The 63,152-nt window shown below is 37.5% G+C and overlaps 4 protein-coding genes across 6 annotated transcripts; 1 reads left to right on the top strand and 3 right to left on the bottom strand.

Annotated features, from left to right (window-relative positions):
* Positions 1-2,735: 2,735 nt before the first annotated feature.
* LOC103457268 (uncharacterized) lies at positions 2,736-22,465 on the bottom strand. 2 transcript variants are annotated; one of them, XM_008397285.3, is made up of 24 exons: positions 22,324-22,465; positions 19,624-19,717; positions 19,437-19,517; positions 18,925-19,332; positions 17,194-18,805; positions 16,843-17,106; positions 14,924-15,352; positions 14,439-14,843; positions 13,648-14,085; positions 13,095-13,529; positions 12,698-12,982; positions 11,940-12,368; positions 10,214-10,666; positions 9,530-9,991; positions 8,683-9,114; positions 7,920-8,363; positions 6,642-6,905; positions 6,294-6,545; positions 5,968-6,216; positions 5,609-5,866; positions 5,206-5,508; positions 4,856-5,125; positions 3,573-3,656; positions 2,736-3,435 (listed from the first exon to the last, which is right to left on the bottom strand). In XM_008397285.3, the coding sequence occupies exons 4-24, from the start codon at positions 19,313-19,315 to the stop codon at positions 3,366-3,368; spliced, it is 8,229 nt and encodes a 2,742-aa protein (XP_008395507.2). In that variant the 5' UTR covers positions 19,316-19,332; positions 19,437-19,517; positions 19,624-19,717; positions 22,324-22,465; the 3' UTR covers positions 2,736-3,365. The 2 variants fall into 2 exon arrangements, with proteins under 2 accessions (XP_008395507.2, XP_008395516.2); XM_008397294.3 differs by lacking the exon at positions 22,324-22,465 and adding an exon at positions 21,584-22,040.
* Positions 22,466-26,821: 4,356 nt separating this feature from the next.
* On the bottom strand, positions 26,822-30,107 carry gypc (glycophorin C (Gerbich blood group)). Of its 2 annotated transcripts, none has more exons than XM_008397355.2 (4): positions 29,951-30,107; positions 29,128-29,227; positions 27,887-27,928; positions 26,822-27,426 (listed from the first exon to the last, which is right to left on the bottom strand). In XM_008397355.2, exons 2-4 carry the CDS (start codon positions 29,219-29,221, stop codon positions 27,230-27,232), a joined length of 333 nt encoding a protein of 110 aa, XP_008395577.1. In that variant the 5' UTR covers positions 29,222-29,227; positions 29,951-30,107; the 3' UTR covers positions 26,822-27,229. The 2 variants fall into 2 exon arrangements, with proteins under 2 accessions (XP_008395577.1, XP_008395584.1); XM_008397362.3 differs by lacking the exon at positions 29,951-30,107 and adding an exon at positions 29,530-29,645.
* Positions 30,108-31,294: 1,187 nt separating this feature from the next.
* Positions 31,295-34,105, bottom strand: s100b (S100 calcium binding protein, beta (neural)). The gene is made up of 3 exons (XM_008397368.3): positions 34,001-34,105; positions 32,690-32,834; positions 31,295-32,613 (listed from the first exon to the last, which is right to left on the bottom strand). The coding sequence occupies exons 2-3, from the start codon at positions 32,825-32,827 to the stop codon at positions 32,467-32,469; spliced, it is 285 nt and encodes a 94-aa protein (XP_008395590.1). The 5' UTR covers positions 32,828-32,834; positions 34,001-34,105; the 3' UTR covers positions 31,295-32,466.
* An 8,974-nt stretch (positions 34,106-43,079) lies between these two features.
* Positions 43,080-59,678, top strand: LOC103457333 (SH3 domain-binding protein 4-A-like). The gene is made up of 5 exons (XM_008397376.3): positions 43,080-43,341; positions 47,375-47,530; positions 48,006-50,353; positions 56,396-56,584; positions 57,435-59,678. Exons 2-5 carry the CDS (start codon positions 47,410-47,412, stop codon positions 57,657-57,659), a joined length of 2,883 nt encoding a protein of 960 aa, XP_008395598.1. The 5' UTR covers positions 43,080-43,341; positions 47,375-47,409; the 3' UTR covers positions 57,660-59,678.
* The last annotated feature ends 3,474 nt before the right edge of the window (positions 59,679-63,152 follow it).

Raw genomic sequence — 63,152 nt, 5'->3', positions numbered from 1 at the left:
CTCAGTCATGTTTCTAATGTAAATATTCAGAAAAATTAAGTAACCATGCAACGGGACGTGCAGGAATTAAAGAGGGGAGGATGTAACCAGGATAATTTTTCTGTTGGATTTGGGTTTTTTTATTTTTCTATTTTGATTAGATCTAATTTTATTTATTTTTATTTAAAGATTTAATTAAAAGCCCCCGTTCCTTAATTTATTCAATACCAAGCAGGCGAGATCATTATTGGTCTCGCGATGTTTGAATGTCATGTGACAGCTGCACGTCAGCATCCTAAATTGACAGCTACGGCTTATATTGGTGCTGAATCGCACCTTAGGTAGGAGACGCTGTCGGACTCTGACGTGCAGACATATGGTCACTCATCTGTACGTTGAAACGATCTCTGTCTGTCTGTCGATGAGGAACTGGCCAGGTGTGTTCCAGATCCCACCCCGCTCGGAGTAAACTGGAGGATCTGGGACACATTAAGAACTGTCTGGTTTATGTACACTGACCGGACTGGCGAGCTAACCATAGCGGAACCAGAAATCCACCCAATCTCTGAGGAACCGTCTCCAAACTGGTTGGAAATTCAACCAACCATCCACAGCGGGAACTAAAGGACTATTTTGTTTTCTCTTTCATCACCGAAAGAGACTTCCTTGTTTTAAGGAACCGGACTTCACAGTTGTGAAACACTTTGTATATATTGTAAATATAAATACACTTCGCTGATTTTTTTCACCATCTACTTGTCTCTGTGTTTTACAATTTGCCGCCACCTCCAGCAGACGAACCTAGTTAGTTTTTTAAGAAATAATTTGGATTATTTCAAATCCTAGAATGTAACACAGGTTACACACGCTTCCTGCGAGTTCCTTCAAAATAAAACACCGGAAACAGGAAATGCTGTCAAAGGCTAATAAGATACAACTAAACTAAACTATGCAGAAGAAGCAGTATTTTATTAATTATTAATCATTTTATTGAATGATCATAAGCCAGGACCAATATTTTAACATAACTATTTAATAATTTCTTGATAAATACACCAGATCTATCTGAATATGTATCTGGAGTCTGTTTTTTATTTTGTGGAAATAGAAAAATGCACAGTAAAATTATTGAAAGAAATAGATAAATAAACAGTAGGGTTGGGATAAAAAAAGCATCCTGCACTGATAAAATCTGTCCAGCTGACGGTCCTGAGGAAACGGTTTGGTTTTTAAATTGTTTTGTGAAAGCATAATTAGTAAAATAAATGTGTAGTAATGTGAAGAGCAGCAATTTTAATAATTTATGTGTGTAGCAAATGAATTCAGGTACGAGTGTTTTAAATTATAAGTAAATGCAGATAATGTAAAATGTGCGGCTTTATTTGTAGTTGCAGTTCATATTTGCGTCCGCATTTGTGTCCGCCTTTCTTTGTAACTGTAAAGTAGAAGCAGCTCCACAGAGCGTTAGTCCTTTTCACTAATAATTACTCAGAATTTTATTATTAATCTAATTCAGCATTACTTTCGCAAGACTGGAGAATTTTAGTGTGTAATTCCAGCTTATGACCACAGGAGGGCAGTAGAGAGACAGTTTATGGCAAAAAGTACATAACTTTTAAGGCAGAGCAGGGAGACTTGTGCCATCTGGTGGACATAGAAGGTAACTACAGCTGTAATTAGAATTTCAGTTCTTTTTAAATCAGATCAAAGCGATTTCTGCCCTTTTATTCACATGGAGCGTAACTAAAAATAACAATGCATAATATGATTAATAAAAACATATTTTTTAAATCTTATATTGCTATGATAAAGCAATATTTTTTATTTTAAATGTCATTTGCCCCTGAGCGTTCTCCGTCTACTGCCATCGAGTGGTAGCAGCCCGCAACTACATACTAAAATCTTATGATTAGATTAATAAAGTTATAAACGCTTATTTGTAAGCTGAAGGACATATGCTACTGTTCGGCATCAGTGTGTAGATCTGCACCTGCAGATAATCAAGAGTTTGTGTGTAAAATTGGAAGACAAAATCAGCTTCAGCGCTAAAAACATGCTAATTGGTTAGGATCGCTAGCTTCATTCTGAGTCTATACGGTCTGTTTTCAGGCCTGAGGAGCTGCTAATTATTTACACGCACAGAAAAAACACTGAACACCGAATTGATCCCAGGATAAATATCTGTGGTAATTTATCTAACTGTGACCCACTTAACTCGCTGCTACGGAGCTGGAAACGAGCTAACTACAGCGCTACAACATACCGATGGGTACCGCATTTTGAGCAGCGGATTTATGCCCCCTGGTGGCTGCAAATGGTAATTATTACAACTAACGATAAAGCTGGTAAAATTATAAATATACGCTTCCTGCGAGTTCCTTCAAAATAAAATACAGGAAACAGGAAATGCTGTCGTTCAACTAAGTTAAAGAAGCTACGGGCAAACCTAGCAGTGTTATATAACCATTTGCTTTAATTGCTGTTTGAATAACACTTTAACTGGTTTATTTTGACTAAAAGATTAGCTAATGTGCCTTGAATATTTTAATTAATAGGATGGTTCTGTTCAGACTAAATAAAACCTTTTTCAGGACATCAATCCTGATCCTATACAAAATCTATTAAAAGGTTCAAATTATTTTAATACAATAAAGACAGGAAGTCTCATGAAACATGAAAAGTAATTTTTTTAGGTTTTGTTAATTTCTCCATGAAAGTGCAGCAAATCCTTGTAATCAAGCACATGGGGAAAAAAAGATCATTAATAACTTTATTGACTCACCATAAGCCAGGAACCAACATTTTAACATAATTATTAAATAACGACATGATAAATAAATCAGATACACAAAATCTATCTGAATATTTATCTGAGGTCAGGCTTGTATTTTGTGGAAAAAGACAATTGCACAATAAAATTATTCAAAAGTAAAAAAAAAAAAAAAAGACTATTTCTGTAGAGTCTGAATAAATAAAGCATCCCAGCAATGATATTCCCTGATTTGAAAAACCGTAAAGTCTCTCCAAAATTCTCTAGATTCAGTTTAGACCTAAAATTAACACATAAATATATCAAATTGCACATCATCAGAATAAACTGAAAATAAATTACCACATGATGTAAAATCTCATTAACATTTTACATTTGTAAAATAAACAACACAAACTTTTAAGATAAACTTGTAAAAAAGAAAATCTCTTTCCAGAAAAAAAATATTAAAAAGAAAACTGCATTTAAATTAGTGTTTTGGTGGAACATCCATCTGTAAACTGGCTTAGTGTCAGAAGCCGCTATGTCCATCTTATCGCCCAGATGAGACGGTTTTTAATTAGACCAGAGACGAGGTCTTCCTGTTGGTCACTAAACCTGCTGATTGACAGCTGCTTCAAGAGAATTCAAACTTCATGTTGTCCTTAAAAGGAGTTTTGTTGATGATCTTGTTGCTGCTGAAGAGTCTAGAAACATAGCAAATCGGGGAACAGATGTGACTCTTTCAGACACAACAACATGGATTCAGATGCTCAGAGATCAGACAGGAATCCTCTAATGATAAACTTCTAAACTGATGGAGCTTTGCTGAGTGTCTGCTCACCTCACAGAACCAATGGAGGGATTGATGGAGACCAGGTGGAGTAACTCAGCAGTGGAGGCATCAGTGATCTGATTGTGACTCAGACTGGAACACAAACACAACACAGAACATTATGTTGGGTTCTACTGGGAACATGTTGAAATTAGGTGAGATCAATCCCAATATCCATGTATTAAAATAATGGAAATTCAGCTGCATTGACCACTGCAAAGCCGTACTAATTAAAGAACCATTTGAAATTTTAGAGAAGTTGTGAACATTCAATTAAGTGGTACAATAGTCTTAGTGTAAAGTTTGTAAATTTATGAGAAGTATTAAAAATCCCAACGTTATTCAAACAACACCCCTGTGACTCTACATGAGTCACTAAAACATACTTGGATCAGTGTCCAGAGCTAGTTGTAATAGAGGGAAAGCAGCTGTTTAATGACTGCTTTGTGAAACTTCACTGACTGATGGTTACTCGATCTGGCTGAAGAAAGAGAATGGGACATAGGTAACCCTTAAGAATCAAAACGAGTCTTTTCCAAAAATCCAGCTAAATAGATTCAGAACAAATCCTGAATAAAAATCCTGGGGTAAAGAGCTGGTTAGTTATTAACCTCTTAGAGAAGGAAGTTAGTTGGGTGGGGCTAACCACCACAAACAACAACAGATGGCGATCAATGTGCTAACAAGACACCTATACAGCAACAACTGGCACAACACGCACTAACAAGTCATTCATAAAACAATAGATGGGTAGGAAGTTAGTTGGGTGGAATCAAGTACCATGTAGAACAACAGATGGCAATCAATGTGCCAACAAGCCACCTATACAGCAATTGTTGGCGCCCAACGTGCCACTGATATAGGAATAGTTGGCACCCAAAGCAATAACGAGTCACCTATGCTTCATGCAGCAGCAAAAGGTGGCACCCAACTTGATAACAAAACGCTATACAGCAATAGGTGGCACAAAATGTGATTAGGGTCCAGACCTTGAGAGATAAGGGTCTCTGGACTTGGTGGTGAACAACAGAGATGTTTTTGCTGAGCACCAAACGTCAGTGACCACCTGTTATACAACGATGATCATTCTGAACCAGGGAGGCCAGTGACAGGTTCCAGATATCCTGCTGGACACAAGTCTGTCCTCATCGTAAAGACACCAACAGGGACAGCAACACGGCTGAAATGTTTGGCTGAAATATTACTGCATCAGGTGCTCCACTTTGACTGGATTAAAACCAAGGGAATGTTTGTGTTTGGCTCCCCCAGAAGGGACAGTCTGGGACACTTACTCCAGGTTGTGGACTTTGTGCAGATGTCTGATGAGTTGGAGCAGCAGTTGGTCTGTCAGCTGGCAGTGACTGAGGTCCAGCTCTGTTAGACCTTCAGAGTAGTCCAGCATCAGAACCAGAGCTCCACAGAGCCTCTGATCCAGTGGGTAGTGACTCAGGTCCAGTTCTCCTCCCAGAGCTCTGCACAGGGACATTGTCCGTCTCACTGTGTCCCTCTGATTGTTCACAGCAAGCAGAGACAGAAGCTGGACCAGGACCGTCTTACTGACTCTAAACAGGAAAAACAGACCAAAGAACATCAACATGAAGGTTAACAAACTTCTTTCTGCTTCAGGGTCCATCTTACTCACCTGAGACGGACTTTGTCCAGGACAGGAAACAGCAGGTCCAGCCCGCTGTCCTCCACCTCACAGTCTCTCAGGTCCAGCTGTGTGTCTCTGCTGCTGTGTCTCAGGACGGTGGAGACGGCCCTGCAGTCAGCAGCCGTCACACTCAGAGGCTCAGTCTGATCCTCCTCTGGTAGATTCACACAGGAGGAGCAGGACAGATCCAACCTGTGCTGCAGAGTCCACAGTAAGTCTGACGCTGCCCCCTGCTGGCTGTCAGAGGAAGCGCAGCAGTGGATTAACCTCAGCAGGAGATTCCTGTCCACACTGGTGGGAACAGAGAAGAAAGAAAACCAACCAGTTAATGAACAGGAGGGAATGGTTCATCATGGGAAGGAGTCCTGAGGAGCAGGCTCTGATATCTGACCTGAGATCAGAAACTGTGTGCAGCAGAGAGAGGATGGACTGTATTCCCTCTGCTGGGATGGAGCTCCACAGCAGCTTCAGTTTAACTCCATCACTGTGTCTGAGGATGAACAGCAGAGCATCACAGTCCTCTGAGTCCAGCTCTGTGCAGTCCAGGTTGATCACATGATCCAGTGACCTCAGCAACCCGGGTATCATGTGACTGTAGTGAGTCCTGAAGATCTCCCTGATGGACGTCCTAACGAAGTTGGGACTGGGCCTGAAAGCAGACAGAGGATTCACCACAACACTTGTTACTTCCAGAAACCAGAAGCTGCTGAGGATCAGACCAACTATGTATTAACAGACAAAAACCTCCACCTTTGAATCACCATCCTGTGCAGAAAGGGCAGCAGCTGAGCAGCTCTATCCTCTAAGAATTGGTTCTTCTTCAGATCCACAGTGATGGACTGAGCTGTCGGCTGCTGCAGCAGGTAGTGAAGAAGCTCCCAGCTCAATGTGCAGGAGCTCAGGTCTCCACCAACCTTATTCAAGAGGGACAATGTCCTGTCTTGTTCTTGGACCTCATGGAGGAGAACCAGAAGCTGCTGGAGTTTCTCTTCACTCAGTCTGCAGAAATCACAGATTAAACTCTTACTGTGTTTCTGATCCGTTTACTTTCTGATAGAGATGATGAAGATGTTTACCTGAGAGTGAGAGGAGCATCATGAAGCAGCAGACTGAAGAGACTCTGAGCAGGGAGTCCGGACTCAGTCAGGTCCAACCGTCCCACTGTCCAGAACCTCAGCAGAGACGCCAAACTGCTGCCGACCTTCAACAAGACTCTCTGTGGCTGAGCTTTGGTGGACACCACAGAAAGCTCTTCTAGGACCACAAGACAGGCCACTCTGCCTCTTCTCACCCACTGAGACAGGAACAAGGCCAGACTGTTGGAGAGTCTGGATCAGAGAGAAGAACAGAGATGAAGGACATCAACATGAAGGGTCAACAGCAGATAAGTGGTGAGAAAGAGATATTGTTCTTCAGGTTCCTGCCTCAGACTGTGGAGCTGTGTTGTAGATCTGAAGAGGACAGCAGCTCCTCTGACGGACATCCGACTGTCTGTGAGGATCAGATCCACTTTAGATCCACACAGGGGGAGAACTTTTCCCACAGAGCCGCAGGTTTTATCATTCAACTCTCCTGTTAGAAAAAGTTTGAAGTTCAGAAGATGCAGGAGAGACACCATCTGCTGGATCTCCTCTCTGGATCTCATTGATAGAGACGAACAAACACTCTGGAAAAACCTTGGCATACACCTGAAACAGAGAAACAATGGAAAGATGAGAAAAACAAAACTTTGTGTTTTTCTAGGATAAATCCTGGAGTAATAGGCCAGAGCAGGCCAAGACATCATGTGAGAATGAGCAAAACTTTGAGTCACAAACAAAAACTTAGAATAGCAAGAAAATATTTCTGACAAGCGCAAATAAGTTTGTTTTGCAAAAAAAGTTAACTTCATGAGTCAAAAATGTGTGATTTAAATTTTTTTTAACGTTTTTTTAAGCAAAACTCAGTAGGCTTTTCTCAAGGTGGCATGCATTAACAATTCAATTTTTGCTTTTGTTTTTTTCGCTTTCTGCAGTTCCACGTTAAAGTTTGATGCAGCTCTGTTTTCCTGAATGGACCGTCTTCATCGTCACTGCAGCAAACAGGCAGCTCTTTTTTATAGATTACAATCACTAAAAGGTTGCATTGTGCCCGTGTTTATATTTTAAATAGTGTAATTCTGTAAAGACAAAGTATGTCTGGTGGTCGAGCTCTGATTTACATATCTTGCTAAATTGCGGGTTTGAATATTGCAATACTTTCCTATAGCAAAGTAGACCTGCAGAAAGAAATTACTAATAAAATATCTTACATGGGCATAGTGTTATGCTCTATATGGAGATGTTCATTAGCTTTGATTGTGTATCTCACATTTTTGTAATTTATCATTGTTTATTAAACTCTGAAAGCTGTGAGGCTTTGTTAATATTCTGTCCTAGAATACGGTTAGATGTGCCCTTTTTTGTTGTTGAGCACCAGCCCCTTTAGTGGTCTCTGCACGGGCCTGCTCCCCAGCTTATTTCAGAGCTATATACTTCAAACCTGAACACTAGGAAATTGAAGAAAAAATTGGTCTGCGCATATCTAGAGTCTAGTGCTCCTTTCATAAAATTTGGTTAATTTTATAAAGCAACTGAAATATGACGATGTGATATGAAACATTGTAATGAAGTTGGTATTAGGCTCCAACACATACTTGAAAAATTGAAGTATGGTGACTGTACCTGAGCTGTGAGATAAAAGGCAGAAGTTTTAGGAAACTCCTCACTTCACTCTCTTCATGTGAGCAATCTGTCAGCATTACTGGTTGGAGTTTCATCACTTCCAGGAGGATGGAGGTCTTTCTCTCTGAGAGCTTTATGGTCCAGACTTCAGGAACTGACTGGAAAACTGACTGTAATGATGGAAGGAGACTCAGACCTGATTTAGTCTCTCTGTCCTTCATCTGGCAGTACAGATCCAGCAGGAAGTCACTCTGGGATTTTCTGTATCCATATTCAAAATTAGTCAGGCATCTGTCATCAAAAGGGAATGTTTTCCATCTGCAGACTGATGCCAACATCTCCAGCATCTTCTCTCCTGTCTGCTGTTCTCTCTCTGCTGCTGCACAGAACAGATTCACTAAGAACCTGGTTTGTTCATGAAGATCTGAGCTTCGACGATCAAAGCTATAACAAAAAAGGAGACAATTAATGATGGTTTGATCTTAGCTGCATAAATTCAACCTTAGTTGTTGCTAGACATGTGGGTGCCTTAGAAACATATGATATGTAGTTGACTTCATGTAGGAAGAACTTACTTTATTAACCTTTTATAATCTGGTTGCAAAGGAGAAGTTAAACACACTACCAATTAAATCAGAATGGAGTGTATTTATGTATATGTGGATAAAGATGTATGTAAATATTACATATGGCACCATTAACTTTCACAAAATATTCAAATGCCATTCATTTTCATAACTTAGATAAAATATAATGACTGTACCTGAGCTGTGAGATAAAAGGCAGGCACTGCAGGAAACTCCTCACATCACTCTCTTCATGTGAGCAGTCTGTCAACTCCACTGGTTTCTTCTCTGATTGGAGTTTCATCACTTCCAGGAGGATGGAGGTCTTTCTCTCTGAGAGCTTTATGGTCCAGACTAAATGAGCTGCTGACTGGAAAACTGACTGTAATGATGGAAGGAGACTCAGACCTGATTTAATCTCTCTGTCCTTCATCTGGGAGTACAGATCCAGCAGGAAGTCACTCTGATATTTACTACTATAGCATAAAGGGAAATCCTCATATCTACAGACTGATGCTAACATCTCCAGCATCTTCTCTCCTGTCTGCTGTTCTCTCTCTGCTGCTGCACAGAACAGATTCACCAAGAAGCTGGTTCCTTCATGAAGATCTAAGTTCAGATGATCAAACCTGGAAAAATAAGAAAACATTTAATCTTGATCTGTCCTCAGCTGCAAAAATACAACCAGACACTATTGTTTGGCTAACTTCTAAATTTATGTTGTTTATGTGATGAAATAAAAAAACCTCCTAACTCATATTTCTATTCAGTCCTGGTGTCAATGTTTCACATGTTTATCTCAAACCATCAAATTTTCGATCTTTTTTGGCACAGAAATGTGTTGTGTTGAGAACAATGTTTTCTTCTGAAATTAATTTATCAAGTAATTAAGATATGACTGCATGTGAATAAAGTCTGAAAGCTTGAATTTTATACCAAACAAATATTAGTTTGATATAAAATATTGCCATGGATATGCTGTTTATGAAGGTTAAAGTGTTGTTGTCAGAACTATAATTAAATCTTTGTGAAATATGGCTGTACCTGAGCTGTGAGATAAAAGGCAGACACTGCAGGAAACTCCTCACTTCACTCTCTTCATGTGAGCAGTCTGTCAGATTCACTTGTTTCTTCTCCAATTGGAGTTTCATCACTTCCAGGAGGACGGAGGTCTTTCTCTTACAAAGGTTTATGGTCCAGATTTCAGGAGCTGACTGGAAAACTGACTGTAATGATGGAAGGAGACTCAGACCTGATTTAGTCTCACACTCCTTCACATAGGAAAAGAGATCCAACAGAAAGTCAAGGCGATCTTTGATGGCATCACCATCATTATCTGTTTTTTCATTTTGAAAACTAAATCTTTCAAATTTGCAGACAGCTGCCAACATGTCCAATATTTTCTCTCCTGTCTGCTGTTCCCTCTCTGCTGCTGCACAGAACAGATTAACCAAGAACCCAGTTTGTTCATCAGGATCACAGCTGTGACCCTCACCATCATCCAAACTGGAACAACAAGGAGGAAACATTTAGCAAAGATTTGATCTGAGCTGCATAAAAACAACCACACTACTGATAGAATCTATCTTTTACACATCTGACAGAATGTGATGAAATTAAAAGATAAAAACGTGTTTGATAAGAGCAGATGAACATTGTTTTTAGGCATATACAAGATAACAGTACAAATACGACTCATTAAAACAGAGTGAAATAATATAACTGTACCTGAGCTGTGAGATAAAAGGCAGACACTGCAGGAAACTCCTCACTTCACTCTCGTCATGTGAGCAGTCTGTCAGCTTCACTGGTTTCTTCTCTAATTGGAGTTTCATCACTTCCACGAAGTCGGAGGTCTTTCTTTTTGAGAGGTTTATAAACCAGGCTTTGGGAGCTGACTGGAAAATTGACATTAATGATGGAAGGAGACTCAGTCCTGCTTTAAACTCTCTGTCCTTCATCTGGGAGTACAGATCCAACAGGAAGTCACTTCTATCTTCATCGTCAGCGTGAATGTCATCAAAAGGGAATGTTTTATATCTGCAGACTGATGCAAAACATTCAAGCATCTTCTCTCCTGTCTGCTGTTCTCTCTCTGCTGCTGCACAGAACAGATCCACTAAGAACCTGGATTGTTTATCAGGATCATAACTGGAATCATCCCAGTCATCCAAATTGAAGCTAAAAAAAAAAAAAGAAACATTTATGATTTTATCAATTTATGAGAAAAAATCTCCACACTCTTTTGATTGACTCCATCTTGTATGTGATGGGGTTTGAATGCTAGCTGCGTTTTCGGTACTTTTACGCAGACTTTTATCTAGAGGTGATTGCTTCAAGTTGAAGAGAGTGATGTTGAGGAAAGTTATACAAGCTGTTGTAGTGAACCCATGTTGGAATACTTTAATGGAGTTACAATTTGTCTGTGAATTATGTTAAAAAACAGGTAAAACGTCTTTGTACTGTGCAGCCACCTGGTGAACAACAATAATAATTACCATGTATAAATAGAAAGAGGTAGACGGCCCCATAATCCTCTTCAATGTAACTTCAAATTTCATTTATACACAACTAAAGGAATTGCAATTAGAATATAGTTAATGAAAGTAATAATAATAATAATAATAATAATAATAATAATAATAAAACAGTAATCTATATATAGTAATAACACCATAGCAAAACAAATATTGGAAATTAAAATTTGTGTCAATGCTTATCTTATGTAATTATTAATAATCCTGACTAATAATTTGTTATTAATTACATTATTAAGAAAGTTAAAATGTCTTCAGTTGAATTGGGCCACTATCCATAAACTGGAACCATAATTCAGAACCACTGGCAGAAAAAAACTTTTCACACAAACCACAATAATCACTGACAGTCTTATTTCAAATTACGTCAGGGAATTTATTAACAAAAAAGCCCAACTTTGCAGCTGAATTATTGAAATAACTTCTTTCTCCAACTACAAACAAGCAATCTAGCTACTAATGGAAAACTCTGGCCTGTATCTTGACTTGAAGATCCCACATACTGCAGGCTTCACACTCACGGTTGAGATTTCACAGTCGAGCGTTCAGATTGATTACATTCCTCGTGACAAATGCCTTAATTTTCACAGTCTAAATGGATACTTGCAAGTTTTATGAGCCAGATGGGTCTGCAGTCCCATTTCTTCTCCACCAGGGCACTGTGGCCTTTATACTACATATATTGGCCTCAAAGTAATTAGTGTTGACCCCCAGAAAAATAAAATATTCCTTTAAAAAAAAGATAAATCATCATAACTCTTTAAAATAATAAATAGACTACAGCCAGTACTGGGTGTGTTCCTCTAACCATACTAGGGGTACCAATAATGGGCTTGTCATTAAAAGCTATTTTATGCTTTAAAAAATTAGAGATCGAAAAGTTCAAGTTAAAAGAACATGGAGTAAAATGGCTGTACCTGAGCTGTGAGATAAAAGGCAGACACTGCAGGAAACTCCACACTTCACTCTCTTCATGTGAGCAGTCTGTCAGCTTCACTCGTTTCTTCTCTGCTTGGAGTTTCATCACTTCCATAAAGTCAGAGGTCTTTTTTTGTGAGAGCTTTGTGGTCCAGAGTTCAGGAGCTGACTGGAAAACTGACTGTAATGATGGAACAAGACTCCGACCTGTTTTAGTCTCCCTGTCCTTCACCTGCATGTACAGATCCAGCAGGAAGTCAACCGGATATTTATCACCAGCTTTAAAAGGGAATGTTTTATGTCTGCAGAGTGGTGCCAACATGTCAACCATCTTCTCTCCTGTCTGCTGTTCTCTCTCTGCTGCTTCACAGAACAGATTCACCAGGAACCTCCTTTGTTCATGAAGATCTGAGCTCCCAGATGCAATCCTGTAACAAGAAGGAAACAATTAGTGATGATTTGATCTGAGCTGTGCCACATTGTTGTCTGTTTTGTCTTATTTCAAGTGTATTAAGACATATGTAATACAAACTAGACCAAAATACTTGGCAAGATATTTTGTTTTTACAGTAAACCAATATTAACTCCATATTTCTTTGTTGTGATTATGCTTCTGTGAGATGCTTCATTTATCTTTTTGACATATTGGGTTGTTTAGTTTATCTCTGGTCTTTCAAAAAAGTTTTGTCTTCTTCTGTTGTATTGGAAGTTGCTAAATCTTGCTGACATGGATAATTTGATCCAGCAGTTGACTTACCTGGGTCCCTGTATCCTGCTTGACTTGAGCTTCAGCACTTTGAAGAGTATGACGGTGGCTCTCTGCAATGGGAGGACACTCAAGCCTGTTTTAAGCTCATAAGAGAACAACTCCAGCAGGAATTCAGACCATTTCTGTTTAAGAGGTGCTTCTTTATAGATGTATATTGATGCCAACATATCCAGCGTCTTCATTTCCTTTTGTTTATCTTTTTCTGCTGCTGTGCAGAACAAACTCCGGAGAAACCGGATTTCTTCAGAAGCTTCCGATACCCAAGGCTCAAAGCTAAACAATTCACACAAAAAAAATTTAATGGTTAAACTAATTATATTAAAATGAACAATTACTGAAAATAAGACAGATTATATAAAGACGTTTAAAAACTTAAGGGTTGTACCTGAGCTGTGAGAAAAAAGGCAGACACTCTAGGAAACTCTTCACTTCTCCCTCTTCATGTGAGCAGGCTTTCAAAACCACTTGTTTCTTCTCTGATTGGATTATCAGTTCCCGCAGCATTAAGGTATTTCTCTCTGAGAGGTCAGTTATCCAGACATTAGCAACAGACTGGAAAACAGACTTTAACAAAGGAAACAGACTCAAGCCTGTTTTCGTCTCACAGTCCATCGCCTGACCGTACAAACTCAACAGGAAAGCCTTCTGGGCTTGCTCGTTCATATCCATGTCGCTCACAGGTATTATTTTAAACGTGCAGACTGATGCCAACAGCTCCAGCATCTTCTCTCCTGTCTGCTGTTCTCTCTCTGCTGCTGCACAGTACAGAGTCACCAAGAAACTGGTTTGCTCATGAAGTTTTGAGCTCTCAGGAACAAATCTAGAGGAAGAAGAAGAAATACATTTACCACCAACTTTAATATTTAACCGTCATAAAATACAGTCTAATTATTAAAAACTATCCTGTTCAGATAGAAATTGAAATACAGTTGATGTACCTGAACTTGGATATATAAGGCAAACACATTAGGAGGTTCCTCACTTCACGTTCTTCATATGACCAGCCTGTCACCTTCACTTGTTTCTTCTCTGTTTGGACTTTCAACACTTCCAGGAGGATGGAGGTCTTTATCTTTGAAAGGTCTAAAGTCCAGATTTCAGGAGCTGACTGGAAAACTGACTGTATTGATGGAAGGAGACTTAAGCCCGTTTCAGTCTCACAATCCTTCATCTGGGAGTACAGATCCAGCAGGAAATTACGTCTACATGTTTCATCGACGAATCTGTTATTGAATGGAAAATGCTCGTATCTGCAGACTGATCCTAACAGCTCCAGTATTTTCTCTCCTGTCTGCTTGTCTCTCTCTGCTGCAGCACAGAAAAGCCTGGTTAAGAATCTTTTTTGCTCAACAGAGCTTGACCAAAGAGGAACCACACTGCAACAACAAAAAGAAAAAATATATTATTTATACACACATCTATCTCTGGAAGACATAACGCCACACAACTGTATCTCAAAACCAGTAATTAATCATAATCATCATAAAATCTGTAATCTTAAATTTCTTTTACCATTAGCAAATCAATCCCTATTGCCTTTTTTAATTTTAGCACATTTGCTTCACTTTGAGGTAGTACAATTAGTAGAAAAATAGTAGAAAAAGTAAAAATAAATAAATAAATAAATATTATAGTGACATTTTTGCCCATAACTCATTGGTATTATTGAAACTGTCTTAAAATGTGATATTATATACTATATAAGATCAGTAATATAGGACTCATTTACCTGAGTTGTGAGATATAAGGCAGACACTGTAGGAAACTCCTTAATTCAGCCTCTTCATGTGACCAGCCAGTCAGATTAACTTGTTTCTTCCCTGACTGAAGTTTTAGAACGTCCAGTAGCATGGAGGCCTTCGTCTTTGAGAGGTAAACAAACCATATTGCAGGATCTGCTGACTGGAGGACTGACAGGAATGATGAAAAAGTCAGGTCTGTTTCAGTCTTAGAGGAGTACAGGTCCAGCAGGAAATCACACCATTTCCACTGGAGCGGAGTTCCTTTATATGTGCAAACTGATAACAGATCCAGCATATTTACTCCTGTCTGCTCTTTCATTTCTGCCGCAGCACAGATCAACATTTCCAAGAACCAGATGTTCTCTGATGATTCAGCCAGTCCAGTCACAAAACTGATAAAAGACAAAACGAAAGTTAAGAAAAAAACTGCAAACCAAAAGAGAAAGTGTTAAAGATTCAAATGGGAAAGTACCTGAGCTTTGAGAGATAAGGCAGACACTGAAGCAAGTTTCTCATTTCATTCTCATCATGTGACCATCCTGTCAGCTGCACGTTCTTTTTCTCTGTTTGGAGTTTGAGCATTTCCAGGAGGGTGGAGGCCTTTCTCTCCGAGAGGTCTATGAGCCAGTCTGCAGGAGTTGATTGGAAAACTGGTCGCAGGGTTGGAAAGTCAGTGGAAAGCCCTTTGCTACTTGCATGTTGATGTAAATCAACAAGAGTATTCACCAAGTCAGTTTTAATCTGACAAATTGTCACGAGCTCAGGCATTACAGTATGAAACTTTTGTTTGCTATGCAGTGCTGTTGTGAAGCATAAATCCAGGAACATGTTCTTCTGATCCTTTTCCATTGTGTTGTTGCATTCTTCCTGGTTCATTGAACCTACAGATCTGTAGGTCATCCTGAAGGTTCATAAATTAAACATCTTGATTTAGTTCAGTGTATCCCAATCTGAACTCATGCACATACAGGACTGCAGATATGAATTGGCTCATGCTATAATCTGGTAAAGAGCATTAAATGGTGACATTTATGTTTGAGCTGCAAAAACAATGTACATTGTGAGAACTACATGGGACTTTTGGTTTCTCAAGTCACCACAGTCCTTCAAAAAGCTATTGGTCGTCCAGTAAATCCTAGGTATTCACAGGGTGTTAGGGGCCACAACCATCCATACACAGATTAAAAACAAAGCTATACAAAGTGCAGAGTTACGCAGTGAAACACTCGAACAGGTCTACGCAGCATGTCTCCACAAAACATATGGGCGGTCCAAGCAATCAATGCAAAGAAAAAATAATGGTGCTCCTACATTTTCTGATTTGAAAATGTTAGCCAATAAGGATTCATGTTGGATCGTGATTAGGGATTTTAGCTTTCCAACTTGCATTTCATTTCAGTCTAACGTTCAATGAGATACCTCTAAAAGGGTGACTATAATTCAGCCTGTATACTCATGAGCCAAGCATGTTTGACGTGTACAGTGGTACAGTGTTCTCTGAAAATGATCCCTCAGACAGGGATCATATAAATGTCAATACAGGTGAACCTGCTCTGCAGGAGCACCTTCCAAATCATTCAGTTTGAGAGAAAGATGGTGCTCACAACAAAAAGTTAGAGGTGCACTACCAGGCACTGTGACACTCCACAACACCAACATGCAGTGGGCTATGGCGCCCAGTTCAATGCATCAACTATAAACTTTGCTTAACCCATCCTTGGTATCATGGTTACTGGTGGATAAAAACCTATTTAAAATACAGGTAAGATGCAAGTAAATTCCGGTGGCCAGTAGACTTATTTCGTACAGAAAACCTTGAGCTTGTCAGATGTACTAGACGAGTGGCATCACAGTGAAGAGTCTACTTATCCTACAGTGATAATGAAGCTTGTTTGAAGCGTTCTGAAAATGGTCTGTATTTTCTTTTTCCAAATGAAACAACACGCCAGATGAATTAAGAAACAATGTCCATCAAACCTCCACAATTAGACTTTTTCACATTCAATTAAATTTTGACTTTTTTTTTTTTTTTTTTTTTTTACACAAACTCCTAGGACAACTAAGTATTGTTAAACTAGACCTGCTTCTGGCAAAAACAGCTAAAACAAATACAATTTAATGCATAAAGCAATCTCTGTGTGCTGCTATTAATATGGGACAGGAAGTAAACAAATGTAGACATACATCCAGGTCTCGATTGTATTGTAGCAACATCACAGCAGCTGTCTTATTTCCGGTATCTAACTAAATCTGCCTGAACTGAGGCATACATGCTTTGAACTGGAATTATGGCTCACATGTTAAACCACCATTCATCAAAAATTTGAAATATAAAATCAACATATACATAACATTTCTAAATATGTTTTAGAAAAAAGCAAATGAACTGACCTGAGAGAGCTGATGCAGGGCAAAGTCTCTAAAAGAGAGTCGCGCAAAATCGGGCAGAGTGGATCTTTTCTATCCCCGTAGAGGCAAACATTCACCTTTGTTGCAATCGTCTGCAAAATTTTCACAGCTCTGTCAAACAGCTTTTTTTTACCCACAACTGGGAGGTATAGCAGGTTCCCACTGAGACCCAGTAAGGTTTGGTAATCCATCTGTTCTTCACTGAGAAGAAAAACCTTCCACAGCTGCTGTCTGAGGGTATCGTACCTGTAAGGCAAATGCATGATAATGTTTATTTAGAGTGCTCAGTCATAAAGTACGCTACTAAGTATTACAAAGTACATCCATTCATACCATTCAACGTTTTTAAGACATCCAAACAGATGTCTCATTCCTTGCGCAGTGACTGTCACATCCTGAAGGTTCAGACTTATTTTTCTGTCCTTTGACTGAGTGACCACATAGGCCACAGCACAACAGGAATAAGAGTCCAGATTCGCTCTGCTGAGGTCAAGATGATAGTCCAGTTTGTCCAAAAAGGAAATGCAGACTTCAGAGCTCTGCGACTCAAACAAACACTGATATACAAACAGTGTGTCCACATGAAGCTCACTGATATTAGCGACAGCCTGATGAAAAAATATGTCAATTATCTCTTTGAAAAACCATCCAGATATTTCCTGGAGCTCTTCAGCTGGAATCAGACAGCTCATCAAACGTGGATTCTTCTCATTCAACAAACGGCACATGAACGGGATAAGATGCTTCATGTGTTTCTTCTCCTCGGTGAGGCACTGCTGGAAAACCTTCCTGATTTTATCAGGATTCTTCAAAAGCCACAGAGCTGCAAAAAAGTCTTGCATCAAGTAATGGAGAAAAGCGTAGAGGGTTGTGGTTTCAGTAGGAGTAACTTTGACATCAAGTGTTGTCAGGAAGGAAAGGACACAGCCATCTTCACAGGAAAGTTCTTCCAGGTTCACAGTTTTTCTTTCAGTTGCATTAAAAGCAGCTTCAGCCAAAGACAGGATTCCATTTCTCTTGGTTTTGATGAACTGATTGAGATTCCTGATTCTGGTTTTGTTGCTGTTGATCTGGAGGCCAAACCGAACAATATTAATGTATATTTCAGTCACAGTTCTGGGCTGCAGAGAGTCTTTTGATGGAAAGCTGGCAGCCACCATCAGTGCGTACATTGGAACATGACAAAGAGTCAACAGCTCCATATTTCTAAGAACCTTTCTGTGATTTTCACCCAGAATTGAAAACAAATATGTCTTTATCGTTTCCTCACTGAAGCCTTTCACCTCCACTCTGAGCCAGTCTTCAGGACAAAGGTCCTTCCCATTATCTGGTCTACAGGTAATGATGATTTTAGCATCAGGTAAGAAATCTTTCTCTACAAGATTATTCACAATTGATGAAGAGAAATCTGTGACTCCATCTAAAATGATAGTAACATTATCAGAGTTGCACTTTATGTCCTGTAAGACTTCATCTTTGCCCTTATCTGGTTCACTGCATGCAGTGAAAAGTAGATCCTCCAAACTCATGGTTGGTGGGATGTTGGTTAATTTCCTCATGTCAACATAAAACATGTAATCCAGCTCCTTGTTGTCTCTTTCTGACCACAGTCTCAATATTTCATGACTCAGAGCCGTCTTTCCAATACCAGGTTTCCCAACCAGAAGGATGTTTTTATCTGTTTTCAGCAGGTCACTGGGGGAGATTTCAGGTTTGCGCTTTGGACTGCAAGTCCTTAACTTTTTAGGACGGCACATCTCTCTTTTAAATCTCTTTATTTTTGTTGGAAAATTCTTCCCTTGAATATCCAATATCAGTGAAGCGTACAACAGTTCAGGTTTCTTGTTTTCTGCAAAAAGATTTTCACTTCTCTTCCAAAAGTCCTTTGATACTTTTTCTGCTTTTGATTTCAACTTTGCTTGATATCTGTAGCATGGCCTTGATTCTGAGATTAAAAAATAAAAAGAAGAAACATTCATTTTGTAGATGGTAGCATTTATATCACAAATGACACTAAGGAATCAGTACAAAGATAAAATATGAAAAGCGTAAAATAATAATTACCCTGTGTGTAGTTGTGATCAATTTCTGGATCTTCTGTGAAGGAAAAGCAGCTGATCCAGTGGTGCAGGTCAAACTTTGTAGCCTCAGTTGAAGCTTCAAGACTGTTCTTAAAGAGAGAATCTGGTCTCTCTAAAGTTCTCCTTCTTGTCTGGTCAATAATCCTTAGAAACCTGTAGCAGGCTGCTTCACCTTTTCTAGTGACCGAGTCCAGTATTGCTCTGGTTCTATTATAGTCATCTTTCTCTGCCTTTATCGTATTGACCTCTTCATCAGTGAAAACTTCTTGCTGATGCAAGTTTTCAAGAATCACTGACAGATTCCTCAGTTCTCCAACTAGGTGAACTCTGGCATTGGCGATATAATCTTTCGCAGACTGTTTTGAACAAGCCATGACACTTGACCTCTCTTCTGCACATAAACCAGACGTAGAACGTAGAAACATTTATGTACGTTGGGTACGTAATTTAGAACTTACTCAATGTAATTTGTACATTAGGAAATGTAGAACTTACCTTTAAGGTCTACATTAAGGGTAAGCTGCCCATAAGGTCTCAAATGATGATGAACTATCAATGGTTCATTACCTTCCAACACTGAGAAAACAAGAAAATTAACAACTAAATACAAAGCATCCAGTAAGATCAGCATTTACTGGTAGAATTTATTTTTGCATGTTTTATAACAAATCTTAAACATCACCTGTTCTGACCGTCAACAAATGATATTCGTTGGTGAAAACAGGCCTGGACTACACGGTGTAATAAAGGAGTGATTTTTCTCATTTTCTCTGGACCTAGAGACAAAAGGATTGAATCTCAATGAAACATCGTGGAGGTTCTCACATATGCAACATTATAAACCACAATAGAAAAAGAAATTAGTCAATGTTCTCAATGAGCACAGGTAGGCCTGTCATGATAACAAATTTTGCTGGACGATTAATTGCCTAAAAAATTATTGCAATAAACAATAATATTGTTTCAAGACCTTTTGACACTGATTTAATGGAAATGACTAATAATACACGCTATTTCCTGATACGTGTTCTTTTGAAAATAAGGTGCAACACTGGAACTGATAAACTAAATAAAACAACCAAAAACAAAAATAAAATGGATTCTCTGACTCCATTAACAAAATACGTACTTGAATAAAAACTAAACATAAAGTCAAAGTGAAAATAAATACAGAATTCAACCAAAGGAGTGCAGATTATGAAGTCTGTATACTATATTGCCCTTCAGTAATCACTAGATTTAAATAGAGAAAACGGGCACATCCGATTACCTAATGCATTACCTAATGCAATAGTTCACACTACACCATTTTTGCCCCTATTTTTCCCTTATGACAATCTTAGATCGTTGGCCGATCCAAGATTGTCGCTTGTGGTTTCGTAACCGATCATCCTGTAGTGTGTGGTGGGTTACGGTAGATCATCGTGGCCGCTCCGATCTATATCAGGGGTTTCCCCGACTGGGAGCTTAAAGCTGAATGTGACAGGTAGCCAATCAGAAAGCATGGATTCTCCTCCGTGCTTTCTGAGGGGAAATTACGGAGGGGAATCCCAAACAGCTGAAACGGCGCAACAAGTTCAGCGGACATCGGAGATATGTGGAAACAACATTAATATTTATTCAACATTTCGTGCAAATAATATAGAAATGACAAGGGGAGGAGTTGGAGCCAAATTACTACCAAACCTGTAAGTTTTCAACTGTTGTTTGTTAACGTGACATAAATAGGTTATAATGATTTTCATTCAGTCAGGACTTTACGCTGACTTTAGCCACATCCATCACATGTAGATTCTAGTAAAGCATTGATTAATGCCTGATTTTAAAATTAGTTAACTGGACTTTTAGTCATTATTTTGTGCCCATGTGGCTGGACACCACACGGCACGACGAACCGAACCGTTATACCTAGGATTTCTGTCGGCTAAGGGGTCTCTCAGGGTTTGAAAATGGGCCGACAACTCGTGTAATGTGCGCTGGACATTAGACTAAGGAAATGGGGAAGGGAGAGTCAGTGGAGAGCACCGGAGCTGAACCTTTTTTCATTCAGTGTCATCAACAGAAAGAAAAAGGCCGGAAGAGACGATAAAGACGATAATGAAAATGAGATCGATAGGTTTAATTTATCGTCCGATTAATTGATTTATCGTTTATTGCGACAGGCCTAAGCACAGGACTGTTGGGTGTTTCAGTGAGCCAGAGAAGCAACGTCAGAGGTGTGGCCATTTTTTTACTGTGTCTAAAGGGTAGAAAAATTTACATGATTTCTGTATGTATCAGTTAATATCGACTTTAACTTCTAATGTAATAGCAAATATTAAATTTCTCCAAATTTGTATCTCTAGTTTAAATAGACCGAAGTATTAAAATTGTCTGACAGACGAGGTATAACTGTAAACACAAACCACTGCTACTAATGTGAATTTTTGATACCTGTTTAACCCTTTCAATAAGCTGGCACAACTTGTACAGGTTGCCAATACATCATGGGGCAACAGAGATACAGAAATACACCTAAGGACAACTGTGGTCACCATGCAACATGAGGGCCAGAGTTCCCAAAGAGTAAACACTCGGGGGAAAAAACATGCAAATTTAAAAATAAACCCTTTTGGAGGAAGGCAACAGTCCTTTCTACTTACCTTGAGTATTTTCTTTCTCCCATGAACGAAACTCATCAGGTGTTTATATGTTACATTTAACAAAAATTAAGTTATTATAATAAAGTTAGTCTACTGTTGGACTGAAATTACATCTATGAAGTTTATTGTCGTTTTCATTGGATCAACCAAACTATTCGCATAAACCCGTGAAGTTATTCAAATTGTAACATTTGCTAAAGCTACTTGGTTAGCAACATCACAGTATAGCTAGGTAAGCTAACATCAAGCAAACTTTAAACTCCTGAAAATACTCCATGTTTAAAGATCTCTGTTTGCCTTTCACAGAAGATGAAACGACTCCCGTTAAAATCACAATAAACACCTTTTTCTACCTTTACACTGAAGTTCTGCAGTTATCATTAAAGTTAGTTAACATGCGAATCTGGTGTTTTGAAAAGGACGTAGAAAGTCGACCGGAAATAGAAAAACCTCACCTGAGCCTCCTTCAAGACGCACAGAAATGAATGAGTCTTTTCAGCAAAGCGTTTCTTTTGGGCTTAAACAACACACACATTAAAGATATTTATCCAATTTGACAGAGCTAAATAAAAAAAAAACAACAACACCTTCCATCGTGTCCTATTAGACCGAAAAATACTCGTCTATTTTCAATAAAATGTGAAAACAAGTACATCTAAATAGTTCCTGCCTCGGCTTTAATCTAAACGATTCAGTGAAAACAGGGGAAATTATAACCTGTGGATACGGTTTAGCCTTACCAGTGTGACCTCTTTCTTTTCTCTTTATGTGTTTCGTTCTGAGAACATTGTATTGCGCTTTTACTTTCACTTTGAAGGAGACAAAACTCTTAAAATCCACTAGATGACACTATTGGACCAAAAACATACCAAACCATTCGCCACGTTTACCATCAATCAATATCAGGTGCGTGACTACGGAAGCGCATTGCTATCACGCAGGAAAAAAAAAATTCGAGTGCTATCACGTTATAACGTGATACGTATCTTGTTAAAACGTGATACATATCTTGTTAAAACGTGATAGTTATCTTGTTAAAACGTGATATGTATCTTGTTAAAACGTGATAGTTATCTTGTTAAAACGTGATATGTATCTTGTTAAAACGTGATATGTATCTTGTTAAAACGTGATAGTTATCTTGTTAAAACGTGATATGTATCTTGTTAAAACGTGATATGTATCTTGTTAAAACGTGATACGTATCTTGTTAAAACGTGATAGTTATCTTGTTAAAACGTGATACGTATCTTGTATAAACGTGATACTTTTATGTCCAGGAAGTGGCGATATTATGCTAGGCTTTTACAGTGGCTAACATGAATTAGTCAGGTTTCCCTTCATGTTTGGTCTACACGGATACGGATGCTGCTTTGCACTGTGGTTAAAACCATTAATAGCATGCTACTCTTAGCAGGATCCTAAATAGAACGGGGCTGCACAGAAGGAAACGTCAATTCGGTTCTCTAGCTGTGGCGACGTTCCTGACTGTCTGGATCGAAGCTGGAGTTGGCTATCGATTGTAGCTTCTGATTCGGGAAATGGCTAAAGAGCGATTAGAACGGAGGCTCAGATGTATTTGCTGAACATTTTCTGTTCAGATTTATTTTTTTTAACAGTACACTTGCTGAACAACGGCAACGGCTGTTCGTAACCAAGCAACCGAAATCAACAGAAGGCTAGATAGTGGCAAAAGACAAAACTAGATCCTGTTAAGCATTCTTCAAAATAAAAGACTTCCTCTCAAGTTAAAATGCATCCCTGTAAGCCACAATAGCCAAACAGAAAGGCAGGTGCTCTAGGACAAAAAAATGAAAGAAAACAGAAAGCTAAAATAATAGCAAATATTGTAAATGTGATAGTTCATTTATAATGCATTCCAGATACAAAAAGGTTTTTAAATCTCTCATGTTTGAAGTTTCACAATTCAGATAAAGGTTTCACAAATCACAAACTAGGTTTGAAATATTCTGCCATTGGCGTAGAATAATCTACTCCAGATTTGAAGTGTCGATGTATGTTTGTTTTTAAAGCACATCAGGTGATTTCTTAACACTTGCATGTTAAATCTAATTCCATGATTAGTTACTTATTTACAGGGCTGCACAGTGGTGTAGTTGGTAGAGCTGATGCCTTGCAGCAAGAAGGTTCTGGGTTCAATTCCTGGCACGGGTCTTTCTGTATGGAGTTTGCATGTTCTCCCTGTGCATGCGTGGGTTTTCTCTGGGTACTCCGGTTTCCTCCCACAGTCCAAAAACATGACTGTCAGGTTAAATGGCCTCTCCAAATTGTCCCTAGGTGTGTGTGTGTGTGTGTGTGTGTGTGTGTGTGTGTGTGTATCTCTTTGTTGCCCTGCGACAGACTGGCGACCTGTCCAGGGTGTACCTCGTCTCTCGCCCAGAATGTCAGCTGGAGATAGGCACCAACACCCCTCCCGAGCCCACTAACATACAAGGGTGTAAAGAAAATGGACGGCGTTACTTAATTACAGTCATATGTTAAGTATAATTTAAATGCTTATTATTATTTACTGAATGTAACTTGATTGTACATAATTACAAAAAGGTGATGTGAAAAATAATTAAATTCAAAGCTTTATTTATGATTTATTTTGACAAAAGGGAAGAGAGAGGAAGTCTTTTATTTTGAAGTATGCTTAACAGGATCTAATTTTTTGTCTTTTGCCACTATCTAGCCTTCTGTTTATTTTGGTTGCTTGGTTACGAACAGCCGTTGCCGTTATGCACCTATTGTACTGTTCAATAAAAATGTTTTACAGAAAATGTTCAGCAAATACATCTGAGCCTCCGTTCTAATTGCTCTTTAGCCATTTCCCGAATCAGAAGCTACAAACGGAAGCCAACTCCAGCTTCGATCCAGACAGTCAGGAACGCCGCCACAGCTAGATACATATCACGTTTTAACAAGATAACTATCACGTTTTAACAAGATACATATCACGTTTTAACAAGATATGTATCACGTTTTAACAAGATAGTATCACGTTATAACGTGATATGTATCACGTTTTAACAAGATACGTATCACGTTATAACGTGATAGCGCTCGAATTTTTTTTTTCCTGCGTGATAGCAATGCGCTTCCGTACGTGACAGATCAACATCGCATGAAGCTCAATTTAATCATTTGAGCATCGCTGGTCGCAGATTAGTCGAGTTTATTTGCACAACACGTTTGAGCAACAAGGCAGTTCAGCCTTGTTCAGCCTTGATAATTCACCCTAAATTATCAAAACATAACATTACATTTTGTCATATCCCATCAGCAAAATCATCAAGAATGATCATCAAATATATTAATGTTCCAGTCGTTTTTAATTAAAGGCAACGCTAAAGTAAATGGGTTTTAACCTTAATTTAGAGAAACTCAGTGTTTCTGGCAGTTTTCTGGCAGTTTGTTCCAGATGTGTGGAGAATAAAAACTGCAGCTGGACGATCAATTTTTTTAAGCAGACCTGAGACACTGTTGCAGTTATCAATGCATGGATGAAATTTTCTAGAAGGATGTAGCTCTATCATAAAATCGTACCTTATGTCAATAATTGCTAATAACAGTACACTGATTATTGAATCACTCTTTAGCAATCCTGACTGATTGACAGGAATTTTTAGGCTATGATGGAAGCACTTTGAGAGGACTCCAAGGATCTTGGAGTTTACAGGCCCAGTTTTCTAATGACTCCACTAGGTTGTTCTGGCCCATATCCTTTAAAACTGTCTATGTCATCTCCAAAGCTTCTTCATATATCATATGTGCCGCTTCATATCTGAAGCGGCACAATATCAAATACACAACATTCCATCTCTTTGCATTTTTCAGGTCTGCCTCTTTGATTGGTGAGGATCTGTCCAGTGATTCATTCTTTAAGAGCCACTTAAATTTCTCAAAATCTTCATCTGTCAAATTGCCCAGGATATTCAAGAGTTTCTTCTTTATTAACTTTTCATTCTGCTAAAACAAGAAAATATTAGGAACAAGGGGAGAAACTGCTTATGATAAGAAAAGGTTTAAAGTAACAGACCTCTGCAGTAAAACCTACAGAGATAAAATTAAAGCTAAGCTAAAGCTGAACTATTTGTTATTGGTGTAATGTCATTGTCCAGCCTCGTAAATCTAATCTGAAGTTAATATATTGTGTCAAACCTCACCTTCAATGTGTCAGATGTACACATTGCAGTGATGGGTCTGGTAACATCGATGCGTCGGCGCATGTGTCAAGCCCCCAGACCAAAACCCGTGTCGGTGCGCGTATTGGTTTCAACAAGTCACGTGACCGACACAGGAACTGTTTCGAAATGACATTAACGTGCCAAACTGTGTTTATAAGGAAGCAAATCTGTCAATCTGTCAAAAGCATTTGCCAAAATAATTCTTGATCTTTTACAGCGTCAACTATGGACCAGCTTCAAAGGAAATGTTTCCGCAGTGTGGGACCATTTTGATCTTATATTGGAAAATAATTTTTTTATTTTTGTTGTTTCAGCCGGTTCTTGTCAGTTTCTCCTTGATCTATCTGAATCCAAATTCAGCTGAAACTGACTTTTAGTTTACTGTGTTTGACTAAACTGTCTTATTTAAATAAATCCACCTTTTCAATGTTGAGGTATTGTTGGTTGTTTGTTGAAGTGTTTCTCATTTCAACCTCAGAAGATTTTGTTTCCATTTGTTCTCAAATAATAAAATTTTTGCACTTTGTTTATGCAGGAAAATATTCACACAATATTCACAGTAATATTTTAACGCTTTTGCAAACAATTATTAACTTTGTCCAAATTCTGTCCTAGTATTCAGCAAAACATTTTGAAGAAAAAAAAAACGCAAAAACGGCAAAGGGTACACAGTTTGATGCTATTTCCAATATAATCTACATTGGTGATACTGGTTCTGTATTTACTTGATATTGGATCTATAAGTGTGCAGTATTGCAAACCTCTACTGTAAGGTTATTCATTTACTCCATTAAAATGCTAACATTTTGCATCTTTTTTATTCCTGATATTATCTGAGAAAACTTTGCTGTGAATTCAGACGAGAAAAAATGTCTGAGTGGAAATATTTCTTTTATAGATATTTGTAGGGAAAGTGTTCACTCCTTTCTTTTTCTGTGTCACCAATAAAACAGTCACACACCAATTTTACATATTTTGTTTTAAAATAATTTTTTAAAATCAAGAAAACAGTGTATAAAAACAATATATAAAAATGATCAGAGAACCATTTCCCAGATTTACTTTATCCAAGTTCTGTAGCATTTTATCTCATTCCTGGCATTTACACACAATTTATCTCTGTTGTTCCTGTAAAAAAGATTCCTTCAAGTTGCTGTCCTGGAGAACCAAATAAGTCTCAAACTAACCCATTCAAATACAAGATTTACTCTAAGTGAACTTGTTGAGTAAAAAGTAATAAAATAGTAAATTTGCACAGTGAATCAATCAACAAATTACAACTGAAGAAAATGACGTACAATCAGTTATGTCTTATAGGGGTTGATGCACAATTACTGGTTTACAAAATAAGCTGCCTATTTAAAAAAATGCTAAAATATTTTCTTATCTTTCTGCTTTTATTTTTAAAAAAAATGAATCTCAGTAGTCCTTAAATTGAAGTTATGTTTTGTCCCCTTCAGTCCTCTTTGTCCGTCTTTAGAGGTTCTTTGGACTGAAGCGCCACATCGGAGCCGACAGACTCATCATCTTCGTTGTCTTCCTCTTCGTCATCCTCCGTCTCGTTGGTGACATACGAGCCTTTTTGTCTGGACAGACACCACAACAAAACGGCGATGGTGCAGAGGAAGACCAGCAGCACCACAGTAATGATACCTGCAAGGAAACAGACGGTAAATATTGAAGCCCATCAGTGTTGAATTCTTAACACATTTGTCTCTTACATTTTATTTTACAAACATGAGAACAGAGGAAAAATTTCATGTTTTTTTCTAAAGAAATGTATAAAATTTTGCCTGATAAAGCATCAAACCTGGTATAAAACTAACTGAATGCTAAAAATCCAATATGATCAGATGGACTGGATATCAGATTGAACCAAGAGTTTGATTTATTCCAGCAGAGACGAGTCATAACTCCACTCGGATTACATCATGGTTGCATCAGAAAAGAAATGTATTTACAGATTATGATAAGTTATATCTTCATCTATATTTAAGAAGAATTAGCTTTTTAAAATTGCATCAATATTTGCATAAGTGCAAAGGCAAAATTAATTTTTTTATGCTTCAACATTTCAGAAAGTGGAACCAAAGCAAAAGTAAAAATTTCTCACCTCCGATTAAGGCAGCTAAATCCTCTGTGCTGCTGTAGATATCTGTAAAAACACAACATTTACTCACCGTAGATTCAAAATATCATTTTCAGAATAAATGCTACTTCCAATGAAATAGTTTTTACCGTAGTCATAATCTAAACATTAAACCATCAACATAAAAAACATCTAATACAATGTTATTTATTTCACATTTTTGGTTTTTTATATATATTATTTCGCTGGGGCCCGTTGCCCCCTGCTGTGGAAACCGCCGCCAGCTGCTATCAGTGTTTTGACACTCATCTCCACAGCGACACGCCCCAGAAGTATAACGCTGATAAGACACTCCCTGCTGTGACCACATCGTATGCATTAACTGCATTTGAAGAGCTCAAATTATTCTGATTGTTAAATGCTAAACGGTTAGCAGGAATTAGCATCTTTTAATTTAGCAGCATTTTCATTTTAATAAATTTTATATTGAGAGCATATAAATGCATTTAAAGAGATAAAGTTATTGTGCTTTAAATGCTAAATGAAGTTCAGTTTAGTAGCAATTAGATTATCAACTTTTAGCTTAAGACCATTTAGCTAGTCAATGCTTGGATTTTAGTTTAGCCACTTTTAGATTTGTAGATGGAAACAGATTTTTATTTATAGGCATTTAACTCTTGCATCACTTTTCAGTGCACTATTAGCTGAACAGATTTTAGGTTTTATTTGACTAATAATTAGCTTAGCATTGGTTAGCTCAACAGTTACATGTCAGAAATAAAGGATATTCTGGTTACTATGACGTGTTTAACTCTGTGACAATCTGTGTCGTCATAAATAAGCACTGAGATTTGACTGGAAAATTAAGTTAAAACATTTTCCAGTTAAAATATTGCAGCTTTCTAAAAGGCAAATCCTTTCTCTTTTCTGTATTTCATTATATCCTTTGCCGTTATTGTGGTTTAATTTCAGGATTTTCCTAGTTAATTTCTATTTGCACTAGTTTTACAAGTAAACATGTCAAATTATTCCTGTAGATGTTCTGCAGCTACTTTGCTGTCAATAATCCGCATTTATTTATTTTGACATATGGGCAGCAACACCTGAAGAAAACTATCCAAAGGTTAACAAAGAACAACTAATCATACTTAAATATCATTTTTACATTGACTTGCACTCAAAATAGACAGAAGCCGTTCACACTCTTAAATTCTCAGTTTTATTAAATGTGACAGATGATGCAGTCTGTAAGGAGATGGACACACCTTTTTTTCCGATCTTGGTCACAAGATCTGAAACAGTTGAATAAGCATCAGTTGATGCTTGAGTCAGAGGAGAGGGAGTCGAGTAAGAGTTCATCTTGACCTGGAGACGAAATAAACAGATTTTAGTCAGTTTGATGGGAAAAAAATATTTCCTATTAAAATAAAGTAAATTAAAACCATTTCCTTTTTAATGAAATTAAGTTAATAAAGAAATCATATTTGTTGATTTCCTTCATATCTTTGCTCTTGTTTTGCAGCTGTTGCAAGAAAACCTGACCTTGTTTTGCACTAAATTTATCAGATATTTATATATTTTTGCATGCAAACCTCCAAATTTATGTAAGAATAAAAAGCTAATGTAGATGTTCATTTTTGTTGCCTGAAAATAAAACTCTTGCAAACCTGCTTAGTGTGCAAAAGATCATGGAACAATCCAGTCTATTAAAAGAATTTAGTGTTTTTCATTTCCTGAGTCATGAACCCTAGAGAGAGACAGTAAGGTTAACTGAGAGCGTTGATGTTTGTCACAATGAGAGTCATGCTTCACTTAACTCTGACACAGCTGCAGAACATTAGGAGAAAAACAAACAAATGAGCCTCAGTCTGAAAGCTGTTATTTTCTATCAAGTCTTGACATTAAGATAACAGTAGAAGTCTTAAATATAAGTATATAAGAATAACATTTTTACTTTATCAACATATTTAAGAATAATAATCACTTTCTTGTAATAAGTGATGAAAACCAAAGCTAAAACTGTTAGCAATTAGTTCAAAACATCAACAAAGAATGTGACGCAAATAGAAAACGAAGCCATGAACTTACTATTGAACAGGTTGCAGCAGTTTAAGATCCAATAAGAAGAAACAGAGAAGGAGAAGAAAATGTTTTGGACCCTCAGACTCTCAGCTGGGTGTGGTGTTGCTCCCTGGGGTCCAGATCCGGCCAATTGCTGCTCTGACTCCACCTCTGTGATGCTAAACAGCCTGCAGATGTCTCCAACTCTGCAGCTCACAGCTTTCTTGCATCATCCTTGTTTATTAATCTGCAGCATTAATGCAGATTATTGCTGCATTAATGCAGCATTAATTAATGCAGCATTAATTATTGTATTTTCTTTCAAAGACAATACATCTTTAAAAATCATAGCATTTTCCTTAAAAGAAAATGTAATGAAATGCTGTTTCTTTTCAAACATTCCCAGGAGAAAAGGTATTTCATTTCATGTTTCTGCAACATATTTTCCTGAAGTCAAACTGCAGCGATATTGACTGCAAGAAAGAGATTAAACTTGGAATAAAGCAACTTTTGACCACCAGTTGAATTAAATGTAGATGCCAAAGAAACGTCTGAGCATTTTATGGTAAATTTCAGAGCACAAAAATTGTACTCAAGTAAGAGTAGCAGAACTTCAACATATTTTTACTCAAGTAAAAGTAAAAAAAAGTAATGTAAGAAATTATTCAAGTGTAAAAAGGTATTTGGCAAAATATCTGCTCAAGTACTGAGTAACTGATCAAATGATCAGCCATTTAATATTTAAAAACTACATCATTAGGTGAGCCAAAATATAAAGTTAATTAGAAAATGACAATAATTCATGTAAGTAACAAAAATAACAGAATCAGTCAGAAAAGTTTTTTTTTTCAGATCAGTTTCTTTCAATTTAAAACGTATTAAACTTTAACAAAAACTGCAGCTGTGTGCCTGTGTCTGGTGGATATTTGGTTAAAACATGTTTGTTTTTCATTCAGTGGGTAGAAAATCCAGAAATTTTACTCAAATAAGAGTAGAAGTACTTCATAATAAAATTACTGAAGTAAAAGCAAAAAGTACAGCAGAGTAAAAATACTTCTAAATGTATATTTTAAAAAAAAGAGTTGCTCAAGTAAATGTAAATATAACTACTTCCTACCAAACTCTGGTAAATATTAGCATAATTTAGGGTTTTATTTTTATTTTTTCATCTATCTTGAATTGTTATTGTACCTTACTTTTACAATCCTGATCCCTACAATATTGAGTTCTGTTCTTTCAGATGAATAAAAGAAATGTTCATTTATGATGCTCAGGCTCATGACCGCAGTATTAATGCATAAAAATTCAATCTGTAGTCATTTCTTCCCAGTAAAACATCAGCTTAAACATAAAACAGATAAAAACATGGAATTAATTAAACATGGTGCTTTAATAAAGAATGAAAAGTAGAAACTGCAGGAAGAATCAAGAAAAATAACAAATCCAGAGAAGCCGTTTAACAAAAAATAACAAAAAAATACTTTTATTGATAAATAATTAAGAATACTTCATCAAATAAATAGATGTCCCCATGAAATAAAAACAAAATAAATATATTGTTTTATATTGGAAACTTCTTTTGTCAATCACAGTTTTATTTATTTATTGATTCGGTTATTTATTTATTTCAGAATGTATTTGATGAAGTATTCTTGTTCATTGTTTGTTCATTGTATCTTGTTCATATTCATTGTTTGTTTATTTCATAGTTTTATTTTGTAAAGCTACTTTGTGTATTTCATGTACTTTTATTTTTATAGCATGAGGCTGTAACGTGTGACATGTAACATTTATTTATTGATTTTGAATGAAACAACTCTCCATAGAATATCATTAAGATATTTTAATAATCTGCCTTTGGTCCAACTTCATAACATTGAGCTGAATTGATTCATTCAGTTTCCAGTATATTTGAATTTAAGAGTAAAACCATAAACTATTCAATTACACCAACTTTCCAAGCCACTTAAATAATAAAATCGTCTCTTTTACATTAATTTTCATGGGAACAAAACACAGCTGGAAAAAAATAATCTGTCTTTACTACATTTTTCAGAAGAATAGCACAAATGAGGAAAGTCAAACTGAAATTTCAAATACTTTCATTAAACCTTAATAGCTGTATGCTAACATCCTGGCATTTCCAAAGTAACAGCTAGCTAAATTATGAATCTATATTTAATTAATCTCTTCCAACAGCTGAAAAGAAGCAAAGTTATCAAAGTAGCTTTTATAAGCTGAAAACCAGGGGAAAAAAACTCAAGTTTTATATGACAAATATTGGTCAAATTTGGAAACATTTCCAAAATATTTTTACTTTTTTCTTCTGAATGTGGTGTAGTTGCTTTCAAACTAAACAATGACTAAAACTACTAAAGATAAAATTACTGTTATTGTTGTAAAGTTTTAACTTCTCCATTTTATTAGTTGCTACTTGTGCTGGAAGCTAAATGTGTTTCCTCCGTGCGACGCCTCTCAGTTTGTGTGTTGCTAGGTTTCTATTTCTCTATATTTCGCTGTCGCTCCTCTTCGTCTCGCCCTCCTCACTCTTCCTCGTGCTCGAAGAACTCGTGGCAACAGACGGTAACCACGGAGACGAATGTCATGAACTCCTGGAAGTTACACTCGGAGTCACCGTCCGCGTCCAGACTCTCCATCAGGCCGTCCAACGTTGACTGGTCTTTGACGTGCTGCAAGGTCAGAGGTCAGAGGTCAGGAGCCTGCTCTTGTTTCAGCTCTTAGAATGAAAGCAACAGTTAGTCTCACCGCCATCAGGTCTGGCAGCTCGTCGTGAAGAAGGTCCTTCAACTCGCTCTTCTTCAGTTTGTGCTTGTCTCCTTCTCTCTCTGAGTATTTCTGGAAAACGGCGATGATGGTGGCTATTGAGGTCTCAAGGTCAGTCATCGTTGACCTTCAACACAGAGAAAGAAAGCAAGAAAAACTGTTAAACTTTTCAAAGTTATCAGGATTAATCTGTATTTATATGTTATATATTAATATATACGACACCACTTTTTTTCAGGCATAAGTTATAGTTGGGTTACACATTGTATATATTTGATATTATTTGATTCAATAAGATATAATATTCTCAAGTACAATAGAATATGATGCAATGTTACAAAATGTTTCGATACAGGATATACAAGAATATGATACAATATAATCTAATACTAATTGATTACACAGTAATGTATTATTTTCTACAATAAATTGTAGTAAAATACAAACATGATAAATAAATGTTTTAATGTAATGTTTTCTGTTATGAAAAATAAAATATCACATAAATGAGACAATATAATATGGTATAAAATAATAAGGTTATTATTTTACAATTTTGTACAATATGATATCATGCGTCGCAGTCCAGTACAATATAATACTGAACTGTATGCAGTCCAATTTATATAATTTAATAAAATGTAATAGAAATACAAAAGTAATAGCTTTGTACAATGAAAACAGTGAAACATTATATTAATACAATATAACATATTAATCTGGTACAATGTAATACAATAGAATATGATAGAACATTACATTACAATTATAATAAAGTGCAATACCACACAATGTTTATTTTAATTTGACACAATATGATATTTGATTTATGATACAATAAAAACCAAAAGTATACAATATGACATGTTGGTTTACAATAAGATAATTTCATGATGTAATGTAACAAATATCATGTTATGTGATAATTTGATACAATATGATATCATTAAATTTGATACAAAGTAAAAATAATAAATAATACTTTAAAAATAATTGTTTTGAACTCATTGCAGAGCAGTGACTGTCTTCACCAAAGATGAATAAAAAAAGAGTAGAAACAGAAGGAGAGACAGAAAAACTCTCATATTTAAACAAATTAAAGTAAAAAAAAGTAAAAGTTTGGGTTAAAAAAAAACTAGCCTTGGAGAATAAACAGAACATTAACTTAAACTGTCTTTAAGACCTTGAAGTTTGAATATATTTTAAAGTATCTAACATTATTTTGCTGCTTTACAAGACATTTATTCTGAATATGATTCCAGTCTTTTGCAGTTTAAGATTTCTTGTGCTTACCGTAGTTCAGATGCAAACTGACGCTGCGTTTCCAGACAGTGGAGGCTGCCGCTGCGCTGCAGGCTTTATACAGACCTGAGGTCAGCCATGCTGTCTGTCAAACCGCTGACCTATCACAGCCCAACGCCTCCCCTCACTCCACTGCCTCTGCAGAGACAGACTCAGCTTTCTGTCAGAGACGTTTGTGTTTAGACCTCAGCAGCAAAGACGCACCGATCGCAGTTTTCTGGCCGATCATCGATTATTGATCTTTTAAAAACCTGACCAGCCACTTCAAATTTTATCTGATGATATTTCTTTTTTGTCTGAAATGTCAAAACTACAGCAAAAAACATTGTTTGGTTGGTAACAGAGGGGCGACTATCGTTACCTGTCAACATGCAGACATGACCTGGTGGGCGGGGCTAACAGTCAAACCACTCTGGGTACTAACTAGTTACATTTACTTGTAACTTTTTGGGAAAAATGTACTTTTATGAGTATTATTAATATGCTGTTCTTTATACTTTTACTGTAGTAATTTTATTATGAAGAATTTCTGGTTTTACTTGAGTAAAATTTCAGGTTTTCTACCCACTGAATGAAAAACAAACATGTTTTAATCAAAAATTCACCAAACACAGACACACATCTGCAGTTTCTGTTAAAGTTTTATTATATTTTTATTGAAATAAACTGATTTAGAAAACATTTTTTGGCCTAATTTTGTTATTTTTTGTTACTTTGTCCATAAAATACCAAACTTTATACTTTAGTCCATCTGATTCAGTGCTTGATTAGACTTTTTACCAAATAGTTTTCACTTTAACTTGGTAATTTTACTTTTAGCTGAGTATAAATATGTTGAAGTAGTGCTGAGTTTTTGGGTTTTCTGCCAACAGAAGAGAACAGAGGTTGACTTTTAAACTTTTGTGAAGTTGGCCGATCAACGATCTCCCAAAATTCAGGAAATCGGTTCAAATTAGCTGTCTTTTAATTACTGTTTACTCACTCTGATGAAAACAAAAACATATTTTTTAAAGTTCTTCTGTCTATTTGACTCGTCTCTCAGGTTGATCCAGTTCTCCTGGTCGTGTTTGAGCCACAAAGGCTGGTTTCACAGGAAGTGGCTGGCTGTGCATGTTAATGAAGTCGCTCTTTTCACAGCTCCTCTTGGCCAGACGTGTGCCCTCCACCGCCCACAGAGCGCAAACAAACACAACCCGAGAGCCACAAGTTTCACTCCACAAACTGGGAAAATATTCCCCAGTAAATCTGGATTTTGAAGCTGTTAAATCGACTTTCTGGTGATGTGTGGGCATCGTGACAGAGCAGGTATCTGGCTGTCTTCTCCAAACAAAACGCGTCTTTGTTTGGTGATGAACGCAGACAACTGCCGGCCGCTTCATTGTTTGCCTCAAACAATCCGACTCTGTGCAGGAAACTGGACCAACTTACTGGAAACCAGCGCCACACGTTCAGGCCCACTGGTTTACAGCGTCTCACTTTAGCTGCTGTTTAGTCTGGCTGAGAGTAAGAGATACAATCAGAGCGAATCTGTTAACTTTAACTCACTTAAACGTTTGATTTTTCTTTTAAATAGAATATTGGAATTATATATATATATATATATATATATATATATATATATATATATATATATATATATATATATATATATATATAGCCAGCTGGCTGCTATATGGTTGTTAAAGTTTGTTTCTTATCTGGCAGCTCAGTCCAGTTTCTCCTGACACCCTTCAGCTCCAGCTCCTCTTTGTTCCTCTGTGTTTCGTGTCTCTTTCAGGATTTTCTCTCCTGGGAAACAGCCGGGGCCTCCTGGGAGCCAGCCGGGCTCCATGAGCTCAACCGTCTCCACAGCAGCCAGCTGGCATCTCCTGCCAGGCTGGAAAAAGCTCCACCGGGCCGCTGAGTCACCAGCGGGCCGGCAGACAAAGCCCGCTGCTGTTTTGGGTTGTTTTGCTTTTTATTCTAAGATTAGAACATTTTTACCTTTCAGCCTTTTCACCAACATCTTTGGAGGACATGGGGCAGGCTATTTGAGTCTGACAGAAAGAATAAAACTTCTACGAACGATAGAAAAGGCGTTATATGTTTCTACCATTAGGGGACAGCAGCGTGTTGAACAAAACTTTACAGTAAAATTCTTAAATATATTTTTTATCATTTTATAGATAACTATTTTCGCTCTGAGTTAGTTTTACGAGTTTTTTTGTTTATTTTGCAACTAAATATGATCAAATCAAACAGATTGGATACTGACTTTTTCTAATTTGTTTTTGTAAAACTGATTAAATTCTGTTAAAACATAGCCATATATAGTAGTTTTAATTGTTTGTAGAATAAATATTTAACCGAGAAATCTATAAATAATCTGTAATTTGAAATTGCATGACTGGAAATACTCAGTGAGAAGTAAATTAATTTCCCATGTTGGGAAATTTTCCTCTCAGGATGGATTGTTGTAAAACAAAAAGTTTGTAAAAAGGCATTAAAGTTTTTGCAAACCTTGAATTTCTGTTAAAACAGTTAAATTCTGTATTAGAAAATAAACAAAGTATTTTCTTTTAATAAATTTTTACTTCCTGGAATTAAAGTGTTGTTCTGCTTTTGACCGCTAGATGACAGAGTTTGACATCCACATCTTATTTATGGTCGGTTCGTATAGCTTTTGCAGATCGTTTTGGATGCATTTTAACTACATGTCTTGCTCTTGTTCATTGTTTTATGCTCGCGTATTCTTTGTTTTTAATATTTAGAGAAATATTTTTGACAAACTTTGTGGCTGATTTAAGTTATTTCAACGTTTTCTTTCATCGTTTGGTGGCCTAAACTTGGTTGTCACTACTGGACTTTTCTAAATAATTAATTGAATTTTTCTATTGTATCTTTGCTTCCTACTTTTGTGGACTTTTTCATACTTTTTACCACTTTTGATAACATTTGTTAAGTTTCTGCAACATTTTTATTGTTGATTATTTGGATTTTACCCTTATGTTGTCATTTTGTGTGATTTAGCTTTTGACCATAAGGGGGCACTAGCAGACATTAGAATATGTTCAAAGTTACTACCAAGAAGCCAAGAAGCTTGATTTTTTAAATGATTTTCTAGAGTCTGATTACTATTCTGTGGAGTTCCTGCTGCTGGAGGATTCATGCTGTCCAGTCGTTTTTCTCCCTGTAGACATTCAGGGCTGTGCAGAACATAAACAGTTACGGCTGAAATCAAAACACCCACTCAGATGATTTGTGAAGGCTGGCTGGGGTAGAGGAGACATGAAATCCTTCCTTCGTCTTTTAACTCAGTGAACCTACACATCAGCACAATCCAAACAAGTCAAATTTATGCTTGAGTTTTTACATTTTTGCAGCTTTAAGTGATAATTTACTGAAAACCACTGAAGCTTATTTAAATTGACTATATTGATTTTTTTTTCTATTGAAATGTTTTAAATTTAATGTTCTTATAGTTTGTTCAAGTATAAATTGATGAAAATAACTTCAGTTATTTGTTTCCACTCACTCCTTTGTTCATTATGCATAAAAAAATAAATACATTTGTTTCACCAGATCACATTAAATTGCATTTTATCTCGGCTAAATGAGTTTCAGCTTCCTGCTTTAGTAGAAACAACCAGCTCTGTTTTGTGTCTGCGTTTCTCCGTCACCATGGCAACCTCAGACTAGCCAGCGCGTGACGGGCCGTGGCTGCAGATTGGCCATCTCATGTCGCATCTCTGCCTAATCCCCTAATCCTCCCCTGCTTGCACTCTCACCACCCCCTCGATCGGATTAAAGGCTGCTGACCTCAACACACACACACCCGACACACACACACAAACCTGCTGGCCTAAATATCTGCTTCCTGCTCCCACACTGAAACAATTCACCCAACAACAAACATTATAAAATAATTCAATTAAAAATTTTTGCACCGATAATCTGTAATTTTAATCTCACAAAGAAATCTGTTAGTCTGACCTTAATTCTCCATCGTAGGCAGTCAACTAGTTTGCAAACTTGTCTTTCCTAGATGTGAGTTTGAACTTAAGTAACTGATTTCTTTGTGTTTATCAAAGGAAAGTGGGATTTTTTTCCCCTTACGAAGGATCTTATTGTCCTTAAATATTGGCTTTGCAACTCCAAATACAACTTTTCCACCTCTCTGGATGCTGCTATTTGCTCATAAGGTGAGCTCATCAAGGTGAGCTGTATTTTTGTCTCATCTGAATGCATTATCTTTACTTGGACTTATTTTGATGTTTATTGAGAGATTCTGTTCCAGTTTTTGCAATTAATCTGCATTTTCACCCACAACATTTGCAGAAAGCCACAAGGATCTAATTGTTCTTCTGTGATCCAAAACAACAACAACAACAACATATGGTGGAACTAAGCTGCCGACAGGTCAGAGAGCAAATCTTCAAACTCTTAAGACGGCTGGAACATGGATGCTGCAGCACCTCAGCTGCCATCTTTAGGGATTAGGACCGAGCTGGACGTCAGAGTTCAAAAAAAAAATGGTGTAATCTGGTCATCAGTTTAAATATTTGCATGTTTCTTAACAAATCTGTCAGTTTTGTTTTAAACTTTATAAGACTCAAACACTGGTTTACAATGCTCCTCTCAGTAAATTTACAGATGATTGCTTCACTGAAAGTGGCCGCTCTAGATGTCTGACTTTCTCAGCAGCCTCATTAATCAAAGATGATCATTGTGATTAATAGGGAGAAGGTCTCAGACAAATGAAAGGATCAGGGTAACTTTAGATTAATAGTGTTAAAAATGACTGAGTGATGGTGTTTTTATTTTAATGTCAATAAATAAGAACTGTAATTACATGATCTGCAATGGATTTCAATGTTAATCATATTTTACATTTTAAAAAATAGAATGTGTGTGGTTAAATTTAAGATATATTTGTTATTGTTATTATTCGTAAGGTATGTCGTGTTGTGTATTTTTGAGTAGTCAGTATTTTACCTACAGTAGACAGGAAAACTATTTAAGTTTAGAAAAATCAGAGAAATTCAGGCTTTAGACTTAAGCTAATAGTTAATCAAACTCAAGCTAACAGGTAAACATCAATAAAGTATTTTAATTTAAACTCTAAACAGAGTTAAGCTAGCAGCAAATTAAAGTCAAAATAACATCTAAACATATAAAAACTCCAGTTAGCCATTAGCTTGACTCTCCCTATCCATTAGCTTGACTCACTTAGCCATTAGTTTGACTCTCCTTAGGCGTTAGCTAGACCCTAGTTTGACTCTCATTATCCGTTATCTTGACTGCTGTTCGTGTTAGCTTGACTCCAGTTAGCCGTTAACTTGACTCTCGTTATCCATTAACTTGACCCTAGTTAGACGATAGCTTGACTCTAGTTAGCCGATAGCTTGACTCTCATTATCTGTTAGCTTGACTCTAGTTAGCTGATAGTTTGACTCTCACTAGCCATTAGCTTTACTTTTCTTAGCCGTTAGCTGCACTAGTTAGTCGTTAGTTTGACTCTCATCAGCCGTTAGCTTGACTCTCGTCAGACATTAGCTTGACTTTAGTTAGCCATTAACTTGACTCTAGTTAGCCGTTAGCCTCATCCGAGGCAATGAGAAGATTTCCCAAACTGACCACATTCTGACTGTAAAAGGATAATAACTTCAAAAAATATTAAATGACAAGTAAACAAAAATTAAATCTGACTTGTCTGCAATGGAAGCTGTGGAAACAGAAACATAACAAGGCTCCTCCAACTGAGCTTCATTTCTTTTTTTATAAAAGCAGCTCTGGTGGCAATATGTGATTTATTCAAAGCAATCAAGCTTTGAAATTGCAATAATATCCAGAGGTTTACATGTTTAAATACTGCTGCTCTTATCAAACAGCTCGTCTACATCTCCAGCCTCATTTAGAGATTAAAGAAATCTCCCTGAAATATAAAATATATTACAATTTGAAGCAATTTGCCCAGACGTTTAAAGCTTTCTCTGAATTAAGTACGCTCTCCTGAAATGCAAATATGCAATCAGGGTTTAACTGTAAATCCCAGAAAATGCTGCATAAGGACCAAACACATGCAGCCCTCCAATCCTGAAGCAATGAATAGCTAATTTGAGATGAACAGGTTGTGCAGCATAAGCAGAAGAGCTTGACAGGGCAGCAGAGAAATGCTAAATGGAAAATGTTGCAAAGATTGGATAAATAATTCAGAGTTCAGGTTTTTGCAGTTCTGTGTTAGTTGAAAAAAATCCTAGCATTTCATTCCATCACTCTCTAATCATCACTTTTAGAAAACTGATAAATTATTAACTGAAAAGTAGATGAGTTTTATGTTTTTTACATTTTTAATTTATTCATATATATCCAAACACAATGTTGAGCTTTGCTTTGAGAACTGTTTGGTTTTTAAATGAATTTCTTTTAGATTTCCACCCAAGTAAATTCCTGGTGTTCTTTCCCATAACCAACCTGGTTGACAAGCTTGATGTCCATTTATTCTGATGCAAAGTGAGGAACGCTGATATGGAGGATTCTTGATAAAAAGATGAATAGCAGGCTCCCCTTTTTCTCTCTTCACACAGTTCCCATTCAACCTGCATGAATAGGTCCGTCAAAACCAGTCTGGGTTTCCAATCAGAGATGAACTCTGGGGTCAGCAACGGCTGCTTCAAGCACTTCATATACCCAGCTGATTATGTTCACCAAATTTTACTCAAGTAAGTAATAAAATGACTCAAATTACAGCGTAGTAAAAATACTGTCATCAAACAGCTCACTCTTTGTATCATAAAAACGTTTTTCAAAATACTTATACGGAAACCTTTAGCTGCCAGAGTATGGAAATAACTTTTGCATCTTGTTATAATGACAACAGTTTCTCATTTATAACTTTATTTCTTAAAAAACAAACAAAACAAGCACAAAAAAAACATCTAACAACAATGTATAGCAAGACGTTTTTATCTGTTTTTGGAGACTTTGACAACAACAAGTAAAACAGAAATTGCCTCTACAGAAGCGAGAAGCGAGTGTTGCCGTGTTCCCTTTCCACTTCTCAAACACTGCAGTGATTATTGCAATTAAATCACACATGCGAAGTGGAGAAGCACAATCCAATGTAACCAATAGAAAAATTCAACTGCAGTACCATCGTACAACCATAGAGGGCAACATTGAGACAATTTTGGGTCAAATATTGCAGATTTAAAGAAATTTAGATGAAAATGTCAATTTGTACAGGAACATAAATATAAAACATTTAAGGATCAATTTAGACAGTTTATAGAGGGAATAATTTTTGGATTTAGCTATTCTTTTAGCTCCTGCAGCTCCCTGATCTCATTTACAGCAAATAACTCTTTAAAATATCATCTAAAAACACGTAGAACTGCCTGGTTTATTAATTGAAGCACCAAATATGCCTTAATATGCATTGACATGCACAGTAGAAACTGTTTCAGCAGCACCACAGCAGCTGTAACTCATTATGTTCAGTCTTATGGGGACAGCCAAACAGCACCAAGGAAAATTACGGTATTATATTGGTATATCAACTTCTCATGCTGAATTTCCTGTTGGATATTTTAGATGTGAGAAAAATATACACATAAACGAATGAAGAGAGCCTGCAAACTGCATGCAGAAAACCTTAATGATTCATGATTGACTGAAGCAAACATACAAAATTTCACCTGTGAAATAAATCAAAACATCATCCTTTTTTGTTTAGTTGTATTTCCTTTAAAGTCTCCAAGGTGACTCCTGACTCCAGCAGATATCAGACTCTCGTATTTATCACCAGTTTCTTCACAGCCGGCCTTGGTGGGTATTCATCGTGTTCCCCTGACAGAGATGAATAAATAAATCACATCTCTGTCAGACATAAAGTAAAGCTGCTGCAGAATTGATCAAAGCATCTGTGTGCAAATGGAAAAAGATACAGCACCTTTAGCTTAGGAACGACAGAAAGAAGATTGAAATGAGTGTAGTTGTCTTTGTTGTATTGTCAGAATGTATCAGTTCAGTGTTCAGGTTTGCTTAGATGCTTCTACGGTAAACGTATTTCCTGTAAGCCAAACTAATGCACCATGAAATTGCAGCAATTTCACTGTTGTTACAATCTAGAGATGTTAAACGATTTTCTGCTGCGTTTTGGTGCCATCAGTGCTGTCACAGAGGGAGTTTAGCTCACTGACAGAGCTTAATAATCTGACCCTTAGTGACCACGGCTCATTAACTGGACAGTCCAGTTCCAAACATCATTAAACTTTAGCTTTTATTTATAGAGAGATGCATGCATTCAGCGTTTATCATTAAAACCTCCTGGGGGCAGGAGGTTTCTTTCAGCTGTGTTTGGATCCATGCATCTGTGCTAAAGAGTAATTTGGCACCGATGCAATTAATTATTATTAGCAATTAATAAGGCAAAAACAAATATACATGTTTGAAAACCTCATTAAAAAATACTTAATATAGAATAACAATTTTTTTAAATCATCTTTATACATTTATTAGGTTTTTTCTTTTCTGGTCTCAAAAATAACTTGGATTTTTGGGATTTTAATTTTTCATGAATTCTTCTTTTTTTGTACACATTTTTATGTCAAAACATATGGTGGGTATAACTCATTTAAAATTGTGAAATAATGTTAATTGTGAAATAATGATTAATTAATATTTTTTGTGTAAGAGCTTTATAAAACAAAACCATCCCCGCATTTAAAAGTAATATTAATTTAAGAATTGATTTTACATTTGATTTAAATGTACCTTTGACTTTTTGATTGGATCACTGAATACTTTTTGATCTTGATATTCTGACTTTATTTAGCTTATTTTAATATATTTTGAATTTACAAAGTAATTTATAACAGTTTCCTCAAAAGTCACTTGAGAATAATTTAATCATTTAAATGTGTAATTTTCTTGATGTAATTAATCTGTTGTTAAAATTAGATGAATGAAAATTGTGATTTAATTTTATTGTTAATACGTTTTCATTTGAACAGTTCTGAATATGTACGTACTGACGTACTTGCGTTCTGACCCCGCCCCTTCCAATGATGTCACTCACTCTCCTCCAGGAGCGGAGCGTGTCGTTCAGTTCTCCGTTAGACCGGAGCAGTAATGGCTAGAAGTGGCTCGTCTGTTCAGTTTTCACCGCTACAAACTTCGCCGACTCCAAATGAGATGCGTTATGTATTACTTTAATTTCAAATTTGCTTTATTTTTCTTTCCGAAGACAAATGAGTCGAGAAGAAACGTCAAAAGAGAGGCAGAAGAGTAGTGATCGTCTTCTCCTTCAGGTCCCGACACTTTGTGCTGGGACCGCTTCCAGCGAGCCAGAGGTCAGTTCAAATTAACACAAAATTTACATTTTACTTCTTCTTCTTTTCATATCAGCTTCTTCTGCCTCTATCTGTTATGTTTTTTTGACATTAAAGTTTGTTTGGATGAATTCGGCTTCACATTTGTAAATATATCTCTGTTCCAGCGTGTATAATCTACTTTGTATTGTGTGAACTGCTCTTTAATAGTAATTACAGTAAATATGGTGCCTCTCTTTTTTTTTTGCTCTTAATAATTTTGTTATTCTAATGTAGATAAATATTTCTTTTGGCAATATCTGCCTGCTATTTCTAATATTTACATTACATTGAAGCATTTGCCATTTTGTTCTAATGTGACAGAAATATCTCGGCAGCAGACAGGTGCAGGAAAACTGGCTGTATTGAAAACAGCAGCATAATGTGTATGAAGACACAAGCGTTCAGAACCTTCTCAGTTGTGCCAATAAGGTCATCTGATAAGCTGAAAATCCTCTGTGTCTCTGCCACAAGCTTTAAGACGAAGCATTTGTGCTTTTTCTTCACCATCATCCTTCTGTTTTTCTTCCTCTCCAACTCAAAGACTCATTCTTCCTCCTAAATCCTGCAGACAGCTCTTCCCTTTATCGCCTTCATTTTATCCTCAAACTTGTCTGTGATTCATTTCCCTTGTCTATTTCCCTTCTCTGGTTCTTCATTTTTCCTCGAGGATGGTGCAACAGCATTTTCAGATGGAAATGATTAGTTCATGTGGAAAAAACAAAACAAATGCAAGCAGGAAATTATATTATGATCTAATCTGATTTAACTCAATATAACTTGAAGAATAGCTGCTGTGATACCCTCTATCTGACCACTTTTGAAGACCATGGGGTATTTTGACCATGACCATGAAATGACTGATAGCAGCAGCTGTAACAAAGGTGGTGGTGTTTTCTGCAAACTGGAAGTTTATTATTTATCACTTTGTTGCTCCTGCAGGCTTCTATTTTCTCGGTTATAAAATAATGAAATAGCTCTTAAAGCAAGAGACGATTGTCCAATTTGATCAACTTTCAATATATAGAATATTTGAGATCTCCTCTAAGAATATTGATAATTGCCTATTTTAATAGTTCACACACTTAAATATACCTTAAAATGTATCAATGCGCACAGTGGAAACCATTTTACTGGAGAAGCTAACATCTTCTGTGTTCCTTATTTCCTTTCTTGGGGATTCAGCCAGTGAGCAACAAAGAAAATAAATTGTGCTCCTGGATTGGTTGCTTTGCAAACACCCGCCAACAGCGTGTCAAGTAGCATTGTAGCTAGTTATTTTAGCTGCAAACTGCATTTTCTTTCAAATATTTCAGCTAATGCATTTGGTTTGGTTGTGTTTACCCAGACTTCCTGCTTTTGGCGTGGTCTCCGGGTCATATAAGTGTTCAGACCACACCAGAGTTCACTTCAACCAAACTAAGATCAGAGTAGGCAAACCAGAGTTCGCTTTTTTGGTCCGCATTAGAGTTTTTGCACATTCACACCTCCACAAATGAACCAGACTTCTAGAAAAATGGACTGGAGTTTGATTAAAGTGGACTGAAAAGGGCTGTGTTGCATCTAAACGGAGGAATGTCAAAGCCAGTTTGAAGTGTTCAGATCATCTCAGTGTTAGATTTTTCTGAACTGGATCTGGGAGTAGTGGTACGCTTTAGTACAGCTCCAGATTGAAATGAATTGAAGACATTGGCTAAAGACAGCCATATCTGCTGCTGCGTCTCCTTCCAGCAGCTTCTGGCTCCTAGAAACAGTCATTGTAATAACAGTCACTCAGGGATTAGGACCAGCCGACTCGTGGTTAATTAAACTCTCCGACATGCTCACCGCTCCTCGGATCGCTCAGCCTGACGGAAAATGGGTTCCTAACACGTCGACTCAGATGTGAGCCCAATCCCCTGTTTGTGTTTTTCAGAGTCAGACCCAGCAGCTCTCCCTGCGGTTTGCTGCAAAGCGCATTTTTTCCCTCTGTAGTGGAAATTTCTCTGCTGATGTAAAACAAAAGCAAAATGTGTCTATGCTGCCGTTTCTCTGTGGGCTTCCTCAGATTAAAAAATAAACTTTCAGCTTTTTTCGGGGAGTTAATTCTTCCAGTGATCCGACCCGTCGAACAGCAGATTCCAGTTCCGGTGTTTATCTTTGATCACGTCAATGTGAGTTTATTGATCAGAGATCAATGTTGCTCATTTCCTGCCCTGAAGGAGGCGTTTTATTGACGGCTGCAGAACGAGGCGCCCAGAGGTTCTGGAGCTTCACTCTGCTGGATGTTTGTTTATGAAGAGCAGAGGCCCAGATGGAGACAGGAAGCCGGTTCTGGTTCAGTCCAGATAAGATCAGACCGGTCCGGTTTCAATCCAGCTGGGCTGGATTTAGAGGAAGATTTATATAGTCAACCATCCATTCATCCATCCAATCATCCAACCATGAGGACTTGGTGTATGTTGCTATGGCGACTGTCATCCCGGTTTCCCTCCATGACTCTGTCTGACCTGATAAAGTCCTGAAAATAGTTGGCCATGAATATTTAAACCGTCTCCAGTCTGAAATCTATCAGCTCATCGACTGAAACCGTTTGGATTCACTTTGCACTTTGTCAGATTTATGCTTCCCTCTTCTGTTGAACACTTTACACACATCTACATTTATCTAAATGTATGGCATGTCATTCTGTCCCTTTAGTAAAAACATTTGGGCTTTAATGTAAAGAGCTTTCATTAGAGCATTGAAGCCTGACTCTTAAACCCCTTTAAAGCCTGGAGCTGCATCGGCAGTCAGATGTCTGCTCATTTTAATGGCTCGCTTCATAAATTCATTACAGTGAAATAATGAGATCTAAGTGGAGTCCTGACACTTTTCACCTGGAGGCTCGCAGCAGACTTTACCTAAAGTTCATAACTCTCTGTTTGCTACTCTGAATATTAACTATAAATCACTAGTCTATGAAAACAAACACCTGCGTGGGAATGAAAGTCCCTCCTCTCCAACACATTACGTCTTTAATGACGATAATCAGCTGAAGGCTTTTTCACAGCAGCTCCTGCAGCCTGTGTTGCTTGGATCAAATTAAAATGCTGTCATTAGTGTGCGAATACACAACTGTCCCCTCTGTTTACGCTCTCCGCGCCCTGCAGGGGTAATGAGGGCACTTGGGAAGTTTTGAATTCAAACAATTTCTTGCTGTGCTACTAATGAGATTAAAGCATCTCTCTGCTGAGGCGTTGACTAGTTTAATGCAGCCGTGGTTGTTAAATAATCTAAACTAAGAGTGTTTAAACTTGCAAAAGTTTAAATAAATCTCTATTTAACAGGTGATTTTAACAAACAGTTTCAAAAGTCACAGCGAGCTAAGAAGTTATCGGAGCATCTTTGTTTTACATCTGAAACGATAAATCGTGATTGATCAATTACTTAAATAATCTTCAGCTGATTTAACAATTGATTAATTGTTAACTGGAATATACAAACATATTTACAGCAATAGTTAATCAAAAATGATATCAATATATAGATTCTTAGTTTTAGCTTCACCTGGTTCAAATTCTGTAAAAAACAATTGCTGTCTAATTATTTATTAGATATTCATGTCCATAAAATTTATTTTTTTCAGTAAAACAGTTGATTTATTTTTAGATCTTTAGAGTATTAGCTTTGTTTTTGATACCTTGATGTGTCTGAGATATTCTGAATTCATTTTGGGCATTGTTTTGGAACAGATGGAGATCAGACCATTTAGTTGAAATTAACTGCACAATTTTAACTGCAGCAAGCTCAAATGATTGCAGACTGTACAGGTATAAATCTCCTCTGTGCTTGCTGCTCTTTTCATTGATTCAGAAAAATCTCATTTCTCTGCCAGCCTCATTTTCCAACACTGTAGTTTTGACCTTTAGCTCCATTGCTGATCTAGAAAATTAGCAGCAGTGTTTTCAAGTTGTTTCAGATTTGCTTGGGTGAACATGTGAGCTTCCAGTCGTCCATGTTGAAGCCCCCCTTTTTGTGTTTGCGTCCCGTTCAGGCCACCAGCTACCGATGACTCCATAAGCAGCGGCCATGGCTGCCCATCGAATCATTCGAGTGAACAACAATCACATCCTCCCTCGCTGTAAGTCTGAGGGGACGCTCATCGAGCTGAATGAGGGGCCGGCCGGGGCCAGTCTCGGTGATGTTAAAGGTCAGTGTCTCATTGCACTTCAAACTCAATTACACTTTGAATTTATTACGTCGAACGTCTGGAAGTGGAGTTCAGGGTTATAAAGTTCTGGCAAAGCATAGAGAAAAAAAATAAGAGTACAGAAACAAACTCTATCTTCAGACTTTATCCTGTATCTGAAAGCTAGAAAAGAGAATGATCTGCATTAAGATGACAGGAAGTGATGTAACAGTTGCTTTATTTGTTGGTTTTTATGATCTAAATTATCTGTATGTAAATTGAGCCAATTACCCAAGTGTGACCCAGATTATCCCGACATCATTAGCTCAACTGGTTCTTTGTTACTGTTTGATTCTAACTGCAGAGCCGTAAATAACCCACTAATTACAGGAGAGAAACACTGGATCACGTAGAAAACCATCCATCCATGCATGCATGCATCCATCTTTTTGTCTATCATCCAGATGAAAAACGCTGTCCTCTCCTTTCTTTTCAGTGCCTTCTCCCAGTGCCTTAAAGCTCGACAGTCAAGACTCCCTTGGAGCTGCTCAGGAGGTGGTTGCTATCAAGGATTATTGCCCAAGCAGCTTCACCACCCTGAAGTTCTCCAAAGGGGATCGCCTCTACGTACTGGACACGTCAGGCGGGGAATGGTGGTACGCCCACAACAACACAGAGATGGGATACATCCCAGCCGCCTACGTCCAGCCGGTCAACTTCAGGAACTCTTCCCTAAGCGACAGTGGGATGATTGACAGCCTCGGGGAGGGGTGTGAGGATGGCGGGAAGGAGTTCGGAGGTCTTGGGGAGTGGATGGGGATGAGCCTGAAGCCCTCTACCATTTACAACAACACCCCGTTTTCTGTGAACCCTTTCATCTGTCCGCTAAATCAAAACTCCAATGACGTAAGCATGAGGAACTCGGCGGATCTTATCTACTTGGACTCTCTGGCATCACCGTCGTCTTGTTCTAACAGTTGTTCAATCATGAGCAACGGGTTTAGCAGCTGCCATATTAATAGCCTCAACTCAACTAGTCCAAATCAAGAGGTTACATCCAACTTCCAGACTGAAAACCCCTTTTTTAAGAACAAACGTTCCCACAGTCTGTCAGAACTCTCTGTCTTACAGGCGCAGTCGAATCCAACTTTACCTTCGTCTGGGTTCTTTACGGGCCTGACGGCTCCTTTACCGGAGCAGTTTCAGAGCAGAGAGGACTTCAGGACTGCCTGGTTGAACCACAGAAAATTGGCTCGGTCTTGCCATGACCTGGACTCTTTGGGCCAGAGTCCCGGATGGGGGCAGACCCAACCGGTGGAGACCAATATCGTCTGCCGGCTGGACTGTAACGGAGGAGTTGTTCAGCTTCCTGACACCCACATCAGCGTACACATCCCTGAGGGCCACGTCAGTCATGGAGACTACCAGCAGATCTCCATGAAAGCCTTACTGGACCCCCCTCTGGAGCTGAACAGCAACCGCTGCACCACGGTAAGCCCAGTGGTGGAGATCAAGCTCAGCAACATGGAGACAAAGTCGTTCCTAACACTGGAGATAAAAGTGTCAGTGGCTGTGAAGAAGGAGAGTTGTCATGCTGCCGATGTGCTTTGTGTGCGCAGCGACTGCAAGGAAGGACCTTACACCCCGATACCCAATGCCTACATCTTCAAAGACACAGTTCAGGTACAGCTGGAAAGTCTGGAGCCTTGCATGTATGTAGCGGTTGTTGTTCAGGCACAGTACGTCGGACACAACACAACAGTCTGGGACCATGTGCAGAGGAAAGTCAGTCTGGGTGTTTACGGACCTAAACACATCCACCCCTCGTTCAAGACTGTTGTGGCCATGTTCGGGCATGACTGCGCCCCCAAAACTTTGTTGGTGAGCGATGTGACATGGCAGGCAGCATCGACTCCACCTGTGGCACTGCAGCTGTGGGGGAAGCATCAGTTTGTGTTGCCGTTCCCTCAGGACCTGCAGATTGGACTCTATTCCAACATGTCCAACTACCAGGTGAAGGCGAGTGAAGGAACCGGGATAATCCGGGGGTTTCAGGTAAAGCTAGGGAAGGTTAGCAGGCTGCTCTTCATGATCACGTCGCACAACCCCAGCAGTATCTCAGACTTTACTCTCAGGGTTCAGGTTAAGGACTCTTTAGACTGCATCTTGACCCAATTCTGCGTCCAGACGCCACAGCCACCACCAAAAACTGGAGCGAGGATCACTGGCCAGCGGAGATTCCTGAAAAAGAGAGAGGTTGATAAGATCGTACTGTCGCCTCTGGCTGTCACCTCAAAACACCCAAAGTTTCAGGATCGGTGCGTTACCAACCTGAAGTTTGGTAAGCTGATTAAAACGGTGATCAGGCAGCACAAGAACACGTACCTGCTGGAGTACAAGAAGGGGGACGTTATCGCCTTACTCAGTGAAGAGAAAATCAAGCTACGAGGGCAGCTCCGGACCAAGGAGTGGTACATTGGATACTACCAGGGAAAGCTGGGGCTGGTTCATGCCAAGAACGTTCTAGTTCTTGGCAAAGTCAAGCCCATTTACTGGTGTGGGCCAGACCTCACCACCACAATGTTGCTGGATCAGATCCTGAAGCCTTGCAAGTTCCTCACCTACATCTACGCAACTGTGAGGACGGTCCTGATGGAGAACATGGGCAGTTGGAGGGCATTTGCAGATGCACTTGGATACGGGAACCTGCCCCTGAATTATTTTTGTCGGACAGAACTGGACAATGAGCCGGAGAGAGTAGCATCGGTTCTGGAGAAGCTAAAGGAGGAGAGTACTAACATGGAGAACAAGGAGAGGAAGTCCTTCCAACGGGAACTCATGATGGTAAGACTTCTTTTTGTGCATAGCCTTCACTTATTATGGTGGACTTACTAATGTTTTCCAAAAGTGTCTTGCGAAAGTCTTTCCTTAAGTTTTCCTTTTCTTTATATTTTGCATCATATCAGTAGTTACCACCTTAAGTTTAATTGGTTTGAACATCTTTCTTTGAACTTTGGTAGCATTTTGTCTGTTATTTGAACAATTTTACGCAACATAGGACCTAAATGGAGCATGACAGTTTCTAAAGAAAACCCAGATTGACACAAAGAAAATTGATTTTAACCCCCAAAAAATAAAATAACCAATACTAGAGACATCAGCCATGTTTAGTCCGCTTTAAGTCACCTCTACTTTGTTTGCCTACAAAGTTCAATTTGTTTGGAGAGGTGTGAATGGTTCATTGAACTTTGCTCCAAAAGCAGGAAGTAGACTAAAGTGCAAGGGATTCTGGGTAAATTCAACAAAAACAAACGCACAAGTCTGGCGCTAGCAGGAGAAATGGCTCGTGGTTTTTTACCAGACAAGAGAGAATCACAGGATACAAAAATACGAATACGGCTTCTGAACATTTCTCTATGATGTGTTGACCCACATTTCTGCATTAAACTTCTATTTTATAGGGAATCCTCTATATTTCCAGTTTTTCTTCCCCTAAAACTTTCCACTCATATGCTTCAATACAGAAATCTATATAAAGAATCTGTATACAGCTTCTTAATAGGTTTGGCCAAATTGTGTTTCCTATCATTGCGTTTTCCAACATTTCTGTTTTTCACTTCCCTTTTAATAGGTAATTGTAACTCTTCCGAATTTTTCCTTCCACCAAACTTTCCACTGATATGTTTCGATACAGAAATCTGAAAACTGCTTCTCACCAAAGATACTGCTGTTCCCTATGATTGTACTGACCAACATTTCTGCAGTTGCAGAAATGCAGTTGTTTTTTTCCATATGTTAGATCTTTGTAACAAGAAAAAATGATAAATCTGGACCCAGACTAGAACCTGCTGAGAACCAGGAGTCTTGCTGGGTAAAACATTGCAAGCCTAGGAGCCAAAGGACCAAAATAACTGATACGTCTCTTGAAGATGTGTTGTGAGTTGCTCCTCTTATTGAGCATTTTCTTTAAACACTGGGTGGATTTGAAAGCTTTTGATTTCCCCTGACTTCATGTCTGGTCTCATTTAAACGCTCCTGCTTCAACAAGTCTTATGCAATGTTTTCCCTGAGGAGAGGCGGACTGTCATCATGAGGCTGCAGGAAGACGGCCGAGTCAGCCACCCAGCATCGATCGAAACATAACTTCTCTTTAAAGGAATGGGGGAAATCTTATGTAATTGTTACTCAATCAGACATTCCTGATGGTGAAAAGCTGCAGATTTAAAATCCTCTATTAGCAAACTGTTGTTTCCTGATGACCTGGTTTTTTTCCTGGATCCGGAAAAGGCCTGCAGCAAAACGTCAAATCCACAATAATCTGTGTTTGTAAGGAACAAAGGAGGAACTCTGCGCCCGATAAATCGCCCCATTGTCTAAAGATCTCAAGAGCCTAACTTCATTAAATGCACTTTCTCTATGCTAGTTAAAAAACTACAGAGGCTGATGATTGATGATGCCTCTTCATATCTTAACTAGATGTGACCTCTGTAATGAGAAGGGTGAAATCCATTGTTGTCGGGCTAATTTAGTCTATTTCATTCATTCACTTCAGTTGTGAAACACATAAACTCTCAAAGAGTTGTTTCTCTTATTGATAATTTCATTTTAAAGACTAAAAGTCACAGAGTTCAGTGCCTCAGAAAACTAGAATATTATATTCTAGTTTTCTGAATATAAAATCAATATAATTTTAATATAAATCTTTTTTTTTTATATGTTCATTTCTCTGCTCTAAATCCTTGGTTGGGGTTCCTTTTGCATGAATTACTGCATCAGTGCAGCTCCCTCGTCTCTCATCAGAGATCCTCCCCACTCTTCATTCTCTCTACTTTAATTTTAAACGATTAGTTTGGACCTCTGAGCAACAGTCTGGTTCTGGTTCAGAAAGTGGCTTGTCATTAGGAGTGCAACATTTATATCCTCTATTGTGGCTCTCAATATTCTGACTCCAGCCTGATTAGATTCTGCTTGACAACTCTCTCAAAACTGCAAGTTATCCCTGTTTCTACATACATCTACTAGATTTCTTCCTTCCACTCAACTTTCTCCGAATACGCTTGGATACAGAACTCTGTGGACCAACTAGCAGAAGGTGTCAGCGCGTCTTCTGGATATCTGTCCTGTCAGGATTGTGTCTTTTCAGGTTTTTGGAGTTAATTTTGAATTAAATATGCAAATTTTCTGAACCAGAATCATGAAAATGGCAAGAAATAAAAACTTAAGTTTTACATATATAGTATTTTGTTTCCCTGCCTATCTGTGAGTTCAGGTGTTAATTCAGATCAACAAAACCATGAATTCATGAGAGGAAAGTTTAACGTTTCCAAACTAAAGGTTGAAATGTGGAAGAGGATTCAATTAATCTATGAACTGACTTTCATATAAAAATTCATAATTTATTTTTCTAAATACTGACTTTAAATTCAAAATTCAAATTTTTTTCTAAGAAGTTTTTCTGAGAATTTCAACTTTAATTTCAGAATTCAGAATTTAATCTGAAAATGCTTAATTTTTTCTCAGAATCAATTCTGACTTTCTTCGCTGCATTCTGACTTTTTTTCTCAAAAAATAACTTTTTTCTCAAAATTTTGACTTTAATCTCAGAATTCTGATTTTAATCTCAGAACTCTAAGGAAAAAATATGTTTGTTTGTTTTCCAGTGGCTCTAATCCTCATCTGCACTAAAGGCTCTTCTTGCATAATCTCCCACATATTGCTGTTTGTAATTTATGTTGAGCGCTAACATAAATTAGTGTAACAGTAACAGTTTATCTACCCAGAGTCTCTTTAGGTTTTTCTCTACATTTGCTCTGTTGGAAGCCGCAGCTCAAAGCAGGAGATGTTTCCCGAAGCAGACAGGTGCTCCTGTGTGAAATCTGAGCAGGCATTGATCAGGACGGACCTGGAGGCCCGGCAGGGCATCCGACACCGCCCGGCAGATCCTTTCATCACAACGTGTCGGGTTACAAAGGGGCAGAATAAGAAAGCTAGTGTTTGTGAGCCGAAGAGAGGGCTGTTAATAATAGATCATCGCTGAGAGGCAGAGAGAGACCAGCCCTTCATCATCTCAGCTTGTCTTCGTCTCAAACCAGAACCGGTTCTGATCCAGATATGACTTAAAAACAAACATCAGAATGAAATGTTTAGTCCTTATTTTAGTTCCTGTTCCACAAAGTCAAATAAAACATCAAAAATCCTGAAAAAAAATGGCTTTAAAATTAAAAGCTTTTCTGATTATAATATCCTTATTGTTACGATTTTTATAATTATCAAATTAAATATGCATATTTTTAACTTTGTCAAACAGTTTATTAATTAAATGTATTTTTGTTTACAATAATTTTTGTAGTTTTAAAATAACATTTAAAATCTAACTTTTTATTAAATTTTAACTATTTGTATTTAATATTTCTATTTGTATCTAATATTTCTAATGAAAAATTATATAACAAAGTAAATAATAAATCAATAATCCAGCCTGAACAAAAACAGTAGCTTTTTATTCTTAGAATAAATTTATAAAACATTTCAAGGTAAACGCTTTAAGCTTAACCTTCAAATAAATAAATTAATTTAAAAAATAAAGTACATCAGTTAATTCATATTTATAGCACCAATGATGGAGCTTGAAATCTGCAGAGCTTTTTTAGGAATTTTAAATAAAATAGATTTTTATTTTTCAATTTTATATTATAAACATTTATGTAAATGATGAAAACCCAACAAAACAACAGCATTAAGCTTTTAATTTCTGTTCGGCCAGGTCTTGATATCTAAATAGTTGGGGTTGGCGATATGAATTTATGAATTTATTGCAATATTTTTTGTTACTGTTGTAATACCAATAAATGACGATGATTAATTGAAATATATCAAGGCAACGATAAATCAAAGTTCTTATAATGCTAAAAAGAAATCCATCACAATAAGTAAATAAAGAAATCACCAAATCTCAACAGCCAGTTAATTTCAAGGCTTTCATGTGTAGATGCTCTGAGAGAAAACTAAATATATTTTGCTGCATATTAATTTGCCAGGTCTTCCTCCTCCTCTTCCTCGTCTCTACCTGTCAGCGTCGTCCATAATTGCGTTGAGGAGGCTTATTTTCCTGACGGCTGTCAGCGCCGTCTGTCCGTCTGCTGCAGGGACTTCCTGCGTTTTCTCGTACCGATGCTGTATTCCCTGGTGCAGCGGAGCGTTGTCTATTTTTAGACCCCAACCATGTTGTTGTTTAATAAGCAGGAGACCAAACCAGGCTGGAAACAGATGAAGGGATGTTCTGCGGCGCTGCTGCCTCTGAACCCGCTTCACAGGTTTTGAGACCCAGCTGCAAACCTCCACCACCTATTATTCATTCTTACATCTTATATTTGTGAAATGTATCAACATTCTTTGTGTTTTTATGAAAGAGAGAACTCAGAAAGTCATGTTATCAAAAAATGTCTCTGAATGAATCATAAAAACAACCACTGCTAATCATAGTTTGTTTTCCAAGTTTTCTAAAGATCTTTCAAACTCAGCTATATCAACCTGAGATGTTTGTAATATAATTTTTATTTAAAGACATACCTTTATCTCTAAAAAAAAAAAATGTGCACTCATAAAATAAAAATGTCTCCACCACCAAATCTATAGAAGCACAAGAGAGAGCAGCTACTCTCTCTAACCAACTCCAAATATGTTGCATGTGCAAAGAAACTGGCTATTTTCTGATCTTGGGTAAAAGAAAATAGGAGGAAAAATAAGAAATTGACTCCATATTGGTCACAAAAATCTGCTTAATCCAGGACAAAAAGGCTACACTCTGGACTGATATTTAAAGCTGCAAAAATGTTTGGAGCTGTTTTGCACAGTTGTGAAGAGTCATACTTTGGGTTTATTTGGCCCACATAAAAGCAGTTTAAAGAGGAGAATTGATTCATTAAAATTGGCAAAATGTGAGAAATAGAAGAAAACAGACGCCATGTTTGATGTGAATTCCTCCTGAATGCTTTGCTAGCAGGAACCAGCTGCAGATTTCCATCTGAGCGCCTCATGTTCATTAGCAGCCGTGTTTTTGATCAGGTTGGTCTTCAAAGAGTTTATATTTAGACCAGAAGAACCGCAGGTGGCCTAAAGAGCTCTGTCATCAGACGGGGATTACAGCCAGACCTGGACACAATCTGGGGAACCGATGATCACGGGAAATTGTTTTACAGAGGAGAAGAAGAAGAAGAATTCCTTCACCGTCTGAAACCAGAAGAGTTTCTAAAGTATGGATGAGAAGAGAGGAAAAATTATAGACTTTCCAACTATAAACTAGTGATCTATTCATTCATTCAACTAACCATTCATCCATTCATCCATTTAATAAACCCATATTGTAGTGCTAGTGTGCGTTTTAAAAGGAAGTCAATGAAAGGAAAAACTGCAAACATGACGGATTCTTCTGTTTAGTTTTAAACATCTAAGGGAAATCAAAAGGATACTCAAAAATTCAGCCAAAATACTCAATCTGCACAACATTGTATGGCATTTTTATGAACCCAGCTGTTTTTTCCTGCTGGTGTTTGTTTCGTTTTGCTTCACTCCTCTGATTGGTTTTCCAGGGATCTGTTGCATGTCAAGTCTTAAATTTCTCTTCATGACAACAAGAGGCCTAACAGTTCATGTGGTCATGTTTCACAGCCTATCTAAACCCAGGTTGGGGTAAATGTACACTTTGCGAGATAATCCGGATATGCTTTTCCTAGTAAATCCGAATCCAATCCCAAGAGTTGCTTTTGTTTTTCCATCAATCATCAGAAACGGACAAACAGGAGCGTCTGGATCATTTTCTACATGTTGTAGAGGATATGTTTTCAAGTTGTGAATGAATGCTGAGATTGTCCGTCTTTCATTGATTAGGCGTTGCTGAAGATGGACTGCCAGGGTTTGGTCGCTAAGCTGGTTCTGGACTTCGTCTTGCTGACCACGGCAGTGGAGGTGGCGTCCAGGTGGAGGGAGCTGGCCGAAAAGCTGGCCCGAGTTTCCAGGCAGCAGATGGAGGCTTACGAAGCTCCGCACCGTGACAAGAACGGCGTCCTGGACAACGAGGTGAGGACACGTCAGTTCGGGACAAAATAGAAAAAAAAGACAGAGTAGCTAAGCTAACCCCGCAGCTAGCTGTACTTTCTAATAACCGTCTACTAATACAAGAGAAAGGAATGTGTGTATGCATTAATTTTGATTAATTCTACAGATGTTAATGCATTTTAGCCCAATTAACTGTATTTTTAACAATCCAGAACTTTTGTATCTGTTTGTTTCTGGTACGCCCTTAAAATCTGATGCACAAGCTATATCCGCTAACAATCACATCGCTTCTCTCGGCCCACTGGGATTTAATTTCTGCTTCTAAAAACAATCTGATTGGACTATTGTGTTCAAAAGGAATTAACCTATCAGCAAAGCTATTGTTTCCTAATGTAGCATCTCAATGCTACATATGTAGCAGCTAATGCTAATGTTAGCATCCTTAGTCAGTTTTGAATTAAAAATGTTGCTCATTTTGTCAATAAAATGCGATTGATTAATTACAGACGCTGCAATTAACAAAATAAAAATTTTATTGAGTCCCAGCACTGCAAATAATTTTGAAATGCTAATTTGGTGAAGTTATGCGCTTGACTAAAATCAGTTGCCATAAAACCTGCATATGAAACTTTAATTTTTGCTGGAAATCAAAAACATTTAATTTGATCTCACGTTTTTTCTCCACCAAAAACGTAATTATTACCCCAAAGATTGCAGTTTAGGAGTGTTTATACATTTTCTGTCCATGCTATGATCCACATATGGTGCCAGCCAACTGAGAGTCCAATAAAAAAGCCTTAGTTTGTGTTAAAACCCCAATCTCTGGTCTTTTGCCCCTAAAATCACCCCGTTTCTTTGTCTGACCTTTCAGTCCATGTGGAAACCAGCGTATGATTTCCTGTTGACGTGGGCAGCCCACGTTGGGGACAGCTACCGGGACGTGATCCAGGAACTCCACCACGGCCTGGACAAAATGAGGAACCCCATCACTAAGAGGTGGAAACACCTGACGGGGGCGCTGATCCTCGTAAACTGCCTCGATACCCTCCGCAGTGCCGCTTTCTGCCCCACAGGCTACGGGGACTTTGCTGTTTGAGCGTTCTGTCCCTCTTGGCATTTAAACGCTCCAGCACATGGTGGGAATGATTCAAACCCATTTTTAAAACCAGAATATGGCCGAATCTCAAGGCTTTGTCCAGCATCTTATTATCAGGATATATGGAAACCTTAGTTGAGAGCCCTGCTATGTTTGTTTTTCTTGCTTTTCTACTTCTTTCTACTGTGTCCTTTGATATGTTTGTGTCCTTTTCTACCTTGTAAACTACTCCTGTCACTGTCTGACTGTTAATTGTTGCTTGGTTTTAGATTTTTCCTGTCTTTACCCTCAGGAGAACATAAAAAACCTCACATACCACAGTAAATAGACAACAATGTGAGCTGTTTATGTACTTGGGCAGGTTTTTTAGTTCTAAAAACAAAAATTATCTTCTATCAAAAAGGAACTTAAGCACTTAAATAAAACATATTTATTTATTTCAGTTTTATAAATTCAAACATTAAGATTCAATTTTTTAGAAACTAAATTGCCAAACAATAAGACTAACGTTATAGTTAGCATTAGCTGTTAGCATTTGCAATCAGTAAAGTAAGAGATTAACTTTGTTAATGAGTGTACTTCATTTTCAAAGTAAAACTTAAGTGTAATAAAAACAAAAAATACCTTTTAGTGGAGAATTACAATCAGTTAAACACTCTTAGCTAAGTGCTAACTAACTGGCACTTAACCATACGTGTTAGCTAGTAAGCTAACATGAATGCATTGGGAATACACTATCTAATGTCCAAAAAGTATCACTATACAACAGAAAAACATACGTTTATATTTGATAATGTTCCTTATAAAAATGTTTAGGGTATTGCTAACTTTACAGTTAGCATTAGCTGTCCTTATTGTTAAAGATTTTCTGTCTGCTGATGCGATTGAATCATTTTTTCAAAATAAATTTACTGTATTTTCAATGGGAGATATGTCCGAGACAAAACAATTCAGTCCATTTAACATTTTGTTTATAATGATCCAATTTTTATGAAAATGCTAATCCACAATTAGCAAGCATGTCAGTTAGCAAGAAATATTTGCAAATGCAGCTATTTCTCTGCTTTTCAGAATGTGCAATGTATAATTTTGACATGAAAACAAATACATTTCTAGTTGAAAATCAGCACATTGATTCTACTGGAATAAAACAATGTCCCAAAATAAACAACATTTAAGCTAATGCTAATGTTAGCATTAGCAGTTTATACAGTAATGGTTGAATGTGTCTGATTCTCAAATGATGCCTAATTATGGAGTTAGTTTATTGCAAATGGAAAACAACAGTTTGAGTCAATTTAAAGTTAAATAATGTTTTAGTCGAGAATAACTAACCAGTTTTTATACAACGGCTAATCCGATATTAACTAGCTAGTCCGCTAGCACACAAGTACATCTTCTACCCTGCATATTATTTAACCTTTAGTTTCAAGTTCCTGATAATCAAGAGATAATTTTAGCTAAAAAAATATATTTTTTTAGCAAAGACTGTAAATTTTTACGTTCATCCCCTGCTAAACATAAATGTAAATGACATACTGAATACTCCATTAATTAATATTTCAATCCATCAAGGCCACAATAATTTCACTTATGAACTTGTATTGTCAAATATTAGTTAAAGGGATTCAAAATGGTAGGAATTTTTTTTTAAATCCTATATTAGCTATAAGCTATTACTATAAGTTTATTTTTGTTGCAGTTTTATTTAGAGAAACTGTTTCTGCTGTAATACGTTTCTGAATGTAATTTCAGCAACAATAACCATCTGATTTCTGTGCTTATTGTTTATTAACTGCTCATATTTTTGTCATGTTGATGTTTCTCCTGTGACTTCTGCAGTGCTTGGGATAGTTACACAAACAAAAGAGAAAATGAGTGAGAAATTTCTATATTTTTACTGAAAACCAAGCGAGTATTGACAGATTTATACGAGAAAACCTACCACTTGTGATGGGTAGCATATCAGAATTCAGTTTTACTGTTTAGAAAGTATCAATAAAGTGGGAATGTACCGAGTTCATGTGTGGATTCCGGTTTTAATTTCCATCCAAAACCGTGTGTGTTGAAGCTCTTGCTCTACCTGTGGCAGGACAAACAATTGCAAAACTAATACCTAGGGATTATTTAGTTGCAAATATTTCCAAATCCCTGCCAAAACCCCCCCAAAATCTCTTAATCTTCTGTTCACAAGATCAAAAACATGCAGCTTGTAGGTTTCATTTGAAGTTGTAAAATAGCAATTTCCTCTGACCTTATGTCCAAATTTAAGCTCAGATATTTCCTTTTTTCGTGCTGCACCAGCAAATGTATTTGAGTTGCATCACTGCACATGTTTCGTTCTCCTCACCGACTAATAGCTCTTGTTATTCTGCTCACCAGGTGTCTTTTTCAATCACTAGCAACAATGAGAGTGAAACCTCCTCTTATTGTCGTTCTGTCAGGGTTCATCGCCATGCAGATGGTTTTTACGTCTCCGCACATAAAACCGCTTCCCCCAAGCAAAAACACCCAGAGATGAAGTTGTTGCCGCTCATGAATCCCCTCTCCTTCACACACACACACACACACACACACACACACACACACACACAGAGAGAGAGAGAGTTTGATGGACTTAATTAAAGCAGATAATTATTCTGGCTCAGAGGACGGGCCACCTTCACAGCCGTCCTTCGCCTCTCGTGACTCACCCTCCACATTCCTGCTTGTCTCCTGGAGACAGTTTGAAACTAAACAGCGACTCTGTCTGGATTTAACTTTGTTGTTGGATTTATTTTGTAATCTAACCCAAAAATAATCCCTCATTTCTTTAGATTAACCTTCTAAACGTCCATTTTTCTTTGAAACATCTTTATAAAAGTTTTATTCTTTTGTCTCATTTCAGAGGAATGTTGTAGTTCAGAAGTTAGTCAAGCATAAAGAGAAGAGTTTTTGGGTGATGTGGCTTAATTAAAATAAAAATATGATCTAAATTTTTTTTTTCTCAAAAAAATTATTTCAATCATGTGAGTTGGTTTAAAAGTCAGGGGGGGGGAAAGAACCCAAGAAGTGCATTAGTGGAAAAATAAAAAGATTTTCCAACAATTTTAATCTTCAAAAACAAAAACATTTATTATTTGATCAAATTGATTTGTCATCCATCCTACATTAAAATGATTCCAAAAGAATCAATCCTAAATTCTCTCCTAAACTCTCCTTTGCAGCTGCAACATCTAAAATTGGATTTTTATTTTTAGTTTTATTTAATTTCAAAATGCCAAAAACTGCAGAAGTCCCTCAGACTTTTAAAGAGAAAAATGCCCAGAGCTTTATTTTTATTTAGAAGGACAAACATACACCCAAAGACACAAAGGATCGTTAAGACTATGTGTTAAAAAGGCCTAGTCAAAGTCCAGACCTGTACTAGATGTTTTCAATTCAATCTGATGGAACTGGAGGCTGTAGACCAGGGGTGTCCAAAGTGGGTCCTCGAGGGCCGGCATCCTGCATGTTTTAGTTCTCTCCCTGGTTTTACACACCTGCATCAAATGATGGCTCATTAGAGGCCTAAGCAGAACATTGACTTGATGAGGAGGTTGTTGCTACCACTAGGGAGAGAACTAAAACCTGCAGGATGCCGGCCCTCGAGGACCCACTTTGGACACCCCTGCTGTAGACGTTCAAACTTTAAGGTTTCTGGAACATTTTTATCTTAAATCTTTAAGATACTTGAAGATTTTTCTGCTTTTACACATTTATAGGGATTTTTTTAAATAATCCAGCAGCAGCGGCTCAGACTGTTTTTACCACCTGCATATAACAAAAACACAACAGAAACACATCCTGTGTGCAGATCAGAGGGAGAAAACATAATTTCCCTCCTTCCATTAATTAATTCAAGCAGCTTTTGAAAATGCAGAGCAGGTGCTGAGATGAAAAGCTCGGGGACAAGCGGGTCACCGGGTTTCATCTGCAGCTTTTCTGTCCTGGAAGGAGAAAAGAAAAGAAAAGAAAAACCTAAACCTTCATCTGCTGCTCCTCGCGCCTCCAGCAGCGCCGCAGACCTTCAGAAGATTATCTCCACTTCCTGTCCGCCTCCTGGCGCCTCCATGGATGAAATGTTCGCTCCTCTCCCGGAGACCCGACTCTGCAGAGGTTAAATTCTTCCTCTCTGATGGAGGCGCTTGAATCGTTTTGGGCTCAAATTGAGTTGCGATCTTAATAATTCAGCGTCCGTGTTTCTAATTTACTTCATTGATCAGGAGAGGAGTCGATGCTGGAGGACAATCGGTGATGACTCAGGTTGTTGCTGCTGCTCAGGGACTTATTCTGCATAACAAGGCCTTTTTGTTTCAGCCCTTTTATTGGATAATCAAACAAAAAAGCTGGAGCTAGTGGAAAAAATAAATGTGATCTAAATTCATTAGTAGATTAATTACATCATTAAATAAAGATTTTCTTGCAGCTGTATCATCATCTTTGCTGAGAAATATTCAAATAAATCCTATAATTTGATTTAATAATCTCCTCTATCCATCATTATGGCATCTTATCCCCAACTCCCAACATCTTTCCAACCGAACGACCAAATAAACATTTAAAGAGGAAAAGCAAAAGCAAATGAGGTGGATTAGTAGAGCTAGCTAACAACTGATGGTGCCATCAGGATATGTTACTGTGGAGTATCGAATCTGTTGCCCAGCTCATTTAGCTGTTAGCATGTCAAAACAGGCTTCAGTCAGAGGCCTCTTCAGATTCCTTGTGATACTGACTGTTATAGCATCAACAATCATCATGAAACATTTTATTTTCCTTCAGGATAAATAAAGTCATTTTGAATTTAATTGAATTATATTTTGATTGTGTTTGTGGCAGAAAAGCTCAGATTTTGGTCTGAAGCTCGTTGCCATGGTTACTGCTACACCCTCAGACTTTTAGGAAAAACATTTCTCTTGTCAACACTTTAATTTCTGGTTTTATCTGCAACCATTTAAAGAATAAGAAAAGGTTTTGCTCAGTATTTATTTTTAATCCTTTACATTCTCAACTAGATGTTGTTCAGACTTTGACCACCAGATGGCAGTAAAGTGATTCCTCTAATATAGCTTGTATGTGTAAAATAAGCATCAGCAGACATCTGAACTCAGAGATTCTGTAGCAATATTTTAGATTTACTGCAGATAACGGAATAAAGATGCAACTAAATACCTCAAATAGTTACAACTATAAGTTCTGTTGTAATTTAATTGTTGATCTGACTCAGAAATAGTAGATTCTGATGATTATATCTCATATTAACAAAGCACATTGGAATTAAATGTCATGTTCTCATGCTTTGAAGAGTAGCCAAGAGAAACATGTCATATTTAAACCCCCATGTAACTAGAATCCATGGATTACTAAAGTTCATTAACTTAAAACTACTTTTCAAGAATTTCAAAATAATTTTCCAGAAATGCAAAAATGATAATATATATATATATGTGTGTGTGTGTGTGTGTGTGTGTGTCT

Source organism: Poecilia reticulata, chromosome 2, assembly GCF_904066995.2.
Source record: "Poecilia reticulata chromosome 2, P_reticulata-male-v2, whole genome shotgun sequence".
NCBI classification, from domain to species: Eukaryota; Metazoa; Chordata; class Actinopteri; order Cyprinodontiformes; family Poeciliidae; genus Poecilia; species Poecilia reticulata.
The sequence above is the reverse complement of the archived record's forward strand: the minus strand, read 5'-3'. Positions and strand labels throughout refer to the sequence as shown.

Excerpts from the sequence above, each read along its gene's own strand:
- LOC103457268 (XM_008397285.3), bottom strand. The coding sequence starts at position 19,315 with ATGGCTTGTTCAAAACAGTCTGCGAAAGATTATATCGCCAATGCCAGA. Across the intron at positions 5,867-5,967 it reads CACAGGATGGTGATTCAAAG|GCCCAGTCCCAACTTCGTTA; the intron begins GTGGAGGTTTTT and ends GTCTGCTTTCAG. Across the intron at positions 3,657-4,855 it reads CACAAAGTCCACAACCTGGA|TCTGAGTCACAATCAGATCA; the intron begins GTAAGTGTCCCA and ends TTTGTGTTCCAG.
- gypc (XM_008397355.2), bottom strand. The coding sequence starts at position 29,221 with ATGAACTCTTACTCGACTCCCTCTCCTCTGACTCAAGCATCAACTGAT. Across the intron at positions 27,929-29,127 it reads GACCAAGATCGGAAAAAAAG|ATATCTACAGCAGCACAGAG; the intron begins GTGTGTCCATCT and ends GTGTTTTTACAG. Across the intron at positions 27,427-27,886 it reads TTTAGCTGCCTTAATCGGAG|GTATCATTACTGTGGTGCTG; the intron begins GTGAGAAATTTT and ends GTTTCCTTGCAG.
- s100b (XM_008397368.3), bottom strand. The coding sequence starts at position 32,827 with ATGACTGACCTTGAGACCTCAATAGCCACCATCATCGCCGTTTTCCAG. Across the intron at positions 32,614-32,689 it reads AGCTGCCAGACCTGATGGCG|CACGTCAAAGACCAGTCAAC; the intron begins GTGAGACTAACT and ends CTGACCTTGCAG.
- LOC103457333 (XM_008397376.3), top strand. The coding sequence starts at position 47,410 with ATGGCTGCCCATCGAATCATTCGAGTGAACAACAATCACATCCTCCCT. Across the intron at positions 47,531-48,005 it reads CAGTCTCGGTGATGTTAAAG|TGCCTTCTCCCAGTGCCTTA; the intron begins GTCAGTGTCTCA and ends CTTTCTTTTCAG. Across the intron at positions 50,354-56,395 it reads TCCAACGGGAACTCATGATG|GCGTTGCTGAAGATGGACTG; the intron begins GTAAGACTTCTT and ends TTCATTGATTAG.